At 44.7% G+C, this 72,089-nt stretch overlaps 1 protein-coding gene, 1 long non-coding RNA gene and 2 other non-coding genes across 4 annotated transcripts; 2 read left to right on the top strand and 2 right to left on the bottom strand.

Annotated features, from left to right (window-relative positions):
• The first annotated feature begins 23,452 nt into the window (after positions 1-23,452).
• Positions 23,453-31,913, top strand: LOC127979570 (uncharacterized). Its single transcript, XM_052585106.1, has 11 exons — positions 23,453-23,690; positions 25,011-25,710; positions 25,848-25,919; positions 26,036-26,098; positions 26,746-26,808; positions 26,899-27,003; positions 27,415-28,294; positions 28,407-28,457; positions 28,987-30,146; positions 30,232-30,312; positions 30,430-31,913. Exons 2-11 carry the CDS (start codon positions 25,017-25,019, stop codon positions 31,485-31,487), a joined length of 4,227 nt encoding a protein of 1,408 aa, XP_052441066.1. The 5' UTR covers positions 23,453-23,690; positions 25,011-25,016; the 3' UTR covers positions 31,488-31,913.
• A 24,777-nt stretch (positions 31,914-56,690) lies between these two features.
• Positions 56,691-59,292, top strand: LOC127979068 (uncharacterized). The gene is made up of 3 exons (XR_008158715.1): positions 56,691-56,964; positions 57,644-57,721; positions 58,811-59,292. It is a non-coding gene; the product is annotated as an uncharacterized LOC127979068 (long non-coding RNA).
• A 7,186-nt stretch (positions 59,293-66,478) lies between these two features.
• Positions 66,479-66,549, bottom strand: trnag-gcc (transfer RNA glycine (anticodon GCC)). The gene has a single exon. It is a non-coding gene; the product is annotated as a tRNA-Gly (tRNA).
• Positions 66,550-70,534: 3,985 nt separating this feature from the next.
• trnag-gcc (transfer RNA glycine (anticodon GCC)) lies at positions 70,535-70,605 on the bottom strand. The gene has a single exon. It is a non-coding gene; the product is annotated as a tRNA-Gly (tRNA).
• Positions 70,606-72,089: the final 1,484 nt, after the last annotated feature.

The raw sequence follows: 72,089 nt of genomic DNA, 5'->3' as shown, positions 1-72,089 counted from the left end.
GAGGCGTTAACTTCTGTGGCCACCAGCTCCCTTAAGAACCACAGGGCACCTCAGCCTCCTGGACTGCACCAGATTTGTCAGTTCTTGCTGGGAGTCATTACCCTGCTCTTCCAACAAGCCACTGTCCAACTGTGACCTTGTAGCGCTGTCTTGGGGATCTTACATTACTTACCTTGCAGTTTATTCCACTTTCATGCAGATCAGCATTGACCCTGGACATTTTTATTCTGGTGTTTTTTAGAGACAACAAACAGGTCAGTTTACTCTCACTGGTTTCTTTAAGCATGACCTTTCTTGCCTGCAGCCTTTTTATTGCCTTCAGGAGTTTTTCACAGGTGCATGAGCCATAATTGCTTGTACTTCGTTGAACAAGCATGGAAAAGCATTGTCTAGAGTGCTTCCACTAGTTCCCTGTAAAACACTGATAAGTTGCCCACTTCTAAAGTAGCAAGATACACTGCTTTGCTTCTGCTGGGAATCGAACCTGGGTCTCCTGCGCGGGAAACAACAACTCTGACATTCAGCCACCAGTGAGTGAAGCTGCGCTGTACTCGTGGCTCTGGGGACAGATGCCGCTTATGAAGAACGACTAACATGGCCTTAAAAACACGACCTCTGCTGCATTGGCCGGGAATCGGACCCGGGTCTCCCGCGTGGCAGGCGAGAATTCTACCACTGAACCACCAATGCTCTATTTCTGCATGAATTCTACGAATTTATGTGGAAAATGCATCTCTTCAACTGGGTAATATCGACCAATGCTAAAGCTGAACAACTGACAGACAAACTGATCAAGTTCCATGGGTATTTGATGAACTGATATGAGCAAAAGTGTCTCTGAGCAAAGGGGAGTGGGGGAGGTCAATATCAAAAGTGAGAGGCGTTAACTTCTGTGGCCACCAGCTCCCTTAAGAACCACAGGGCACCTCAGCCTCCTGGACTGCACCAGATTTGTCAGTTCTTGCTGGGAGTCATTACCCTGCTCTTCCAACAAGCCACTGTCCAACTGTGACCTTGTAGCGCTGTCTTGGGGATCTTACATTACTTACCATGCAGTTTATTCCACTTTCATGCAGATCAGCATTGACCCCCTGGACATTTTTCTTCTGGTGTTTTTTAGAGACAACAAACAGGTCAGTTTACTCTCATTGGTTTCTTTAAGCATGACCTTTCTTGCCTGCAGCCTTTTTATTGCCTTCAGGAGTTTTTCACAGGTGCATGAGCCATAATTGCTTGTACTTCGTTGAACAAGCATGGAAAAGCATTGTCTAGAGTGCTTCCACTAGTTCCCTGTAAAACACTGATAAGTTGCCCACTTCTAAAGTAGCAAGATACACTGCTTTGCTTCTGCTGGGAATCGAACCTGGGTCTCCTGCGCGGGAAACAACAACTCTGACATTCAGCCACCAGTGAGAGAAGCTGCGCTGTGCTCGTGGCTCTGGGGACAGCTGCCGCTTATGAGGAACGACTAACATGGCCTTAAAAACACGACCTCTGCTGCATTGGCCGGGAATCGGACCCGGGTCTCCCGCGTGGCAGGCGAGAATTCTACCACTGAACCACCAATGCTCTATTTCTGCAAGAATTCTACGAATTTATGTGGAAAATGCATCTCTTCAACTGGGTAATATCGACCAATGCTAAAGCTGAACAACTGACAGACAAACTGATCAAGTTCCATGGGTATTTGATGAACTGATATGAGCAAAAGTGTCTCTGAGCAAAGGGGAGTGGGGGAGGTCAATATCAAAAGTGAGAGGCGTTAACTTCTGTGGCCACCAGCTCCCTTAAGAACCACAGGGCACCTCAGCCTCCTGGACTGCACCAGATTTGTCAGTTCTTGCTGGGAGTCATTACCCTGCTCTTCCAACAAGCCACTGTCCAACTGTGACCTTGTACCGCTGTCTTGGGGATCTTACATTACTTACCTTGCAGTTTATTCCACTTTCATGCAGGTCAGCATTGACCCTGGACATTTTTCTTCTGGTGTTTTTTAGAGACAACAAACAGGTCAGTTTACTCTCATTGGTTTCTTTAAGCATGACCTTTCTTGCCTGCAGCCTTTTTATTGCCTTCAGGAGTTTTTCACAGGTGCATGAGCCATAATTGCTTGTACTTCGTTGAACAAGCATGGAAAAGCATTGTCTAGAGTGCTTCCACTAGTTCCCTGTAAAACACTGATAAGTTGCCCACTTCTAAAGTAGCAAGATACACTGCTTTGCTTCTGCTGGGAATCGAACCTGGGTCTCCTGCGCGGGAAACAACAACTCTGACATTCAGCTACCAGTGAGTGAAGCTGCGCTGTACTCGTGGCTCTGGGGACAGATGCCGCTTATGAAGAACGACTAACATGGCCTTAAAAACACGACCTCTGCTGCATTGGCCGGGAATCGGACCCGGGTCTCCCGCGTGGCAGGCGAGAATTCTACCACTGAACCACCAATGCTCTATTTCTGCATGAATTCTACGAATTTATGTGGAAAATGCATTTCTTCAACTGGGTAATATCGACCAATGCTAAAGCTGAACAACTGACAGACAAACTGATCAAGTTCCATGGGTATTTGATGAACTGATATGAGCAAAAGTGTCTCTGAGCAAAGGGGAGTGGGGCAGGTCAATATCAAAAGTGAGAGGCGTTAACTTCTGTGGCCACCAGCTCCCTTAAGAACCACAGGGCACCTCAGCCTCCTGGACTGCACCAGATTTGTCAGTTCTTGCTGGGAGTCATTACCCTGCTCTTCCAACAAGCCACTGTCCTACTGTGACCTTGTAGCGCTGTCTTGGGGATCTTACATTACTTACCTTGCAGTTTATTCCACTTTCATGCAGATCAGCATTGACCCCCTGGACATTTTTCTTCTGGTGTTTTTTAGAGACAACAAACAGGTCAGTTTACTCTCATTGGTTTCTTTAAGCATGACCTTTCTTGCCTGCAGCCTTTTTATTGCCTTCAGGAGTTTTTCACAGGTGCATGAGCCATAATTGCTTGTACTTCGTTGAACAAGCATGGAAAAGCATTGTCTAGAGTGCTTCCACTAGTTCCCTGTAAAACACTGATAAGTTGCCCACTTCTAAAGTAGCAAGATACACTGCTTTGCTTCTGCTGGGAATCGAACCTGGGTCTCCTGCGCGGGAAACAAAAAACTCTGACATTCAGCCACCAGTGAGTGAAGCTTCCCTGTACTCGTGGCTCTGGGGACAGATGCCGCTTATGAAGAACGACTAACATGGCCTTAAAAACACGACCTCTGCTGCATTGGCCGGGAATCGGACCCGGGTCTCCCGCGTGGCAGGCGAGAATTCTACCACTGAACCACCAATGCTCTATTTCTGCATGAATTCTACGAATTTATGTGGAAAATGCATCTCTTCAACTGGGTAATATCGACCAATGCTAAAGCTGAACAACTGACAGACAAACTGATCAAGTTCCATGGGTATTTGATGAACTGATATGAGCAAAAGTGTCTCTGAGCAAAGGGGAGTGGGGGAGGTCAATATCAAAAGTGAGAGGCGTTAACTTCTGTGGCCACCAGCTCCCTTAAGAACCACAGGGCACCTCAGCCTCCTGGACTGCACCAGATTTGTCAGTTCTTGCTGGGAGTCATTACCCTGCTCTTCCAACAAGCCACTGTCCAACTGTGACCTTGTAGCGCTGTCTTGGGGATCTTACATTACTTACCTTGCAGTTTATTCCACTTTCATGCAGGTCAGCATTGACCCTGGACATTTTTCTTCTGGTGTTTTTTAGAGACAACAAACAGGTCAGTTTACTCTCATTGGTTTCTTTAAGCCTGACCTTTCTTGCCTGCAGCCTTTTTATTGCCTTCAGGAGTTTTTCACAGGTGCATGAGCCATAATTGCTTGTACTTCGTTGAACAAGCATGGAAAAGCATTGTCTAGAGTGCTTCCACTAGTTCCCTGTAAAACACTGATAAGTTGCCCACTTCTAAAGTAGCAAGATACACTGCTTAGCTTTTGCTGGGAATCGAACCTGGGTCTCCTGCGCGGGAAACAACAACTCTGACATTCAACCACCAGTGAGTGAAGCTGCGCTGTGCTCGTGGCTCTGGGGACAGCTGCCGCTTATGAAGAACGACTAACATGGCCTTAAAAACACGACCTCTGCTGCATTGGCCGGGAATCGGACCCGGGTCTCCCGCGTGGCAGGCGAGAATTCTACCACTGAACCACCAATGCTCTATTTCTGCAAGAATTCTACGAATTTATGTGGAAAATGCATCTCTTCAACTGGGTAATATCGACCAATGCTAAAGCTGAACAACTGACAGACAAACTGATCAAGTTCCATGGGTATTTGATGAACTGATATGAGCAAAAGTGTCTCTGAGCAAAGGGGAGTGGGGGAGGTCAATATCAAAAGTGAGAGGCGTTAACTTCTGTGGCCACCAGCTCCCTTAAGAACCACAGGGCACCTCAGCCTCCTGGACTGCACCAGATTTGTCAGTTCTTGCTGGGAGTCATTACCCTGCTCTTCCAACAAGCCACTGTCCAACTGTGACATTGTAGCGCTGTCTTGGGGATCTTACATTACTTACCTTGCAGTTTATTCCACTTTCATGCAGGTCAGCATTGACCCTGGACATTTTTCTTCTGGTGTTTTTTAGAGACAACAAACAGGTCAGTTTACTCTCATTGGTTTCTTTAAGCATGACCTTTCTTGCCTGCAGCCTTTTTATTGCCTTCAGGAGTTTTTCACAGGTGCATGAGCCATAATTGCTTGTACTTCGTTGAACAAGCATGGAAAAGCATTGTCTAGAGTGCTTCCACTAGTTCCCTGTAAAACACTGATAAGTTGCCCACTTCTAAAGTAGCAAGATACACTGCTTTGCTTCTGCTGGGAATCGAACCTGGGTCTCCTGCGCGGGAAACAACAACTCTGACATTCAGCCACCAGTGAGAGAAGCTGCGCTGTGCTCGTGGCTCTGGGGACAGCTGCCGCTTATGAGGAACGACTAACATGGCCTTAAAAACACGACCTCTGCTGCATTGGCCGGGAATCGGACCCGGGTCTCCCGCGTGGCAGGCGAGAATTCTACCACTGAACCACCAATGCTCTATTTCTGCAAGAATTCTACGAATTTATGTGGAAAATGCATCTCTTCAACTGGGTAATATCGACCAATGCTAAAGCTGAACAACTGACAGACAAACTGATCAAGTTCCATGGGTATTTGATGAACTGATATGAGCAAAAGTGTCTCTGAGCAAAGGGGAGTGGGGGAGGTCAATATCAAAAGTGAGAGGCGTTAACTTCTGTGGCCACCAGCTCCCTTAAGAACCACAGGGCACCTCAGCCTCCTGGACTGCACCAGATTTGTCAGTTCTTGCTGGGAGTCATTACCCTGCTCTTCCAACAAGCCACTGTCCAACTGTGACCTTGTACCGCTGTCTTGGGGATCTTACATTACTTACCTTGCAGTTTATTCCACTTTCATGCAGGTCAGCATTGACCCTGGACATTTTTCTTCTGGTGTTTTTTAGAGACAACAAACAGGTCAGTTTACTCTCATTGGTTTCTTTAAGCATGACCTTTCTTGCCTGCAGCCTTTTTATTGCCTTCAGGAGTTTTTCACAGGTGCATGAGCCATAATTGCTTGTACTTCGTTGAACAAGCATGGAAAAGCATTGTCTAGAGTGCTTCCACTAGTTCCCTGTAAAACACTGATAAGTTGCCCACTTCTAAAGTAGCAAGATACACTGCTTTGCTTCTGCTGGGAATCGAACCTGGGTCTCCTGCGCGGGAAACAACAACTCTGACATTCAGCCACCAGTGAGTGAAGCTGCGCTGTACTCGTGGCTCTGGGGACAGATGCCGCTTATGAAGAACGACTAACATGGCCTTAAAAACACGACCTCTGCTGCATTGGCCGGGAATCGGACCCGGGTCTCCCGCGTGGCAGGCGAGAATTCTACCACTGAACCACCAATGCTCTATTTCTGCATGAATTCTACGAATTTATGTGGAAAATGCATTTCTTCAACTGGGTAATATCGACCAATGCTAAAGCTGAACAACTGACAGACAAACTGATCAAGTTCCATGGGTATTTGATGAACTGATATGAGCAAAAGTGTCTCTGAGCAAAGGGGAGTGGGGGAGGTCAATATCAAAAGTGAGAGGCGTTAACTTCTGTGGCCACCAGCTCCCTTAAGAACCACAGGGCACCTCAGCCTCCTGGACTGCACCAGATTTGTCAGTTCTTGCTGGGAGTCATTACCCTGCTCTTCCAACAAGCCACTGTCCTACTGTGACCTTGTAGCGCTGTCTTGGGGATCTTACATTACTTACCTTGCAGTTTATTCCACTTTCATGCAGATCAGCATTGACCCCATGGACATTTTTCTTCTGGTGTTTTTTAGAGACAACAAACAGGTCAGTTTACTCTCATTGGTTTCTTTAAGCATGACCTTTCTTGCCTGCAGCCTTTTTATTGCCTTCAGGAGTTTTTCACAGGTGCATGAGCCATAATTGCTTGTACTTCGTTGAACAAGCATGGAAAAGCATTGTCTAGAGTGCTTCCACTAGTTCCCTGTAAAACACTGATAAGTTGCCCACTTCTAAAGTAGCAAGATACACTGCTTTGCTTCTGCTGGGAATCGAACCTGGGTCTCCTGCGCGGGAAACAAAAAACTCTGACATTCAGCCACCAGTGAGTGAAGCTTCCCTGTACTCGTGGCTCTGGGGACAGATGCCGCTTATGAAGAACGACTAACATGGCCTTAAAAACACGACCTCTGCTGCATTGGCCGGGAATCGGACCCGGGTCTCCCGCGTGGCAGGCGAGAATTCTACCACTGAACCACCAATGCTCTATTTCTGCATGAATTCTACGAATTTATGTGGAAAATGCATCTCTTCAACTGGGTAATATCGACCAATGCTAAAGCTGAACAACTGACAGACAAACTGATCAAGTTCCATGGGTATTTGATGAACTGATATGAGCAAAAGTGTCTCTGAGCAAAGGGGAGTGGGGGAGGTCAATATCAAAAGTGAGAGGCGTTAACTTCTGTGGCCACCAGCTCCCTTAAGAACCACAGGGCACCTCAGCCTCCTGGACTGCACCAGATTTGTCAGTTCTTGCTGGGAGTCATTACCCTGCTCTTCCAACAAGCCACTGTCCAACTGTGACCTTGTAGCGCTGTCTTGGGGATCTTACATTACTTACCTTGCAGTTTATTCCACTTTCATGCAGGTCAGCATTGACCCTGGACATTTTTCTTCTGGTGTTTTTTAGAGACAACAAACAGGTCAGTTTACTCTCATTGGTTTCTTTAAGCCTGACCTTTCTTGCCTGCAGCCTTTTTATTGCCTTCAGGAGTTTTTCACAGGTGCATGAGCCATAATTGCTTGTACTTCGTTGAACAAGCATGGAAAAGCATTGTCTAGAGTGCTTCCACTAGTTCCCTGTAAAACACTGATAAGTTGCCCACTTCTAAAGTAGCAAGATACACTGCTTAGCTTTTGCTGGGAATCGAACCTGGGTCTCCTGCGCGGGAAACAACAACTCTGACATTCAACCACCAGTGAGTGAAGCTGCGCTGTGCTCGTGGCTCTGGGGACAGCTGCCGCTTATGAAGAACGACTAACATGGCCTTAAAAACACGACCTCTGCTGCATTGGCCGGGAATCGGACCCGGGTCTCCCGCGTGGCAGGCGAGAATTCTACCACTGAACCACCAATGCTCTATTTCTGCAAGAATTCTACGAATTTATGTGGAAAATGCATCTCTTCAACTGGGTAATATCGACCAATGCTAAAGCTGAACAACTGACAGACAAACTGATCAAGTTCCATGGGTATTTGATGAACTGATATGAGCAAAAGTGTCTCTGAGCAAAGGGGAGTGGGGGAGGTCAATATCAAAAGTGAGAGGCGTTAACTTCTGTGGCCACCAGCTCCCTTAAGAACCACAGGGCACCTCAGCCTCCTGGACTGCACCAGATTTGTCAGTTCTTGCTGGGAGTCATTACCCTGCTCTTCCAACAAGCCACTGTCCAACTGTGACCTTGTACCGCTGTCTTGGGGATCTTACATTACTTACCTTGCAGTTTATTCCACTTTCATGCAGGTCAGCATTGACCCTGGACATTTTTCTTCTGGTGTTTTTTAGAGACAACAAACAGGTCAGTTTACTCTCATTGGTTTCTTTAAGCATGACCTTTCTTGCCTGCAGCCTTTTTATTGCCTTCAGGAGTTTTTCACAGGTGCATGAGCCATAATTGCTTGTACTTCGTTGAACAAGCATGGAAAAGCATTGTCTAGAGTGCTTCCACTAGTTCCCTGTAAAACACTGATAAGTTGCCCACTTCTAAAGTAGCAAGATACACTGCTTTGCTTCTGCTGGGAATCGAACCTGGGTCTCCTGCGCGGGAAACAACAACTCTGACATTCAGCCACCAGTGAGTGAAGCTGCGCTGTACTCGTGGCTCTGGGGACAGATGCCGCTTATGAAGAACGACTAACATGGCCTTAAAAACACGACCTCTGCTGCATTGGCCGGGAATCGGACCCGGGTCTCCCGCGTGGCAGGCGAGAATTCTACCACTGAACCACCAATGCTCTATTTCTGCATGAATTCTACGAATTTATGTGGAAAATGCATTTCTTCAACTGGGTAATATCGACCAATGCTAAAGCTGAACAACTGACAGACAAACTGATCAAGTTCCATGGGTATTTGATGAACTGATATGAGCAAAAGTGTCTCTGAGCAAAGGGGAGAGGGGGAGGTCAATATCAAAAGTGAGAGGCGTTAACTTCTGTGGCCACCAGCTCCCTTAAGAACCACAGGGCACCTCAGCCTCCTGGACTGCACCAGATTTGTCAGTTCTTGCTGGGAGTCATTACCCTGCTCTTCCAACAAGCCACTGTCCTACTGTGACCTTGTAGCGCTGTCTTGGGGATCTTACATTACTTACCTTGCAGTTTATTCCACTTTCATGCAGATCAGCATTGACCCCCTGGACATTTTTCTTCTGGTGTTTTTTAGAGACAACAAACAGGTCAGTTTACTCTCATTGGTTTCTTTAAGCATGACCTTTCTTGCCTGCAGCCTTTTTATTGCCTTCAGGAGTTTTTCACAGGTGCATGAGCCATAATTGCTTGTACTTCGTTGAACAAGCATGGAAAAGCATTGTCTAGAGTGCTTCCACTAGTTCCCTGTAAAACACTGATAAGTTGCCCACTTCTAAAGTAGCAAGATACACTGCTTTGCTTCTGCTGGGAATCGAACCTGGGTCTCCTGCGCGGGAAACAAAAAACTCTGACATTCAGCCACCAGTGAGTGAAGCTTCCCTGTACTCGTGGCTCTGGGGACAGATGCCGCTTATGAAGAACGACTAACATGGCCTTAAAAACACGACCTCTGCTGCATTGGCCGGGAATCGGACCCGGGTCTCCCGCGTGGCAGGCGAGAATTCTACCACTGAACCACCAATGCTCTATTTCTGCATGAATTCTACGAATTTATGTGGAAAATGCATCTCTTCAACTGGGTAATATCGACCAATGCTAAAGCTGAACAACTGACAGACAAACTGATCAAGTTCCATGGGTATTTGATGAACTGATATGAGCAAAAGTGTCTCTGAGCAAAGGGGAGTGGGGGAGGTCAATATCAAAAGTGAGAGGCGTTAACTTCTGTGGCCACCAGCTCCCTTAAGAACCACAGGGCACCTCAGCCTCCTGGACTGCACCAGATTTGTCAGTTCTTGCTGGGAGTCATTACCCTGCTCTTCCAACAAGCCACTGTCCAACTGTGACCTTGTAGCGCTGTCTTGGGGATCTTACATTACTTACCTTGCAGTTTATTCCACTTTCATGCAGGTCAGCATTGACCCTGGACATTTTTCTTCTGGTGTTTTTTAGAGACAACAAACAGGTCAGTTTACTCTCATTGGTTTCTTTAAGCCTGACCTTTCTTGCCTGCAGCCTTTTTATTGCCTTCAGGAGTTTTTCACAGGTGCATGAGCCATAATTGCTTGTACTTCGTTGAACAAGCATGGAAAAGCATTGTCTAGAGTGCTTCCACTAGTTCCCTGTAAAACACTGATAAGTTGCCCACTTCTAAAGTAGCAAGATACACTGCTTAGCTTTTGCTGGGAATCGAACCTGGGTCTCCTGCGCGGGAAACAACAACTCTGACATTCAACCACCAGTGAGTGAAGCTGCGCTGTGCTCGTGGCTCTGGGGACAGCTGCCGCTTATGAAGAACGACTAACATGGCCTTAAAAACACGACCTCTGCTGCATTGGCCGGGAATCGGACCCGGGTCTCCCGCGTGGCAGGCGAGAATTCTACCACTGAACCACCAATGCTCTATTTCTGCAAGAATTCTACGAATTTATGTGGAAAATGCATCTCTTCAACTGGGTAATATCGACCAATGCTAAAGCTGAACAACTGACAGACAAACTGATCAAGTTCCATGGGTATTTGATGAACTGATATGAGCAAAAGTGTCTCTGAGCAAAGGGGAGTGGGGGAGGTCAATATCAAAAGTGAGAGGCGTTAACTTCTGTGGCCACCAGCTCCCTTAAGAACCACAGGGCACCTCAGCCTCCTGGACTGCACCAGATTTGTCAGTTCTTGCTGGGAGTCATTACCCTGCTCTTCCAACAAGCCACTGTCCAACTGTGACATTGTAGCGCTGTCTTGGGGATCTTACATTACTTACCTTGCAGTTTATTCCACTTTCATGCAGGTCAGCATTGACCCTGGACATTTTTCTTCTGGTGTTTTTTAGAGACAACAAACAGGTCAGTTTACTCTCATTGGTTTCTTTAAGCCTGACCTTTCTTGCCTGCAGCCTTTTTATTGCCTTCAGGAGTTTTTCACAGGTGCATGAGCCATAATTGCTTGTACTTCGTTGAACAAGCATGGAAAAGCATTGTCTAGAGTGCTTCCACTAGTTCCCTGTAAAACACTGATAAGTTGCCCACTTCTAAAGTAGCAAGATACACTGCTTAGCTTTTGCTGGGAATCGAACCTGGGTCTCCTGCGCGGGAAACAACAACTCTGACATTCAACCACCAGTGAGTGAAGCTGCGCTGTGCTCATGGCTCTGGGGACAGCTGCCGCTTATGAAGAACGACTAACATGGCCTTAAAAACACGACCTCTGCTGCAATGGCCGGGAATCGGACCCGGGTCTCCCGCGTGGCAGGCGAGAATTCTACCACTGAACCAACAATGCTCTATTTCTGCAAGAATTCTACGAATTCATGTGGAAAATGCATCTCTTCAACTGGGTAATATCGACCAATGCTAAAGCTGAACAACTGACAGACAAACTGATCAAGTTCCATGGGTATTTGATGAACTGATATGAGCAAAAGTGTCTCTGAGCAAAGGGGAGTGCGGGAGGTCAATATCAAAAGTGAGAGGCGTTAACTTCTGTGGCCACCAGCTCCCTTAAGAACCACAGGGCACCTCAGCCTCCTGGACTGCACCAGATTTGTCAGTTCTTGCTGGGAGTCATTACCCTGCTCTTCCAACAAGCCACTGTCTAACTGTGACCTTGTAGCGCTGTCTTGGGGATCTTACATTACTTACCTTGCAGTTTATTCCACTTTCATGCAGGTCAGCATTGACCCTGGACATTTTTCTTCTGGTGTTTTTTAGAGACAACAAACAGGTCAGTTTACTCTCATTGGTTTCTTTAAGCCTGACCTTTCTTGCCTGCAGCCTTTTTATTGCCTTCAGGAGTTTTTCACAGGTGCATGAGCCATAATTGCTTGTACTTCGTTGAACAAGCATGGAAAAGCATTGTCTAGAGTGCTTCCACTAGTTCCCTGTAAAACACTGATAAGTTGCCCACTTCTAAAGTAGCAAGATACACTGCTTAGCTTTTGCTGGGAATCGAACCTGGGTCTCCTGCGCGGGAAACAACAACTCTGACATTCAACCACCAGTGAGTGAAGCTGCGCTGTGCTCATGGCTCTGGGGACAGCTGCCGCTTATGAAGAACGACTAACATGGCCTTAAAAACACGACCTCTGCTGCAATGGCCGGGAATCGGACCCGGGTCTCCCGCGTGGCAGGCGAGAATTCTACCACTGAACCAACAATGCTCTATTTCGGCAAGAATTCTACGAATTCATGTGGAAAATGCATCTCTTCAACTGGGTAATATCGACCAATGCTAAAGCTGAACAACTGACAGACAAACTGATCAAGTTCCATGGGTATTTGATGAACTGATATGAGCAAAAGTGTCTCTGAGCAAAGGGGAGTGGGGGAGGTCAATATCAAAAGTGAGAGGCGTTAACTTCTGTGGCCACCAGCTCCCTTAAGAACCACAGGGCACCTCAGCCTCCTGGACTGCACCAGATTTGTCAGTTCTTGCTGGGAGTCATTACCCTGCTCTTCCAACAAGCCACTGTCCAACTGTGACCTTGTAGCGCTGTCTTGGGGATCTTACATTACTTACCTTGCAGTTTATTCCACTTTCATGCAGATCAGCATTGACCCTGGACATTTTTATTCTGGTGATTTTTAGAGACAACAAACAGGTCAGTTTACTCTCACTGGTTTCTTTAAGCATGACCTTTCTTGCCTGCAGCCTTTTTATTGCCTTCAGGAGTTTTTCACAGGTGCATGAGCCATAATTGCTTGTACTTCGTTGAACAAGCATGGAAAAGCATTGTCTAGAGTGCTTCCACTAGTTCCCTGTAAAACACTGATAAGTTGCCCACTTCTAAAGTAGCAAGATACACTGCTTTGCTTCTGCTGGGAATCGAACCTGGGTCTCCTGCGCGGGAAACAACAACTCTGACATTCAGCCACCAGTGAGTGAAGCTGCGCTGTACTCGTGGCTCTGGGGACAGCTGCCGCTTATGAAGAACGACTAACATGGCCTTAAAAACACAACCTCTGCTGCATTGGCCGGGAATCGGACCCGGGTCTCCCGCGTGGCAGGCGAGAATTCTACCACTGAACCACCAATGCTCTATTTCTGCCTGAATTCTACGAATTTATGTGGAAAATGCATCTCTTCAACTGGGTAATATCGACCAATGCTAAAGCTGAACAACTGACAGACAAACTGATCAAGTTCCATGGGTATTTGATGAACTGATATGAGCAAAAGTGTCTCTGAGCAAAGGGGAGTGGGGGAGGTCAATATCAAAAGTGAGAGGCGTTAACTTCTGTGGCCACCAGCTCCCTTAAGAACCACAGGGCACCTCAGCCTCCTGGACTGCACCAGATTTGTCAGTTCTTGCTGGGAGTCATTACCCTGCTCTTCCAACAAGCCACTGTCCAACTGTGACCTTGTACCGCTGTCTTGGGGATCTTACATTACTTACCTTGCAGTTTATTCCACTTTCATGCAGGTCAGCATAGACCCTGGACATTTTTCTTCTGGTGTTTTTTAGAGACAACAAACAGGTCAGTTTACTCTCATTGGTTTCTTTAAGCATGACCTTTCTTGCCTGCAGCCTTTTTATTGCCTTCAGGAGTTTTTCACAGGTGCATGAGCCATAATTGCTTGTACTTTGTTGAACAAGCATGGAAAAGCATTGTCTAGAGTGCTTCCACTAGTTCCCTGTAAAACACTGATAAGTTGCCCACTTCTAAAGTAGCAAGATACACTGCTTTGCTTCTGCTGGGAATCGAACCTGGGTCTCCTGCGCGGGAAACAACAACTCTGACATTCAGCCACCAGTGAGTGAAGCTGCGCTGTACTCGTGGCTCTGGGGACAGATGCCGCTTATGAAGAACGACTAACATGGCCTTAAAAACACGACCTCTGCTGCATTGGCCGGGAATCGGACCCGGGTCTCCCGCGTGGCAGGCGAGAATTCTACCACTGAACCACCAATGCTCTATTTCTGCATGAATTCTACGAATTTATGTGGAAAATGCATCTCTTCAACTGGGTAATATCGACCAATGCTAAAGCTGAACAACTGACAGACAAACTGATCAAGTTCCATGGGTATTTGATGAACTGATATGAGCAAAAGTGTCTCTGAGCAAAGGGGAGTGGGGGAGGTCAATATCAAAAGTGAGAGGCGTTAACTTCTGTGGCCACCAGCTCCCTTAAGAACCACAGGGCACCTCAGCCTCCTGGACTGCACCAGATTTCTTGCTGGGAGTCATTACCCTGCTCTTCCAACAAGCCACTGTCCAACTGTGACCTTGTACCGCTGTCTTGGGGATCTTACATTACTTACCTTGCAGTTTATTCCACTTTCATGCAGGTCAGCATAGACCCTGGACATTTTTCTTCTGGTGTTTTTTAGAGACAACAAACAGGTCAGTTTACTCTCATTGGTTTCTTTAAGCATGACCTTTCTTGCCTGCAGCCTTTTTATTGCCTTCAGGAGTTTTTCACAGGTGCATGAGCCATAATTGCTTGTACTTTGTTGAACAAGCATGGAAAAGCATTGTCTAGAGTGCTTCCACTAGTTCCCTGTAAAACACTGATAAGTTGCCCACTTCTAAAGTAGCAAGATACACTGCTTTGCTTCTGCTGGGAATCGAACCTGGGTCTCCTGCGCGGGAAACAACAACTCTGACATTCAGCCACCAGTGAGTGAAGCTGCGCTGTACTCGTGGCTCTGGGGACAGATGCCGCTTATGAAGAACGACTAACATGGCCTTAAAAACACGACCTCTGCTGCATTGGCCGGGAATCGGACCCGGGTCTCCCGCGTGGCAGGCGAGAATTCTACCACTGAACCAACAATGCTCTATTTCTGCAAGAATTCTACGAATTCATGTGGAAAATGCATCTCTTCAACTGGGTAATATCGACCAATGCTAAAGCTGAACAACTGACAGACAAACTGATCAAGTTCCATGGGTATTTGATGAACTGATATGAGCAAAAGTGTCTCTGAGCAAAGGGGAGTGGGGGAGGTCAATATCAAAAGTGAGAGGCGTTAACTTCTGTGGCCACCAGCTCCCTTAAGATCCACAGGGCACCTCAGCCTCCTGGACTGCACCAGATTTGTCAGTTCTTGCTGGGAGTCATTACCCTGCTCTTCCAACAAGCCACTGTCCAACTGTGACCTTGTAGCGCTGTCTTGGGGATCTTACATTACTTACCTTGCAGTTTATTCCACTTTCATGCAGATCAGCATTGACCCTGGACATTTTTATTCTGGTGATTTTTAGAGACAACAAACAGGTCAGTTTACTCTCACTGGTTTCTTTAAGCATGACCTTTCTTGCCTGCAGCCTTTTTATTGCCTTCAGGAGTTTTTCACAGGTGCATGAGCCATAATTGCTTGTACTTCGTTGAACAAGCATGGAAAAGCATTGTCTAGAGTGCTTCCACTAGTTCCCTGTAAAACACTGATAAGTTGCCCACTTCTAAAGTAGCAAGATACACTGCTTTGCTTCTGCTGGGAATCGAACCTGGGTCTCCTGCGCGGGAAACAACAACTCTGACATTCAGCCACCAGTGAGTGAAGCTGCGCTGTACTCGTGGCTCTGGGGACAGCTGCCGCTTATGAAGAACGACTAACATGGCCTTAAAAACACGACCTCTGCTGCATTGGCCGGGAATCGGACCCGGGTCTCCCGCGTGGCAGGCGAGAATTCTACCACTGAACCACCAATGCTCTATTTCTGCCTGAATTCTACGAATTTATGTGGAAAATGCATCTCTTCAACTGGGTAATATCGACCAATGCTAAAGCTGAACAACTGACAGACAAACTGATCAAGTTCCATGGGTATTTGATGAACTGATATGAGCAAAAGTGTCTCTGAGCAAAGGGGAGTGGGGGAGGTCAATATCAAAAGTGAGAGGCGTTAACTTCTGTGGCCACCAGCTCCCTTAAGAACCACAGGGCACCTCAGCCTCCTGGACTGCACCAGATTTGTCAGTTCTTGCTGGGAGTCATTACCCTGCTCTTCCAACAAGCCACTGTCCAACTGTGACCTTGTACCGCTGTCTTGGGGATCTTACATTACTTACCTTGCAGTTTATTCCACTTTCATGCAGGTCAGCATAGACCCTGGACATTTTTCTTCTGGTGTTTTTTAGAGACAACAAACAGGTCAGTTTACTCTCATTGGTTTCTTTAAGCATGACCTTTCTTGCCTGCAGCCTTTTTATTGCCTTCAGGAGTTTTTCACAGGTGCATGAGCCATAATTGCTTGTACTTTGTTGAACAAGCATGGAAAAGCATTGTCTAGAGTGCTTCCACTAGTTCCCTGTAAAACACTGATAAGTTGCCCACTTCTAAAGTAGCAAGATACACTGCTTTGCTTCTGCTGGGAATCGAACCTGGGTCTCCTGCGCGGGAAACAACAACTCTGACATTCAGCCACCAGTGAGTGAAGCTGCGCTGTACTCGTGGCTCTGGGGACAGCTGCCGCTTATGAAGAACGACTAACATGGCCTTAAAAACACGACCTCTGCTGCATTGGCCGGGAATCGGACCCGGGTCTCCCGCGTGGCAGGCGAGAATTCTACCACTGAACCACCAATGCTCTATTTCTGCCTGAATTCTACGAATTTATGTGGAAAATGCATCTCTTCAACTGGGTAATATCGACCAATGCTAAAGCTGAACAACTGACAGACAAACTGATCAAGTTCCATGGGTATTTGATGAACTGATATGAGCAAAAGTGTCTCTGAGCAAAGGGGAGTGGGGGAGGTCAATATCAAAAGTGAGAGGCGTTAACTTCTGTGGCCACCAGCTCCCTTAAGAACCACAGGGCACCTCAGCCTCCTGGACTGCACCAGATTTGTCAGTTCTTGCTGGGAGTCATTACCCTGCTCTTCCAACAAGCCACTGTCCAAATGTGACCTTGTACCGCTGTCTTGGGGATCTTACATTACTTACCTTGCAGTTTATTCCACTTTCATGCAGGTCAGCATAGACCCTGGACATTTTTCTTCTGGTGTTTTTTAGAGACAACAAACAGGTCAGTTTACTCTCATTGGTTTCTTTAAGCATGACCTTTCTTGCCTGCAGCCTTTTTATTGCCTTCAGGAGTTTTTCACAGGTGCATGAGCCATAATTGCTTGTACTTTGTTGAACAAGCATGGAAAAGCATTGTCTAGAGTGCTTCCACTAGTTCCCTGTAAAACACTGATAAGTTGCCCACTTCTAAAGTAGCAAGATACACTGCTTTGCTTCTGCTGGGAATCGAACCTGGGTCTCCTGCGCGGGAAACAACAACTCTGACATTCAGCCACCAGTGAGTGAAGCTGCGCTGTACTCGTGGCTCTGGGGACAGATGCCGCTTATGAAGAACGACTAACATGGCCTTAAAAACACGACCTCTGCTGCATTGGCCGGGAATCGGACCCGGGTCTCCCGCGTGGCAGGCGAGAATTCTACCACTGAACCACCAATGCTCTATTTCTGCATGAATTCTACGAATTTATGTGGAAAATGCATCTCTTCAACTGGGTAATATCGACCAATGCTAAAGCTGAACAACTGACAGACAAACTGATCAAGTTCCATGGGTATTTGATGAACTGATATGAGCAAAAGTGTCTCTGAGCAAAGGGGAGTGGGGGAGGTCAATATCAAAAGTGAGAGGCGTTAACTTCTGTGGCCACCAGCTCCCTTAAGAACCACAGGGCACCTCAGCCTCCTGGACTGCACCAGATTTGTCAGTTCTTGCTGGGAGTCATTACCCTGCTCTTCCAACAAGACACTGTCCAACTGTGACCTTGTAGCGCTGTCTTGGGGATCTTACATTACTTACCTTGCAGTTTATTCCACTTTCATGCAGATCAGCATTGACCCTGGACATTTTTCTTCTGGTGTTTTTTAGAGACAACAAACAGGTCAGTTTACTCTCATTGGTTTCTTTAAGCATGACCTTTCTTGCCTGCAGCCTTTTTATTGCCTTCAGGAGTTTTTCACAGGTGCATGAGCCATAATTGCTTGTACTTCGTTGAACAAGCATGGAAAAGCATTGTCTAGAGTGCTTCCACTAGTTCCCTGTAAAACACTGATAAGTTGCCCACTTCTAAAGTAGCAAGATACACTGCTTTGCTTCTGCTGGGAATCGAACCTGGGTCTCCTGCGCGGGAAACAACAACTCTGACATTCAGCCACCAGTGAGAGAAGGTGCGCTGTGCTCGTGGCTCTGGGGACAGCTGCCGCTTATGAGGAACGACTAACATGGCCTTAAAAACACGACCTCTGCTGCATTGGCCGGGAATCGGACCCGGGTCTCCCGCGTGGCAGGCGAGAATTCTACCACTGAACCACCAATGCTCTATTTCTGCAAGAATTCTACGAATTTATGTGGAAAATGCATCTCTTCAACTGGGTAATATCGACCAATGCTAAAGCTGAACAACTGACAGACAAACTGATCAAGTTCCATGGGTATTTGATGAACTGATATGAGCAAAAGTGTCTCTGAGCAAAGGGGAGTGGGGGAGGTCAATATCAAAAGTGAGAGGCGTTAACTTCTGTGGCCACCAGCTCCCTTAAGAACCACAGGGCACCTCAGCCTCCTGGACTGCACCAGATTTGTCAGTTCTTGCTGGGAGTCATTACCCTATTCTTCCAACAAGCCACTGTCCAACTGTGACCTTGTAGCGCTGTCTTGGGGATCTTACATTACTTACCTTGCAGTTTATTCCACTTTCATGCAGATCAGCATTGACCCTGGACATTTTTCTTCTGGTGTTTTTTAGAGACAACAAACAGGTCAGTTTACTCTCATTGGTTTCTTTAAGCATGACCTTTCTTGCCTGCAGCCTTTTTATTGCCTTCAGGAGTTTTTCACAGGTGCATGAGCCATAATTGCTTGTACTTCGTTGAACAAGCATGGAAAAGCATTGTCTAGAGTGCTTCCACTAGTTCCCTGTAAAACACTGATAAGTTGCCCACTTCTAAAGTAGCAAGATACACTGCTTTGCTTCTGCTGGGAATCGAACCTGGGTCTCCTGCGCGGGAAACAACAACTCTGACATTCAGCCACCAGTGAGAGAAGCTGCGCTGTGCTCGTGGCTCTGGGGACAGCTGCCGCTTATGAGGAACGACTAACATGGCCTTAAAAACACGACCTCTGCTGCATTGGCCGGGAATCGGACCCGGGTCTCCCGCGGGCAGGCGAGAATTCTACCACTGAACCACCAATGCTCTATTTCTGCAAGAATTTTACGAATTTATGTGGAAAATGCATCTCTTCAACTGGGTAATATCGACCAATGCTAAAGCTGAACAACTGACAGACAAACTGATCAAGTTCCATGGGTATTTGATGAACTGATATGAGCAAAAGTGTCTCTGAGCAAAGGGGAGTGGGGGAGGTCAATATCAAAAGTGAGAGGCGTTAACTTCTGTGGCCACCAGCTCCCTTAAGAACCACAGGGCACCTCAGCCTCCTGGACTGCACCAGATTTGTCAGTTCTTGCTGGGAGTCATTACCCTGCTCTTCCAACAAGCCACTGTCCAACTGTGACCTTGTACCGCTGTCTTGGGGATCTTACATTACTTACCTTGCAGTTTATTCCACTTTCATGCAGGTCAGCATTGACCCTGGACATTTTTCTTCTGGTGTTTTTTAGAGACAACAAACAGGTCAGTTTACTCTCATTGGTTTCTTTAAGCATGACCTTTCTTGCCTGCAGCCTTTTTATTGCCTTCAGGAGTTTTTCACAGGTGCATGAGCCATAATTGCTTGTACTTCGTTGAACAAGCATGGAAAAGCATTGTCTAGAGTGCTTCCACTAGTTCCCTGTAAAACACTGATAAGTTGCCCACTTCTAAAGTAGCAAGATACACTGCTTTGCCTCTGCTGGGAATCGAACCTGGGTCTCCTGCGCGGGAAACAACAACTATGACATTCAGCCACCAGTGAGTGAAGCTGCGCTGTACTCGTGGCTCTGGGGACAGATGCCGCTTATGAAGAACGACTAACATGGCCTTAAAAACACGACCTCTGCTGCATTGGCCGGGAATCGGACCCGGGTCTCCCGCGTGGCAGGCGAGAATTCTACCACTGAACCACCAATGCTCTATTTCTGCAAGAATTCTACGAATTTATGTGGAAAATTCATCTCTTCAACTGGGTAATATCGACCAATGCTAAAGCTGAACAACTGACAGACAAACTGATCAAGTTCCATGGGTATTTGATGAACTGATATGAGCAAAAGTGTCTCTGAGCAAAGGGGAGTGGGGGAGGTCAATATCAAAAGTGAGAGGCGTTAACTTCTGTGGCCACCAGCTCCCTTAAGAACCACAGGGCACCTCAGCCTCCTGGACTGCACCAGATTTGTCAGTTCTTGCTGGGAGTCATTACCCTGCTCTTCCAACAAGCCACTGTCCAACTGTGACCTTGTAGCGCTGTCTTGGGGATCTTACATTACTTACCTTGCAGTTTATTCCACTTTCATGCAGGTCAGCATTGACCCTGGACATTTTTCTTCTGGTGTTTTTTAGAGACAACAAACAGGTCAGTTTACTCTCATTGGTTTCTTTAAGCATGACCTTTCTTGCCTGCAGCCTTTTTATTGCCTTCAGGAGTTTTTCACAGGTGCATGAGCCATAATTGCTTGTACTTCGTTGAACAAGCATGGAAAAGCATTGTCTAGAGTGCTTCCACTAGTTCCCTGTAAAACACTGATAAGTTGCCCACTTCTAAAGTAGCAAGATACACTGCTTTGCTTCTGCTGGGAATCGAACCTGGGTCTCCTGCGCGGGAAACAACAACTCTGACATTCAGCCACCAGTGAGTGAAGCTGCGCTGTACTCGTGGCTCTGGGGACAGATGCCGCTTATGAAGAACGACTAACATGGCCTTAAAAACACGACCTCTGCTGCATTGGCCGGGAATCGGACCCGGGTCTCCCGCGTGGCAGGCGAGAATTCTACCACTGAACCACCAATGCTCTATTTCTGCATGAATTCTACGAATTTATGTGGAAAATGCATCTCTTCAACTGGGTAATATCGACCAATGCTAAAGCTGAACAACTGACAGACAAACTGATCAAGTTCCATGGGTATTTGATGAACTGATATGAGCAAAAGTGTCTCTGAGCAAAGGGAAATGGGGGAGGTCAATATCAAAAGTGAGAGGCGTTAACTTCTGTGGCCACCAGCTCCCTTAAGAACCACAGGGCACCTCAGCCTCCTGGACTGCACCAGATTTGTCAGTTCTTGCTGGGAGTCATTACCCTGCTCTTCCAACAAGACACTGTCCAACTGTGACCTTGTAGCGCTGTCTTGGGGATCTTACATTACTTACCTTGCAGTTTATTCCACTTTCATGCAGATCAGCATTGACCCCCTGGACATTTTTCTTCTGGTGTTTTTTAGAGACAACAAACAGGTCAGTTTACTCTCATTGGTTTCTTTAAGCCTGACCTTTCTTGCCTGCAGCCTTTTTATTGCCTTCAGGAGTTTTTCACAGGTGCATGAGCCATAATTGCTTGTACTTCGTTGAACAAGCATGGAAAAGCATTGTCTAGAGTGCTTCCACTAGTTCCCTGTAAAACACTGATAAGTTGCCCACTTCTAAAGTAGCAAGATACACTGCTTTGCTTCTGCTGGGAATCGAACCTAGGTCTCCTGCGCGGGAAACAACATCTCTGACATTCAGCCACCAGTGAGTGAAGCTGCGCTGTGCTCATGGCTCTGGGGACAGCTGCCGCTTATGAAGAACGACTAACATGGCCTTAAAAACACGACCTCTGCTGCATTGGCCGGGAATCGGACCCGGGTCTCCCGCGTGGCAGGCGAGAATTCTACCACTGAACCACCAATGAACTATTTCTGCAAGAATTCTACGAATTTATGTGGAAAATGCATCTCTTCAACTGGGTAATATCGACCAATGCTAAAGCTGAACAACTGACAGACAAACTGATCAAGTTCCATGGGTATTTGATGAACTGATATGAGCAAAAGTGTCTCTGAGCAAAGGGGAGTGGGGGAGGTCAATATCAAAAGTGAGAGGCGTTAACTTCTGTGGCCACCAGCTCCCTTAAGAACCACAGGGCACCTCAGCCTCCTGGACTGCACCAGATTTGTCAGTCCTTGCTGGGAGTCATTACCCTGCTCTTCCAACAAGCCACTGTCCAACTGTGACCTTGTAGCGCTGTCTTGGGGATCTTACATTACTTACCTTGCAGTTTATTCCACTTTCATGCAGGTCAGCATTGACCCTGGACATTTTTCTTCTGGTGTTTTTTAGAGACAACAAACAGGTCAGTTTACTCTCATTGGTTTCTTTAAGCATGACCTTTCTTGCCTGCAGCCTTTTTATTGCCTTCAGGAGTTTTTCACAGGTGCATGAGCCATAATTGCTTGTACTTCGTTGAACAAGCATGAAAAAGCATTGTCTAGAGTGCTTCCACTAGTTCCCTGTAAAACACTGATAAGTTGCCCACTTCTAAAGTAGCAAGATACACTGCTTTGCATCTGCTGGGAATCGAACCTGGGTCTCCTGCGCGGGAAACAACAACTCTGACATTCAGCCACCAGTGAGTGAAGCTGCGCTGTGCTCGTGGCTCTGGGGACAGCTGCCGCTTATGAGGAACGACTAACATGGCCTTAAAAACACGACCTCTGCTGCATTGGCCGGGAATCGGACCCGGGTCTCCCGCGTGGCAGGCGAGAATTCTACCACTGAACCACCAATGCTCTATTTCTGCAAGAATTCTACGAATTTATGTGGAAAATGCATCTCTTCAACTGGGTAATATCGACCAATGCTAAAGCTGAACAACTGACAGACAAACTGATCAAGTTCCATGGGTATTTGATGAACTGATATGAGCAAAAGTGTCTCTGAGCAAAGGGGAGTGGGGGAGGTCAATATCAAAAGTGAGAGGCGTTAACTTCTGTGGCCACCAGCTCCCTTAAGAACCACAGGGCACCTCAGCCTCCTGGACTGCACCAGATTTGTCAGTTCTTGCTGGGAGTCATTACCCTGCTCTTCCAACAAGCCACTGTCCAACTGTGACCTTGTTCCGTTGTCTTGGGGATCTTACATTACTTACCTTGCAGTTTATTCCACTTTCATGCAGGTCAGCATTGACCCTGGACATTTTTCTTCTGGTGTTTTTTAGAGACAACAAACAGGTCAGTTTACTCTCATTGGTTTCTTTAAGCATGACCTTTCTTGCCTGCAGCCTTTTTATTGCCTTCAGGAGTTTTTCACAGGTGCATGAGCCATAATTGCTTGTACTTCGTTGAACAAGCATGGAAAAGCATTATCTAGAGTGCTTCCACTAGTTCCCTGTAAAACACTGATAAGTTGCCCACTTCTAAAATAGCAAGATACACTGCTTTGCTTCTGCTGGGAATCGAACCTGGGTCTCCTGCGCGGGAAACAACAACTCTGACATTCAGCCACCAGTGAGTGAAGCTGCGCTGTACTCGTGGCTCTGGGGACAGATGCCGCTTATGAAGAACGACTAACATGGCCTTAAAAACACGACCTCTGCTGCATTGGCCGGGAATCGGACCCGGGTCTCCCGCGCCGCGGCCTTGAATTGTTTAGCTAAACGGCCCTAAACCGTTTCCCATTCATTCTCAATGGTAGTGCTAAACCACTACGGATGTAATATACTTTCGGCCGCTGGCGCTCTCGTGGCGCTCTTCTGTGTTTGTGCACAAGCGCGGAGTTTGAAATCGCCATTTTCATTCCGCCTCGGAGAGTGAAATACAAAGATCTGCCTCGCTCGTTTTAATCAGCACATCTATCAAAGGTAAGTTACTTCATGTTTCATGTGTGTATAATACTTTAAAGCTTGTGATTAATGCTTTATAATTAAACCCCATTACTTGTTGAGCGATGTAACGTTAGTTATTGATTATAAGCAAACTTTACCCCGTCAGATTTTATTTACTATTAACGTTAAATCATCAAAGGATGATTTGCAAGCGAAGTTATGAAAGAACATGATCATTTTATATATTCATGTGTGTAGATTTTGTGTTACTGGGTTTAAAAATATTGTCAGTCAGTTTATTACAATGTTATGCTGATACATTACTTAGCAGCATCGGTCGTCGAGTTTGTGGTAAAAAAACAAGCTAAATAATGAATGAGCATGATTTTATTTTTATTTTTTATCTTTGTTTTTTTTACATTCATGTGAATGGTTTCCATGTAAAGCAATGTGCAGCATACATTTCACTAGTAATATTGTTATTTATTACTTTCTGGTAACAGTAATTAGTTACATTACTTTTTCCCCCATAAAATTCTTCTAGAATGTTGCTAACAACATTTTTCTGCCTTATCATTTGACCAAAATCCACACTGGATCACAGTCAGAAGTTATTAAAAACACACAATAGTGATTGATAGTGACATTCAAATAGAAGTGTTGTATTAATCTCATTAATTGTCATGTACATCTGGAAGCTAATTGTATTTTTTCTGTTACCTATACATATACGATTATAGTTTATGTGTTTTATCAAATCACATAAGTTTATAAGAAACTGTTTATTTTTCCAAAAGATTTTTAATTATAGTAATATAACGCTCCACATGCTGATCAGAGGGATGTTGGTGGGATGTAATGCCAGAGTAAAATAAAGCCACATATTTTTTCCTTACAAAATAATTTTAATGCAATATATATATATATATCTGCTAAATGTAAACTTTTCCATACTCCAAGCTCACCTGCTGCACTGGGGACATTACATGCATGTGTGAGTCATGAAAATTATGAAAATAAAGATAGGAATTATTTGATTGTTGGATTTTAAATCAACGGCATTGAGGCATCAAAAGTAACTAAGCTGTTTTATGGATGGTAACTATTACAAAACATTATTAGTAAGTAGTTACACTACTAGTTACTGGAAAAAAGTAATGTAACAGTAACTTAGTTACTGCCCAACACTGGTCTTCAGAGATCTATAGAACACTGTTCCTGCCCCACTCACTCTTCACCTCAGATTTGTTCAGACAATTAAATGTAATGAAACCAGTAGTGATATTTTTAGGTACTGAAAAGTATAAGTATCTTATTAAATGAAGCCTAAAATTCTACTTTTTTATTTCATGGTAGATCAAGATGCAGAAGAAAGTGCTGTTCTTCCCAGGGAGAATCTGTGTTGTGTTCCGCAAGGGACCACTCGGGTTTCTCCTCCAGGAGCCATCTAAAGAAGCCAGACGTATTAAGGATGACCCCACTCTGCAGGACAAGTCTGCGCCCATGAGAGAGGACCTTGTGCGGCAGAATGCTCGGTCTTTGGTCATTCAGAGAGGAGGGGATGCCTCTGACAGGAAGGAGGTCCTGGGAGAATACATACTGCAATTTGGAAAGTATAAAGGGAAGTCTTTTAGATGGCTTTTAGAGAATGATGTAGGGTACACTATGTATCTCATCAAGAACCTTCAGAAGGAGGAGGCATCCGGCATCCCTGTGGCTGAGGGGCATGGCAAGGACAGTCTACTGTCATTTGTTAATTATGCCCTAAGTTTTGAAGAGATCCAGTCTCTTCTCACCTATGAGGCCAGTGGAGTGGGTGTTGTGGCAGCCTCATCAGAAGATAACCAGCTGGTTGGCTTTGGTTCCCGGGCCAAGAGCACCTGGAAGGAGATTTGGGATAGCAGAGCTGATGGCTACGCAGACTTCATCATGAAGAAGAGCTGTGTCCAAGTGACACGCATGTACAAGCTGCAGCAATACCTGCGGAAGAAGCAGCAATCTGCCACTGCTTCCATACCTGCTAAACATACCCCAAGGGCCCCAGCAAAACCTATTGGTTGGTTATTCTATTAAGATTTATAATCTTTTTTTTGTTTTTTACATAAAAATTTACATTTATGTATGACCAGTAATAGTCTTTCATGCTTTTAATTCATAAAAAATTGGGCAAATAAACGATTGTCTGTGCAACAGTGATGGATGATGATGAAGAGCTGGAGAGAGCGATGTTGAGCATCTCACCCTCTAAGCTACAAGTGCAGAGCTGTAAGTATACTGTTATTACACAAACCAAATGTCAGTATTGATGATGACCTATGGTCTAACTTTTGTTTTTATTTACCTGTCTCTCAATTCATATCTCTGTGTTTGTGTGTAACCAGTTGCTGTGCCAGCAGCAGTAGCAGCAGCTGCCATACCCAGAGTGTCACCAGGAGCAAAGACAGGTTTTTAAATAAGAGGTTTCAGGACTGGAGTAAGATGAATTGCCCTCCAAAACTGAAACTCGACTTAAACTGTTATGTTGTTTGCGTTCTGGCCATGCTCCGGCCATGTTCCTCCAACAATATGGTTGTATGCTGGCATTATACTAACTGTCCTAAGGACTATGAATTCCAACCACGATGATGGTAAGTGTGCATTTTTCTTCTGCATTCATGTTGTTTTAAGGTACTAACACTTGAATGCATGCTTGTTCATTGTCATATTGCTCCTCCTGCTTAGACTAGTGAGTAGTGTTTAGAATGGTATATCTGCATGAATTCAATTACATTTTAAATAATTTATTAACAATTAAGATGGTGTCAAGGCACATTACAGAGTGAATCCCTCTTAACATTAGATTAATTCATATACATAACATATATTGAGGGATAGGTAGAGAAAAATAATATGGCAATGTCAATAATGGCATACATTTATATTACAGGTACATAAGTTTGTTACACAGTATATAATTGTACCATAAACATTTGTGAAATTATGATAAGCAGGAGAAAGAGACATATGGCTGTTTGAATTCCTACTGTACTACTACTATACTACTAACATATATTGCGAATTTTGAAGTGACTGATGATTTTGTCTCTTATAGTTCCATCACTGTCCAACCCAACTCCTTATACAAGTGCTGAATTGCAGGCATCACCAGTTGATGGTAAAAACACCAATCAAGGTCATGTTACCAAATTCTGTTTTTTTGTGTTGTTACATAAATATAATAATTGGTCTATTTGTGTTCTTGTAGCTCCAACCTCTCCAAGCATAAAGAGGAAGACACCTGTGCCCCTTCCAGCAGAACTGACGTTCCTAGTAAAGGAGAAAACGGGTGTAAGGCATAAGTCAACGCCAGGTATGTTTCCATTTTAGGGTAGGGCTGATGCTCAGTTGCACATCTGCTCAGTGCGTAGCAGATTTAGGTCAGGATCATTTTCACAAACATCCTAGATTTGCCATCATATCATGATGCTAGTAGTTTGTACAAATGCAAAACATAGGCTGCACTTTGTTTCAGAACTCTGCAAAAGTGCTGCTGTCACCTCTGCAAGCAAAGTGCTTGCATTTGAGGACCGTAGTGAAAATGGTAAGAATGAACAGCATGTAGACAACCCCTCTATTTTGTGAACTATAACTATGATGTTGTCTTAACTCTGCTTTAATCATGTAATTTATTTACATTATTTCCATATTAACTATGCAATCTATAAGAATAATCTGGGCATTACATTATTTTTGCCTATACATTTTTCTTTTTAAATCCTAGTTCCTTCAGCTCAGCCACCTGTTACTGTTCTCCTGCCTGTGCATGACCATGACATGAGCAGCTGGAGCTGTTCTCAACACCAGAAGCTGTGGATGAGGATGGAGCTTCAGGATCTCGGGCTGTGGCCTGGGTCTCGTCCAGTGCGTAACCCAGGGAACTCAATTTCACTATGGCGTCTTCCTCCACAACCTGAGCTTGTTGATATGGCGTCTGAACTCCCATCCCCTAACTTCTTCCAGCTACACCCATTTTTCATCTGGAAGCCGGAGGCTCACATTATGGTCAGGTTGAGAAACACTTACATCCTGCCATGTCTGCATGGATGTCCTCATCCACAGGTGGTCTCTGCAGGAGTGGGTAGGCCTCGGGTGATTGTTGGCACCAGTGGTCAGTATTACATCTTGTCCTCACGACTCTGTTGCAAGGCCTGTCAGAAGTACTGGTTTGCTGACAATCCACGATGGCTTGAGAAGCTGCCCAAGCGGTTTACCAACATTCTGCCTGCATTCCTGACGTACAAGAAGGCCATCTGCAAATCTGTGATGGATGAGCTGAGGCGCACTGGCAAGTCACCAACCGATATGGCAAACCAGGTGAATGAGCTACTGCACCTCAAGTACGAGCGAGCACATCTGGCATACCTGCATGCCATAGAAAGCATCAGGGATGCTGAGGCTGGCACATATGGACAGAGGACCATTGGGCAGTTCTTGAGGAAGGAAAGCACTCCACGTGCATTCGGGTCATATGATGATCAAGATGGCTGGTATGGAGTCTCCGTGTCCAGCTTCTACCTGACTGACTGCCTTCTAGATGAGTACAAACGTCAAGAGCCAGCCATGTCCAAACTCCTCCAGGGCACATTTGGGAGGGTCTTCAGGTCTGACCACACCAGGAAAGTTGCAAGAAAAGTAACGCTGGCATCTGGGGTCATGTCAAGTTATGCAATAATGAATGAGAACTGGCTGATTGTTTCCTGGGTGATGGTTCAGTCTGTACAACGATGCTGGAGTGGAAAAGGCAGGCTTCCACTGGATGGACAGGTGCGGACAGCCATCTTCTTTCATCACTGCCATGCAGAACACCAATGTCATGTCTAATAAAAAAAAAAATTGGTATAAAAAAACAATTAATAATCACAAGAGAGAAAATGTAAATAATTATTATAGAAAACATGTCATCAAATTGTAATTAAACAATGCAATATATTTTGATGTGACATCACCTGTATATTAATTATTTAAATTTGCTCTCTTGTCATCAGTCCATATTACATAATCAGGTGACTGTCACATCAATAATTGATAATTGTATGAAAGGACTCTTGAGTGTTTTTGTTGTTCCCACCCTGATGAAGGCTCACTGGCCATAACACGTTAGTGTGTAGTTTTTTGTTTTTAGATAAATACTTAAGCCATGATTGAATAAAAGCTTTTTATATATTATGCATAAACTTTACACCAATGGTAGCTTTTTGCATTCTTTGCTTTATGAAAAATCAGTTTCTTTTAAAAATAAACAAAAACATTCAAATAAATTTCATTGTTCTTCATCTTTGTGCCTTGCATTTAGGGATTGCTGTGCTCCATTTAAGATCCCAGACTGCATCCCTGCTGAACATCTAAACTGGGATGCCTGGAAGACTACCCCTTCCATTGTTGCTGGGGCCACCTCTGGACCGCTGGAGAACACCTGTGCCTCACGGTCATATTTCAATAATAACATTGTGGTGAAGCTGGACTTGTTCCACTGCCTGAGGCGTTTTTCACGGGAGAGCACCTCTGAGCATCACCCTCTGTTTAGCACTTTCTGCCAGCTCCTCTCTGCAGCCTTCTCTGTGGTGGATCAGGAGGACCTAGGGAGGCTCCAGGATGCCTATCGTTTCTGCGGTATCCATCCAGCCAATCCCACCAAACAGCACATACGGGAGCACTGCAGGACCAAAGTACCACAACCCACAGAGCTGCTAGACAGAGTGGAGAAAGTCCTAAAGCATTTTCACCTGGCCATGGACCCCAACAATGTTCCACTCTTCAAATCATCCATGCTGAAGACGTGGCGCATACAGAGAGTGCACATTCTCCGTGGTTGCCTCAGTGACCCTGAACTCTCAGAGGGCATAATGTACCGGTATGGTGGAACACTTCAACTTAATCATGTACCCGGTGAAGGCGCCAAAGTCCCCATCTGGATTCCTGTCAGAGGTACATCACAGCAAGAAGGGTACCACTTTCACCAGGCCCAATGGATCACAGGGACTCATGTCTCCACTGAATTGTTCCAGGCCCAGGGCATGACAGGGGTGGCACGGTGGAACCACCAACGTATGCTTGATCTTAAGCAGCCAGGTGTCATCCTTCCTGCTGTGTTTGATCCAGCTCTAATGGTTGAGTTAAATTCTACCTCCAAGAAAGTGACTGGGGAGGAGAAGTATCCTACACTTCATCTCTCTGACAGAGACACTGGAGAGAGGTTTGGCCTAGAGTACACAGAGCCAGGCTGCCGTCCAGTCCCTCTGGATTGGGACAAACACCGAACCCAAAAGAGAGGTGAACCAGCTGCTCTTTTGCCTCTTCCTCCTGTGCAGACACCCACTCCTACCCAAGTCCAAGCTCAACCTCCAGACACAGCACCTTCCTCCAGCCGGACACAGCTCTCTGACACAGCATCCCCTGGACCAGCATCATCCATCAGTCATTTGCTCTCTGCTGGTGAACCTCCTGCAGTGATGGGTAAGTTAACAATCTTTTTTTAGACATACACTTTTTAATGTAATAACATGAACAACTGAGGAACTATTATTGCTTTGTGTTCCAGAAATCTCACATGCTGAACCTGCTGCAATCCATATGGTACAGATGTTGTCACAAGGAAGCATGGGACCTCCAGTTAAAAGGGGTAAATTAATACCACTTTTTAAGAGTACAATTTTAAATATCAGTGTAAATGACACTTTGTTCTCCTCAACATCATCTTAGTAAATGAGTAAAATAACAACTTTTTCCTCTGTTCTAGAAACCTTAAATACTCCACCCATACCTTTGCAATCCTCACCAAGGAGTGCCCGCACTGGACCAATCAAGACTGGTGGACGAGTGTTCGTCTTGGACCATAAACGCTGGACATCACCAATGAAGGAGGCTATTGACAGCCTCCTAGACAAGTACCATGGACAGAAAGACATGTTAAAGCTTGTGGATCAAGACTATGCTGCTATGGTCCATCGGTCTGCCACAGATCCAAACAGTCTGCTTCACCCCACAACCAAGTACCACATAGCACAGTACATGAAAAACCTGGCTAAACAGCTGAACACAAGTTCATCAATGAACACAAGTCAAGAAAAACTTTTGGAGACACAAAAACTGTGGCAAAGTTTAACTGAGGAAAGCGAGACTGTCCATGTTCCAGTTGTAGAACTGCCACCAGCCATTGTGAATCCAGCAGTTCCGGTCTCTCAGCCAGCATCTGAAAAGCAAGTATCAAAAGAGAATGTACAGAAAATAGTACAGGAAATACTGCTACATCAACAGGAGCAGCAGCAGCAGCAGCAGCAACAAAAACCCAGACAGACGAAAAAATGTCTCGCATGTGGGCAGCCAAAATCCCGCTACCAAAGTGATGGATCATCAGTTCATCACTTTTATCAGCAAGGGCCTGTTAGGTATCACTATTGCTCCACAAAGGTGTTTAAAGCCTATGCTGCAGAGGGACTGACAAATCCAAGAATGGCCTTTGAAGAGTTTGCCCAGACTGACTTCTTTCAGCGTGAACTGCATCTTACAAAGCAAAGAGTAGAGGAAAAAGCTGAAAAGAAGAGGAAACTCTCGGATCCTCAACCTCAGGGAAGAATGTGCCGTTTCTGTCGCACAGAGCTAAGGCAGGGCCCAAACAGCAAGCACATTCACACAGGGTTTCCAGGAGTGGCAGGAAAATACATTTACTGTCCAGCTAAAGTCCTCGCCTTATACAAAGACAGAGGCATGACACAGGAAATGACATGGAAGGAATTTCAAGCTTCATCATTTTATGGAATGGAAAAGGAGAGGTGGGCAGCAGAGAGAAATAAATAGAAATTCATATTTTAATCATCTGTTGTTTTTTTATGTTGCTCCATTGCTTTCAATTACATACACATTTTTAATCAGTCATTGTTTTTATGTTATTCATATCCTTCCCTTAACATTTAGAGCACATGTGCTCTAAATGGAGCATATTCTGGTAGATTTCAGCTGTTTGTAAATTGTGATGTTTAATCTAATTTATTTTATTATTTCCTTGTGTTCATGTGTCTAATTGATCTTGTTCTTTTTTTTCTTGCAAAGGATATGTATATCGGAACTGATAGTTATTACCCATTATACATTTATTTTCATACTTGTGTTAAGTCACTATTGTTCTACTTCTACCCAGCCCCATCCCATTGCTTTGCTTTTCCTTATACTTGTTTATGTATATATGTATAGATACTTTTTTCACATGTTTGAGTTGATTTAATAAAACACAGAATTTAAGTAAAGAACTTGTTTCAGGTGATTTCATCTTGAAAAACTTATTTTTAATTATAAACACTAATTGATTAATTATAAACAGGTTGTTTTTCATTCGTCTTCATCAACTTTGAATGCAAGTATAACTCTTGATTTATACATGATTTATGCAGAGTAACATAGTACAGTAGTCAACATTTGAATCAAAACCTTTCATCAAAGTTGTCCTAAAACCTTCTTTTCAAGATTTTTTCAACTTAATTCATAGTACTACTGTCAAAATGTTTTGCTCCACTTCAGATCTTGACTACTATTTACTATTTTTACATACTATACTTTGGCCCTTAATCTTTAGTGGCTTTTCCATTTAACCAACCTCAAGGCATGCAGAAAGAGATGACCTCAAAAGAGTTTAAAAAGTCTACATTTGACAAGATGGAAAGCCAGAGATCGGCCACTTGGTAATATTTAACTCATGTATATACAGTTTATTTTTTAGTGTGAGATTATAATGTCTCTATATTGTCAGAATTCTGTTTTTCTTTCTTTTTTACTTAACTTAGAAAGTGCTTAAAGCATTTATAGAAAATGCAATTTAAAATTACAAATTGTTTCAAGGATGCAGTGTTCTACTTCATTTGAGTAATATGTTTGAATATTTCAGATTCTGTGGTGTTGGAAACACAAAAGATTATCTAAAATGTAACGAATTATTCCATAAATCACTTGTCATACAGTACTTGAATATTACTCAGTTTTTACTAAATTAAAATTATTCTTCTTTACATTTCAAAAGCCATTTAATAGAAACCATTCATGTGTAATATAACAATTATTATATTTATTCATGTTTCCATATAAACATGTTATGTGTACTATTATTATTTTAATACTAGTCATTTATTCATAATCCTTTGCTTTGTAAACCAAAAAAAAAAAAAAAATACATAGATTTAAAATACTTTGCAGCTGTAATGTATTGTTTAATATTATAATTTTGTTTGATTAAAAAGTACAAAGCTGAGTGAAATAATGGTTTAGACCTGTGTGAGTGGGATTCGAACCCCGGTCCAAATAAATGCATGAAAAAATCTGATTGGCTGTGACGTAATTTCCGCTCTTTGGCCAGCTGCTGCAGTCTGATTGGCTGTCAGCGCATGACAACTATTCGCGGCTGGCCCCCGCGTGGCAGGCGAGAATTCTACCACTGAACCACCAATGCTCTATTTCTGCATGAATTCTACGAATTTATGTGGAAAATGCATCTCTTCAACTGGGTAATATCGACCAATGCTAAAGCTGAACAACTGACAGACAAACTGATCAAGTTCCATGGGTATTTGATGAACTGATATGAGCAAAAGTGTCTCTGAGCAAAGGGGAGTGGGGGAGGTCAATATCAAAAGTGAGAGGCGTTAACTTCTGTGGCCACCAGCTCCCTTAAGAACCACAGGGCACCTCAGCCTCCTGGACTGCACCAGATTTGTCAGTTCTTGCTGGGAGTCATTACCCTGCTCTTCCAACAAGCCACTGTCCAACTGTGACCTTGTAGCGCTGTCTTGGGGATCTTACATTACTTACCTTGCAGTTTATTCCACTTTCATGCAGATCAGCATTGACCCCCTGGACATTTTTCTTCTGGTGTTTTTTAGAGACAACAAACAGGTCAGTTTACTCTCATTGGTTTCTTTAAGCCTGACCTTTCTTGACTGCAGCCTTTTTATTGCCTTCAGGAGTTTTTCACAGGTGCATGAGCCATAATTGCTTGTACTTCGTTGAACAAGCATGGAAAAGCATTGTCTAGAGTGCTTCCACTAGTTCCCTGTAAAACACTGATAAGTTGCCCACTTCTAAAGTAGCAAGATACACTGCTTTGCTTCTGCTGGAAATCGAACCTGGGTCTCCTGCGCGGGAAACAACATCTCTGACATTCAGCCACCAGTGAGTGAAGCTGCGCTGTGCTCATGGCTCTGGGGACAGCTGCCGCTTATGAAGAACGACTAACATGGCCTTAAAAACACGACCTCTGCTGCATTGGCCGGGAATCGGACCCCGGTCTCCCGCGTGGCAGGCGAGAATTCTACCACTGAACCACCAATGCTCTATTTCTGCAAGAATTCTACGAATTTATGTGGAAAATGCATCTCTTCAACTGGGTAATATCGACCAATGCTAAAGCTGAACAACTGACAGACAAACTGATCAAGTTCCATGGGTATTTGATGAACTGATATGAGCAAAAGTGTCTCTGAGCAAAGGGGAGTGGGGGAGGTCAATATCAAAAGTGAGAGGCGTTAACTTCTGTGGCCACCAGCTCCCTTAAGAACCACAGGGCACCTCAGCCTCCTGGACTGCACCAGATTTGTCAGTTCTTGCTGGGAGTCATTACCCTGCTCTTCCAACAAGCCACTGTCCAACTGTGACCTTGTAGCGCTGTCTTGGGGATCTTACATTACTTACCTTGCAGTTTATTCCACTTTCATGCAGGTCAGCATTGACCCCCTGGACATTTTTCTTCTGGTGTTTTTTAGAGACAACAAACAGGTCAGTTTACTCTCATTGGTTTCTTTAAGCCTGACCTTTCTTGCCTGCAGCCTTTTTATTGCCTTCAGGAGTTTTTCACAGGTGCATGAGCCATAATTGCTTGTACTTCGTTGAACAAGCATGAAAAAGCATTGTCTAGAGTGCTTCCACTAGTTCCCTGTAAAACACTGATAAGTTGCCCACTTCTAAAGTAGCAAGATACACTGCTTTGCTTCTGCTGGGAATCGAACCTGGGTCTCCTGCGCGGGAAACAACAACTCTGACATTCAGCCACCAGTGAGAGAAGCTGCGCTGTGCTCGTGGCTCTGGGGACAGCTGCCGCTTATGAGGAACGACTAACATGGCCTTAAAAACACGACCTCTGCTGCATTGGCCGGGAATCGGACCCGGGTCTCCCGCGTGGCAGGCGAGAATTCTACCACTGAACCACCAATGCTCTATTTCTGCAAGAATTCTACGAATTTATGTGGAAAATGCATCTCTTCAACTGGGTAATATCGACCAATGCTAAAGCTGAACAACTGACAGACAAACTGATCAAGTTCCATGGGTATTTGATGAACTGATATAAGCAAAAGTGTCTCTGAGCAAAGGGGAGTGGGGGAGGTCAATATCAAAAGTGAGAGGCGTTAACTTCTGTGGCCACCAGCTCCCTTAAGAACCACAGGGCACCTCAGCCTCCTGGACTGCACCAGATTTGTCAGTTCTTGCTGGGAGTCATTACCCTGCTCTTCCAACAAGCCACTGTCCAACTGTGACCTTGTACCGCTGTCTTGGGGATCTTACATTACTTACCTTGCAGTTTATTCCACTTTCATGCAGGTCAGCATAGACCCTGGACATTTTTCTTCTGGTGTTTTTTAGAGACAACAAACAGGTCAGTTTACTCTCATTGGTTTCTTTAAGCATGACCTTTCTTGCCTGCAGCCTTTTTATTGCCTTCAGGAGTTTTTCACAGGTGCATGAGCCATAATTGCTTGTACTTCGTTGAACAAGCATGGAAAAGCATTGTCTAGAGTGCTTCCACTAGTTCCCTGTAAAACACTGATAAGTTGCCCACTTCTAAAGTAGCAAGATACACTGCTTTGCTTCTGCTGGGGATCGAACCTGGGTCTCCTGCGCGGGAAACAACAACTCTGACATTCAGCCACCAGTGAGTGAAGCTGCGCTGTACTCGTGGCTCTGGGGACAGATGCCGCTTATGAAGAACGACTAACATGGCCTTAAAAACACGACCTCTGCTGCATTGGCCGGGAATCGGACCCGGGTCTCCCGCGTGGCAGGCGAGAATTCTACCACTGAACCACCAATGCTCTATTTCTGCATGAATTCTACGAATTTATGTGGAAAATGCATCTCTTCAACTGGGTAATATCGACCAATGCTAAAGCTGAACAACTGACAGACAAACTGATCAAGTTCCATGGGTATTTGATGAACTGATATGAGCAAAAGTGTCTCTGAGCAAAGAGGAGTGGGGGAGGTCAATATCAAAAGTGAGAGGCGTTAACTTCTGTGGCCACCAGCTCCCTTAAGAACCACAGGGCACCTCAGCCTCCTGGACTGCACCAGATTTGTCAGTTCTTGCTGGGAGTCATTACCCTGCTCTTCCAACAAGCCACTGTCCAACTGTGACCTTGTAGCGCTGTCTTGGGGATCTTACATTACTTACCTTGCAGTTTATTCCACTTTCATGCAGATCAGCATTGACCCCCTGGACATTTTTCTTCTGGTGTTTTTTAGAGACAACAAACAGGTCAGTTTACTCTCATTGGTTTCTTTAAGCATGACCTTTCTTGCCTGCAGCCTTTTTATTGCCTTCAGGAGTTTTTCACAGGTGCATGAGCCATAATTGCTTGTACTTCGTTGAACAAGCATGGAAAAGCATTGTCTAGAGTGCTTCCACTAGTTCCCTGTAAAACACTGATAAGTTGCCCACTTCTAAAGTAGCAAGATACACTGCTTTGCTTCTGCTGGGAATCGAACCTGGGTCTCCTGCGCGGGAAACAACAACTATGACATTCAGCCACCAGTGAGTGAAGCTGCGCTGTACTCGTGGCTCTGGGGACAGATGCCGCTTATGAAGAACGACTAACATGGCCTTAAAAACACGACCTCTGCTGCATTGGCCGGGAATCGGACCCGGGTCTCCCGCGTGGCAGGCGAGAATTCTACCACTGAACCACCAATGCTCTATTTCTGCATGAATTCTACAAATTTATGTGGAAAATGCATCTCTTCAACTGGGTAATATCGACCAATGCTAAAGCTGAACAACTGACAGACAAACTGATCAAGTTCCATGGGTATTTGATGAACTGATATGAGCAAAAGTGTCTCTGAGCAAAGGGGAGTGGGGGAGGTCAATATCAAAAGTGAGAGGCGTTAACTTCTGTGGCCACCAGCTCCCTTAAGAACCACAGGGCACCTCAGCCTCCTGGACTGCACCAGATTTGTCAGTTCTTGCTGGGAGTCATTACCCTGCTCTTCCAACAAGCCACTGTCCAACTGTGACCTTGTAGCGCTGTCTTGGGGATCTTACATTACTTACCTTGCAGTTTATTCCACTTTCATGCAGATCAGCATTGACCCCCTGGACATTTTTCTTCTGGTGTTTTTTAGAGACAACAAACAGGTCAGTTTACTCTCATTGGTTTCTTTAAGCCTGACCTTTCTTGACTGCAGCCTTTTTATTGCCTTCAGGAGTTTTTCACAGGTGCATGAGCCATAATTGCTTGTACTTCGTTGAACAAGCATGGAAAAGCATTGTCTAGAGTGCTTCCACTAGTTCCCTGTAAAACACTGATAAGTTGCCCACTTCTAAAGTAGCAAGATACACTGCTTTGCTTCTGCTGGAAATCGAACCTGGGTCTCCTGCGCGGGAAACAACATCTCTGACATTCAGCCACCAGTGAGTGAAGCTGCGCTGTGCTCATGGCTCTGGGGACAGCTGCCGCTTATGAAGAACGACTAACATGGCCTTAAAAACACGACCTCTGCTGCATTGGCCGGGAATCGGACCCGGGTCTCCCGCGTGGCAGGCGAGAATTCTACCACTGAACCACCAATGCTCTATTTCTGCAAGAATTCTACGAATTTATGTGGAAAATGCATCTCTTCAACTGGGTAATATCGACCAATGCTAAAGCTGAACAACTGACAGACAAACTGATCAAGTTCCATGGGTATTTGATGAACTGATATGAGCAAAAGTGTCTCTGAGCAAAGGGGAGTGGGGGAGGTCAATATCAAAAGTGAGAGGCGTTAACTTCTGTGGCCACCAGCTCCCTTAAGAACCACAGGGCACCTCAGCCTCCTGGACTGCACCAGATTTGTCAGTTCTTGCTGGGAGTCATTACCCTGCTCTTCCAACAAGCCACTGTCCAACTGTGACCTTGTAGCGCTGTCTTGGGGATCTTACATTACTTACCTTGCAGTTTATTCCACTTTCATGCAGGTCAGCATTGACCCCCTGGACATTTTTCTTCTGGTGTTTTTTAGAGACAACAAACAGGTCAGTTTACTCTCATTGGTTTCTTTAAGCCTGACCTTTCTTGCCTGCAGCCTTTTTATTGCCTTCAGGAGTTTTTCACAGGTGCATGAGCCATAATTGCTTGTACTTCGTTGAACAAGCATGAAAAAGCATTGTCTAGAGTGCTTCCACTAGTTCCCTGTAAAACACTGATAAGTTGCCCACTTCTAAAGTAGCAAGATACACTGCTTTGCTTCTGCTGGGAATCGAACCTGGGTCTCCTGCGCGGGAAACAACAACTCTGACATTCAGCCACCAGTGAGAGAAGCTGCGCTGTGCTCGTGGCTCTGGGGACAGCTGCCGCTTATGAGGAACGACTAACATGGCCTTAAAAACACGACCTCTGCTGCATTGGCCGGGAATCGGACCCGGGTCTCCCGCGTGGCAGGCGAGAATTCTACCACTGAACCACCAATGCTCTATTTCTGCAAGAATTCTACGAATTTATGTGGAAAATGCATCTCTTCAACTGGGTAATATCGACCAATGCTAAAGCTGAACAACTGACAGACAAACTGATCAAGTTCCATGGGTATTTGATGAACTGATATAAGCAAAAGTGTCTCTGAGCAAAGGGGAGTGGGGGAGGTCAATATCAAAAGTGAGAGGCGTTAACTTCTGTGGCCACCAGCTCCCTTAAGAACCACAGGGCACCTCAGCCTCCTGGACTGCACCAGATTTGTCAGTTCTTGCTGGGAGTCATTACCCTGCTCTTCCAACAAGCCACTGTCCAACTGTGACCTTGTACCGCTGTCTTGGGGATCTTACATTACTTACCTTGCAGTTTATTCCACTTTCATGCAGGTCAGCATAGACCCTGGACATTTTTCTTCTGGTGTTTTTTAGAGACAACAAACAGGTCAGTTTACTCTCATTGGTTTCTTTAAGCATGACCTTTCTTGCCTGCAGCCTTTTTATTGCCTTCAGGAGTTTTTCACAGGTGCATGAGCCATAATTGCTTGTACTTCGTTGAACAAGCATGGAAAAGCATTGTCTAGAGTGCTTCCACTAGTTCCCTGTAAAACACTGATAAGTTGCCCACTTCTAAAGTAGCAAGATACACTGCTTTGCTTCTGCTGGGGATCGAACCTGGGTCTCCTGCGCGGGAAACAACAACTCTGACATTCAGCCACCAGTGAGTGAAGCTGCGCTGTACTCGTGGCTCTGGGGACAGATGCCGCTTATGAAGAACGACTAACATGGCCTTAAAAACACGACCTCTGCTGCATTGGCCGGGAATCGGACCCGGGTCTCCCGCGTGGCAGGCGAGAATTCTACCACTGAACCACCAATGCTCTATTTCTGCATGAATTCTACGAATTTATGTGGAAAATGCATCTCTTCAACTGGGTAATATCGACCAATGCTAAAGCTGAACAACTGACAGACAAACTGATCAAGTTCCATGGGTATTTGATGAACTGATATGAGCAAAAGTGTCTCTGAGCAAAGGGGAGTGGGGGAGGTCAATATCAAAAGTGAGAGGCGTTAACTTCTGTGGCCACCAGCTCCCTTAAGAACCACAGGGCACCTCAGCCTCCTGGACTGCACCAGATTTGTCAGTTCTTGCTGGGAGTCATTACCCTGCTCTTCCAACAAGCCACTGTCCAACTGTGACCTTGTAGCGCTGTCTTGGGGATCTTACATTACTTACCTTGCAGTTTATTCCACTTTCATGCAGATCAGCATTGACCCCCTGGACATTTTTCTTCTGGTGTTTTTTAGAGACAACAAACAGGTCAGTTTACTCTCATTGGTTTCTTTAAGCATGACCTTTCTTGCCTGCAGCCTTTTTATTGCCTTCAGGAGTTTTTCACAGGTGCATGAGCCATAATTGCTTGTACTTCGTTGAACAAGCATGGAAAAGCATTGTCTAGAGTGCTTCCACTAGTTCCCTGTAAAACACTGATAAGTTGCCCACTTCTAAAGTAGCAAGATACACTGCTTTGCTTCTGCTGGGAATCGAACCTGGGTCTCCTGCGCGGGAAACAACAACTATGACATTCAGCCACCAGTGAGTGAAGCTGCGCTGTACTCGTGGCTCTGGGGACAGATGCCGCTTATGAAGAACGACTAACATGGCCTTAAAAACACGACCTCTGCTGCATTGGCCGGGAATCGGACCCGGGTCTCCCGCGTGGCAGGCGAGAATTCTACCACTGAACCACCAATGCTCTATTTCTGCATGAATTCTACAAATTTATGTGGAAAATGCATCTCTTCAACTGGGTAATATCGACCAATGCTAAAGCTGAACAACTGACAGACAAACTGATCAAGTTCCATGGGTATTTGATGAACTGATATGAGCAAAAGTGTCTCTGAGCAAAGGGGAGTGGGGGAGGTCAATATCAAAAGTGAGAGGCGTTAACTTCTGTGGCCACCAGCTCCCTTAAGAACCACAGGGCACCTCAGCCTCCTGGACTGCACCAGATTTGTCAGTTCTTGCTGGGAGTCATTACCCTGCTCTTCCAACAAGCCACTGTCCAACTGTGACCTTGTAGCGCTGTCTTGGGGATCTTACATTACTTACCTTGCAGTTTATTCCACTTTCATGCAGGTCAGCATTGACCCTGGACATTTTTCTTCTGGTGTTTTTTAGAGACAACAAACAGGTCAGTTTACTCTCATTGGTTTCTTTAAGCATGACCTTTCTTGCCTGCAGCCTTTTTATTGCCTTCAGGAGTTTTTCACAGGTGCATGAGCCATAATTGCTTGTACTTCGTTGAACAAGCATGGAAAAGCATTGTCTAGAGTGCTTCCACTAGTTCCCTGTAAAACACTGATAAGTTGCCCACTTCTAAAGTAGCAAGATACACTGCTTTGCTTCTGCTGGGAATCGAACCTGGGTCTCCTGCGCGGGAAACAACAACTCTGACATTCAGCCACCAGTGAGTGAAGCTGCGCTGTACTCGTGGCTCTGGGGACAGATGCCGCTTATGAAGAACGACTAACATGGCCTTAAAAACACGACCTCTGCTGCATTGGCCGGGAATCGGACCCGGGTCTCCCGCGTGGCAGGCGAGAATTCTACCACTGAACCACCAATGCTCTATTTCTGCATGAATTCTACGAATTTATGTGGAAAATGCATCTCTTCAACTGGGTAATATCGACCAATGCTAAAGCTGAACAACTGACAGACAAACTGATCAAGTTCCATGGGTATTTGATGAACTGATATGAGCAAAAGTGTCTCTGAGCAAAGGGGAGTGGGGGAGGTCAATATCAAAAGTGAGAGGCGTTAACTTCTGTGGCCACCAGCTCCCTTAAGAACCACAGGGCACCTCAGCCTCCTGGACTGCACCAGATTTGTCAGTTCTTGCTGGGAGTCATTACCCTGCTCTTCCAACAAGACACTGTCCAACTGTGACCTTGTAGCGCTGTCTTGGGGATCTTACATTACTTACCTTGCAGTTTATTCCACTTTCATGCAGATCAGCATTGACCCCCTGGACATTTTTCTTCTGGTGTTTTTTAGAGACAACAAACAGGTCAGTTTACTCTCATTGGTTTCTTTAAGCCTGACCTTTCTTGCCTGCAGCCTTTTTATTGCCTTCAGGAGTTTTTCACAGGTGCATGAGCCATAATTGCTTGTACTTCGTTGAACAAGCATGGAAAAGCATTGTCTAGAGTGCTTCCACTAGTTCCCTGTAAAACACTGATAAGTTGCCCACTTCTAAAGTAGCAAGATACACTGCTTTGCTTCTGCTGGGAATCGAACCTAGGTCTCCTGCGCGGGAAACAACATCTCTGACATTCAGCCACCAGTGAGTGAAGCTGCGCTGTGCTCATGGCTCTGGGGACAGCTGCCGCTTATGAAGAACGACTAACATGGCCTTAAAAACACGACCTCTGCTGCATTGGCCGGGAATCGGACCCGGGTCTCCCGCGTGGCAGGCGAGAATTCTACCACTGAACCACCAATGAACTATTTCTGCAAGAATTCTACGAATTTATGTGGAAAATGCATCTCTTCAACTGGGTAATATCGACCAATGCTAAAGCTGAACAACTGACAGACAAACTGATCAAGTTCCATGGGTATTTGATGAACTGATATGAGCAAAAGTGTCTCTGAGCAAAGGGGAGTGGGGGAGGTCAATATCAAAAGTGAGAGGCGTTAACTTCTGTGGCCACCAGCTCCCTTAAGAACCACAGGGCACCTCAGCCTCCTGGACTGCACCAGATTTGTCAGTCCTTGCTGGGAGTCATTACCCTGCTCTTCCAACAAGCCACTGTCCAACTGTGACCTTGTAGCGCTGTCTTGGGGATCTTACATTACTTACCTTGCAGTTTATTCCACTTTCATGCAGGTCAGCATTGACCCTGGACATTTTTCTTCTGGTGTTTTTTAGAGACAACAAACAGGTCAGTTTACTCTCATTGGTTTCTTTAAGCATGACCTTTCTTGCCTGCAGCCTTTTTATTGCCTTCAGGAGTTTTTCACAGGTGCATGAGCCATAATTGCTTGTACTTCGTTGAACAAGCATGAAAAAGCATTGTCTAGAGTGCTTCCACTAGTTCCCTGTAAAACACTGATAAGTTGCCCACTTCTAAAGTAGCAAGATACACTGCTTTGCATCTGCTGGGAATCGAACCTGGGTCTCCTGCGCGGGAAACAACAACTCTGACATTCAGCCACCAGTGAGTGAAGCTGCGCTGTGCTCGTGGCTCTGGGGACAGATGCCGCTTATGAAGAACGACTAACATGGCCTTAAAAACACAACCTCTGCTGCATTGGCCGGGAATCGGACCCGGGTCTCCCGCGTGGCAGGCGAGAATTCTACCACTGAACCACCAATGCTCTATTTCTGCATGAATTCTACGAATTTATGTGGAAAATGCATCTCTTCAACTGGGTAATATCGACCAATGCTAAAGCTGAACAACTGACAGACAAACTGATCAAGTTCCATGGGTATTTGATGAACTGATATGAGCAAAAGTGTCTCTGAGCAAAGGGGAGTGGGGGAGGTCAATATCAAAAGTGAGAGGCGTTAACTTCTGTGGCCACCAGCTCCCTTAAGAACCACAGGGCACCTCAGCCTCCTGGACTGCACCAGATTTGTCAGTTCTTGCTGGGAGTCATTACCCTGCTCTTCCAACAAGCCACTGTCCAACTGTGACCTTGTACCGCTGTCTTGGGGATCTTACATTACTTACCTTGCAGTTTATTCCACTTTCATGCAGGTCAGCATTGACCCTGGACATTTTTCTTCTGGTGTTTTTTAGAGACAACAAACAGGTCAGTTTACTCTCATTGGTTTCTTTAAGCATGACCTTTCTTGCCTGCAGCCTTTTTATTGCCTTCAGGAGTTTTTCACAGGTGCATGAGCCATAATTGCTTGTACTTCGTTGAACAAGCATGGAAAAGCATTGTCTAGAGTGCTTCCACTAGTTCCCTGTAAAACACTGATAAGTTGCCCATGTAACAACAATGAGTTTTACATAGTAATTAACTCAAATGATATATAGGGAATTTGAATAATTAATCAAGAATTTGATTAATATATATCTCAGATGACAGTTACATTTAATTTTATTGATTATGAAAAATAGCTCAATTGCCAATACCAATACTAATCACAGGGCACTGTAATTTACTCATTAATATGTCAATATTACATTCTTCATATCAATTATTGTGATCTCTTACTGTAAATTACTGCAGATCAAACCGGGGTATGTCCAGCACACCACTGTAGACCTATCAATTTTCAATAAAGTTATCACGCCTTATAATTCAAGGAAAAGTATTCTCTGGCCATGAAAATATTATCCTATCCTTATGATAAATTTAGTTTCTAAATTTAGAGCTTGTAGCTAAAGATCAGACACATCTCAGTGACTCGTAATGTGAGTGGGGTGGAGTCCAAAGCCAATCATTTTATATATGAGTTTTTAATAATTAAACTAGTAATACATCAAACTACAAATCACACAGAGTAAATATGCGTACGACAATACAAACAGTAAGCTTTATACAATACATAACGAATCCAAATAAAAGAGAGAGAAAGAGAGAGAGAGAGAGAGAGAGAGAAAATAGAATGGAATCACATAAGGAGCTCAGGTATGAAAATCATAGTCAGTAACTTTTAGAAGCCAACAACAAATCAGATCATAACAACACTTTAAAGCAGCATTTAAATCTCCATAGAGAAAGTGATACTTGCAAAAGGTGTCCCATGTGAGTGTGGCGTGAGATCGGCGTCGAGCTTGTGAGCTTTGCGCGTTGAAACAGCCATGTGCCATGAAACGGAGGCCATGTGACGCGCGTGCACGCTGCGCTTGGCGTGAGCGTGGAGCACGTGGTCCTTTGTTCTGTCCTCGCGCGGTATTTGAAAGGTTCAACAAACATTGTTCCAGAATTCGTCTTCCTTGCGTGGGAGAGGCGAATAGTTTAATAAACTTAGTAAAGAAAAGAAAAGAAAACGAACGAAACGAAAGCTTCCAAAGGAGCCATTAAAATGGCTTTTTCTCTCAGCCCCTGTGCTGAGGGGGTTCGCGCTATGAGCGCGGCCTACGGCCGCGCGGAAGCAACGTTGGAGAGCAGCGTGTCCGAGAACGGAGAAGAGAAAAAAAAAGAGCAAGAAGAGACGGGTGGACCTTGTTTGGTCAATTCTTATAGCTTGAAATAGTTCACGCCCATTTTCGAGGGAGCATCCAATGAATGTCCGCGATCTGAAGCGGAGGGAAAGTTCCTTTGTCTCGGTTGAGACAACCCCTGATGATTTAGGGCCTGTCCGATTTCATCAGGAATATTAAAGCAAGTTCATTATTCCAGATTAAATACATTTTTCATTACTTTGCTCTAGATAAATGGGTTTGTCAAAGCATGACGATTAGAACAAGACTAGACATAATATATATATGACCAAAGATCTAATTTTTAGATCGAATTACACATTTAAAGATTTGTTTAACACATGATAACACTGCAGATGTTGGGAAACATCTAAATGTACCAAAAGGGAATACGTAATACATTTATAAAACATGAAAACAGAAAGTTAATGAATACATTCCATAGAATGCATTGTTCAAAAGAAGCCAGTGACTTGGCTTCTCTCCTGTCCTGTGTGGTCGTAAACTTTACGACCTGCAAAAGTGGGGGTTGCAGAAGCATGGCTCTCTTTGAGGAAGTTAAAGTGAGGAAAGACATTTCCTAAAGTATAAGCTTGCAACTTATACTCTTCACATAACAAGGATTAACCATTTTATGCACTCCATAAACATAATTAAAATACATATTAATAATAAAATGAATGTAAGGAACTTATACGAAAAGTTCCTTTGTCTCCAGTGTTGGAAGAATTTGGGTTGGGGGTTTTCGTTTCTTCTTTGAAGCTCGCATGGGCATCGTAAATAGTTTAAGTCCAGCCAGGCTGGCATTTAGTACCAACAGTCTGAATTTATAAAACAGAATTTAACCCATGAATCGCTGACCTGCATATCTGTTACATCTCCCCCTTTCGTCAGATGAAGTCCCTGTGTGGACATCATCGGACGGCAATCATCCCGGATGGGCAGATGACAGGTGAATCGTGATGGTCATGCAGCAGGTGGGTCATGATGACAGGTGGTTCCTGAAGCTGAGGATTCAGCTTGGTGAGGTTCGGTATTGTCTTTGACTTTGCGTCCCTTTTCCGGGGATTCCATCGGAGACCTCCAGCCACAGTTGTCGTGAGTTTGGCTGTAGAGGTTTGCATCTCGTTGAGTATCCTGTATAGGATGAAGGTCACGCCAAGAGTCAGGGCGGGACCAATGACGGTGGAGATGCACCGTGCAGTGTCGGCAGCAGTCCAGGCTAGGACCGCAGATGACTGGTTCAGAATGGGCTGTCGAGACAGTGCTTGGAGGGCTGTATCGACAGGAGTAATGTCAATGTGTTGGGTGGTACCTTTCAGTACTTGGTCCAGCAGGTTGGCACGGGTGGCGGTGTCATGCTGGTCGTAGGTCAGCATAGCTGAGCGCACAGGAGTGTTGACGAGCCATCTGTTACCCACAATCTCTGCTTGCGTTTCTGTGACTTGTGTACGAGGCTTGGCTTCGGCAGGGCAGCGCGTATCGCTGACCCAGGGTTGCAGCTCGCAGATTCCTTCAGAGTTGTGTCTGAGGAAGGGTTTGCTAAGGCAGAGATAATGAATGTCTTTGGTTAAAGTACACATGTGCATGTTTGGGGCCAGGTACAGCTGTGTGTTGCTGTCGTGGTAGGCCACCACATTTGGAATGTGTGTTTTGGTGTGGGTGTTGCTCTTCCACATCCTGACACTGACAATGTCTTTAGGTCTGTAGACTTGGTTTGACTCGCTGATGAGTTGGTTCAGGAGCACGTTCACTTCTCTCTGTTTGGGGTTTACGTGCCGTAGGAAGGCGCTATCCAGAGAGTTGGCCAGGTGCATTCGTAGCAGGTCAGCTGGCATGGTGATGGTGTAAGACAGCACAGTTAACACAAGGCTTAAGGGTATCATGTATGGTGGGGTTTTACTCGTGGTTAGGCTGTCTTTGGAGGAGCTAACCTCCCACAGCATGTCTGTTGTTAACGCTGTAGGCAGCTGAGTCTGGGTAAAGTTCTTCTGGAAGACAGTAAACAGTGGTTTCAAGGAGTTTACAGTCTGGTTCGCTGCATTGACACTGGACATAACAATGTTAAACATTCTGGCGGCAGCAGCAGCGGCTCTAAGCAAAGCTCCCGGGAGCTGTTTGGAGCGGTGGTGGTGTCCACCTAACTCCATTTGTGTAACCGTCACTTTCTCATATTGGCTGAACAGGTGTTTGACATCGGCCTCAGTGTGAGTGAGGGAGTCCTCTCTCCATCGGAACCTTGTACAGCTGTATTCGGTTACAGTGCTGGGGTAGTGTGCCCTGTCATCGGTAGTCAGGAGTCTCAGCGGTTTTCTCGGTGGCAGCTGTCCTCTCTTTGGCTGACAGCACAGCACGGCAAACCACAGCAGCATCCTGGTACAGATAATAGGGAGAGAGAGAGAGAAAGGGGAGAAAGAAACAAACAAGGCCTGTCTTTGGTTGGACAGGACAGTCTCTTTGCTTCGTGGGCGGCGACTGGGTTTAGATCGCCCTCGCCCATGTTTTGCCACATCTTGCTGCTGGCATGACGCTTGCCTCAGTGTTGTGTCAGTGGCTCTGGTGCTGCGTGGTGCAGCACATGCTGCGTCATGGAAATATATTGGCCTTATCCCCCTTTTGCTCCGTGGCATTACACGCCCTGGCATTGTGATGTCAGACGGTGCACAACCCACAATATTGTTCTGTGCACGCAGCATGGTTAGTGTATCATGCAGTGGTCTGGGGCTTTGGTTGTCAGTGACTGTAGACTGGTTGCCAGGGTGGATGGAGGGGTCTGAGAGGTGGTAAAACAAAGTCATTATCAAGGTTTCAGAAGCCCGCATGTCCGCTATGTTGGTCTGTGTAGACAACGGAGCCTGCGTAAGCGATTCTGAGGTAGGCAGTTTAGCTAGTAAAGTTCATGTGCTGTGTGTAATCACTTCAACCTTGAATGTGGGTGGGTGGGTTGGGAGTGACCACAGAATGTTGTTTAGTGTGCCAGTTTTGGCAAGGGTGTCAGTGTGATCTTTAAAGTCCTCGTCTAGACTTGGTAACTTTGAGTGTCCTTTTACCTTCTTCCAGTACACGATCACATTGTGTGTTTTTGTGATGTTATCACATTGCTGGAACAGGTGTTGGTGTTTGACATGCTTGTTTGCAAGTGTGAGTCCGAGTTCCACACATTCAGGTGAGGATTGGAAGAAACCCAGCGTGTGGTGTAAGGTTTGACCACCTTGCAGGTTGAGCCGAACAGCGACCCCTTTGGTGTAAGCTGGTACCACCGTACCCTGTTTGTTGACTAAGGTACAGAGGCTTGAACTTGGGCCTGTTGTTAGGGCGTTGTACTCATGGCTGGCTGCTGGGGTTCCCGTGACCTCTGTGACCTGACCGTCTGGCTCTGTGGGAGTTCCCGTGACCTCTGCGACCTGACAGTCTGGCTCTAGCAACCTGTGTGGCTGGAGAGAAAGAGGTTCTCGCACTTGAGCAAAGTCTTTTAGCTGTTTGAAGTTCAGAAAAGGGTCAAAGTGTTCTAGCAGGTCTTTGTCGATGAGCAATGTATGAGTGTTCATTGGTGGGACATACATGGGATGTATTAGACTCATCGGAACGAATGTCAGGTGAATGGAAACAACCTGTTCAAACTGGATGTCATCCTGTCTGTACACCTGTACATTTAGTTCATAAGTTTGAGGTGTAAGAGTTCGATCTTGTCTCTTAGCTTCAAATTGGAGTCTTTTGAAAAGGTAAGATGAGATCACCGTCAGGTTTAATCCTGTGTCGATCAGGTCTTCCCTGTTGACTCCTTTTTGACCCACCCCCTTTTTGACAGGGCTGCCCAGGAATGTTGGCATTAGGGCAGGTGGGACGATCGGTGGGTGATGAGGACCGGTCTTGTGTAGCTCGCTGCGAAGGCAGGTAGTCAAAAGAGCATTTTCTGGTACCTTGTGTTTGTGGTACCTGGTGTGAGGACCTGTGCTGTCTCGTTCAGTTAGCTGTAGCTGTTGACTGTGGAGCTCAGGCAGTGTTCTGGGTGCTTGGCTCATCTTCCTTGCGAGTATTCATGTGAAGAAGATCTTTCAGCACCCTCAGGATCTCTGCTGTCTCAGACGTGGCTGCACTGTGTTGCCCTCTGCTGGCTTGGAATGGTATTGACTCTCTGTAAAGATGTCTGTGACTGTGGTGTTGTAGAGCGCCATCTAGGGTTAACTCCAAGCAGTGCTCAGAGACAGAGACGTTGGGGTTTTTCACAGTCTTTTCACAAATAGTATTTTGCTTGGTGCAAGCTTTGTGGGCTAAGTTCCGTAACTCTTGTGTAGTCCTGTTACGGGGACACGCTGGGACTCTGAGATGAAAACTCCAACTAGCATGTAGGTTTAGGAGGAACAGAGTTTTTAAGTTGAAATCCTGTTCCATACCTGGTTCGTTGCATGCTCCGAAGTAGGTGTTTCGTAGCTGACTACAGAAAGTCTGTGGGTTTTCAAATCGGCCCTGTTTGAGGTCCATAGCAATAAGGAGCCCATGATCTGAGTTTGGATCAGAGAATTCAAGAATCAAAGTCTGTAGCAGTTGCTGGTAGTACGCTTTGACAGTCTCTGGTTGACGATCCAGAAAGCAATGCACATCACGGCTGGACGTGATTTTTAACAGGTACAATGTGTTCACATCTGTCACGTTGGCGACAGTTTGCAAATGAAAGTCAATGGCTTGTAAAGAAGCATGAACATCATGTCCTCCTGCAGGATCTGGAATGAATGTAGAGATGCTTCTGGCTAGCTTGTGAAGTTCTCTGTGAGCAGTGCAGGGTTTGGTGACATGCGTTCTCTGGAAGGGTTCTCTTCCCTCCGTTATTGACAGATGTTCTTGTAAGCTGGCTGGTGATTTCCTTAGAAGGGAGACTACACCCCCTTTTCCAGCTCTGGGTTCTTGGCTGAAAGGGTTGGAGTGGCGGCCCGGGAGAAATTTTGTGGTGTGCGTTTCTCCGATCCAGCCACTCTGTAATCTGTGAGATTGTCTCAGTTCTGTGTGAACAGTGTCAAGTTCATCTTGGAGCTTGTTGAATTTAGCTCGGGCCGCTTGCAAGTGTGTTTTGCAGGCCCAGGTTTTATAGTCTTTTTTTTTTTTTTTAGTTCAGTCTCTGCTCTTTTTAGGAGAGCGTCGCCTTGCTGGAGTTTTTTGTTGAGTTCTTTTCTGGCTTCTCTCTCCAGATGTTCTCTTTGATCTGTGTCGAGGCGAAGATCTTGCAGGGCATTGTGAAGTCTTTCAACTCCTTTCTGTAGCTCTGGATCTGTGTCGTCCTCTTTCTCGCGCTGGTTCTGGGTCTCGAGGAGAAGCTGATCAAGATGACTCTGGGTTGGGGCCTGGTCCTTCCAGGCCTCCTCCGCGATGTTGCTCCGTTCACTGAGCGGTGCCTGGGCGACGAGAATGGGAACTAGGCTTCCGAAGATCCTGGCGAGTTCTCTGTAGTAGTCGCTTTGGTTTGGATCGCGTGCCATCAGTTCTTCTAGCTCGGTGTCTAGTTGCTCTGGGTGCTGCAGGTTAATGGCATCCTTGGGCAGGAAGGGGGTCGTCACTGCTTTCAACCATGTCGAGAGGTGGCCCCCGTGGACTGCTGGACTGGATGCCTGGAACATCCTGATTCTCTGTCGGTGAGAGAAGCACAGCACACACACACAAAAAGACCAATGCAAGTTCGTTCTACGTTTAACGAGCTATATTCATACGGGCTGTGCCGTTTATGAGAATTTTGGGGCTGACTGATGCAAACAGTCAGACAGTTAAGTAGCCAATTAACTTGGGTCAACGAAGGACCTGAAATGGAGATTTGACAGGCAGTAGCCTAGCGGGTCGTGTGATGACACCGGCTGCTGGTGGTCGCTCTACTATTTAACTTTGTTGGTGGCTCCCAGGTTACTGTCTCTATGTGAAATGAAAGAAACAAATCACAACAGAACAGGTGGTAGAAAAAGATCAAAGTGAAACACAACACTTGAAATGAGATGAAAACAATAGAAACACAACGTGTTAGTGAGAATAAGGAGGCCTAAGCCTACTGCTAGGTTTTAAGATAGGGCCAACAGGTGAGTGGGCTATCTGGGTAGGAAACCTAGAAATATGGTGTGGCTTAAAGAAGCAAAAGGGTCAGAACACTTAAAATATATCCGGGGGAATATCTAATATTCTGTGGCTTATAATAAGTGGATAGGTTTTATCACTTTTGGTTCACCTGGTTGAATTGAAGTCATTCAGGTGGGAACCAGTGGCTTGGTCAACCTCCCCGGTGCTCCCCAAACACTGAACCGCAGTGTCCCCGGTCCTCCGTTACTCTGGCGTGTCGCAGGACAGCACGGCTTGTGACTTGTAGCACAACCTTTGGAGTGCCAAAATTGCTGATGTCTCTTGAGACAAGAGGGACCGAGTTTCACTCGCAGCAAGTATCGGTAACACCTGTCGGGCAGCCTTGCTCACTGGAAACCTGAGATGACTGTCCAATCACCGAGGGAGTTCTACAATCAAATACACAAAGGATGAACAAAGGACACTTAAAGTTAATTAAGGTTTGGTTTGTTTAACATCAATTGAGTAACTATATGTAGAGAGGAAAGGTAACAGCTTTACCTAATCATGATAAAACAAAACAAATGAATTATGATAATAATGGTAATTATCAAAATAACCTAAGTCAAAAGAGAGAAGAAAAATAATAACATCAAATTAAAAGACAGGAATGAAACAAGGGAGAAGGAGTAGCTGGTTTTCACCACAAGGGGGGGGAAGTACTGCTTCTCTGTCTTAACCTGCTGAGCAGAAAACTTAATTCAAATTAAAAATTCAAAACTGGTTTAAATCAAAATTTTAAATAAGCATGTATGAATTAAAAGGAAAAACTGAATAATATCCTATAATAACCATTGATAGCTTGTAAGTTATCATTAATGATCATGAAATTAATCAAACAGTGTGAGATTAATCGAAGAGGGTAAAATTGGACATGCAATTCAAATAGAGTGGAAAAGACAGAGGTATGTTAGTCGATTTAACAGGAGACTGCCACTAGATGGCTTACCTTCTAAGTGGGTCAATCAGTGGTTGACCTGACACATCTAGATTTCCACTATTAACAATTACATTTTAATTCAAATCATGTTTGAACTAAACTCAAAGTAAATGTGAACAGTCAAAGGCAGGGAACATTCTTTTGTTTCCCTGTAATAATATTCGCACGAGCAAAGCTGTAAATGCAAATAATTATCGAGAATTTAGACATCCAATTCAAATATACATCACAGGGGATTATAAATTAGCAATCAGAGCGCATTATCTGAAATGGCCACAGGTTGGCAGCTTTGCACTCATGCAAGCTGGAATCAGAAAGCAGGGTGTACCCTGAAATTTCTAACCCACACGTTCCCTCTAGTGTTTAGATAGAGGAATTACAATTTCAATAGGACTTAGAATTTATCTGATCGTTTGTCAGGCTGATTTTCTGCATCAAAAATCACAAGTAACAAACCAAAGGTTTTAATCTCTGAGGTGCTATATTAACATAGGTTGAAGAAGGATCCGTTCACTTCCAAAACACAAATGTAACAAAAAACAGGAATTTTCCAACTGTTGACTCCAATAGACATTTATCAAAATAGCACTTATGATTTAAATGTTTTAGGTTTAAAATCGGGTAGCTAAGCCAATTCTAGACCAGGAGTTTTTATCGTTTATTTTTTTTTTTTGAATATCATGTGGTTTACCATGAATTCAATAACGATATTTAATAAGGCCTTTTTAACTGAATCAGAGGAACATCGCTCATGTTCAGATTTACATGTTGCAGCTAATAAAAGATTTCTTTATCTTTTAATTATTCATATTCAAATGTTCTCACTGTAAAAAGATTTTGGTCTTTCTTAACAGGATACTTTTAACATTATACTGCAGTTTACTTTCATCAAAAATAACAGTGACTATACTGTTAAGTTTCTACAAATACCTAGCGCTGACTGACCAGCTTTTTGCCTCAGTCAGTTGAGTGAGTTCGCGTCTTGCGACTTATCTCACCAGTAACGTTACATAATTTCATAGCGCACGTGCAGAAATTATTAAAAACCATATACACAGATTGATTGCTCACAAAACGAAGTTTGAAATGCCTGCATTCTCCACCAAAATGTAACAACAATGAGTTTTACATAGTAATTAACTCAAATGATATATAGGGAATTTGAATAATTAATCAAGAATTTGATTAATATATATCTCAGATGACAGTTACATTTAATTTTATTGATTATGAAAAATAGCTCAATTGCCAATACCAATACTAATCACAGGGCACTGTAATTTACTCATTAATATGTCAATATTACATTCTTCATATCAATTATTGTGATCTCTTACTGTAAATTACTGCAGATCAAACCGGGGTATGTCCAGCACACCACTGTAGACCTATCAATTTTCAATAAAGTTATCACGCCTTATAATTCAAGGAAAAGTATTCTCTGGCCATGAAAATATTATCCTATCCTTATGATAAATTTAGTTTCTAAATTTAGAGCTTGTAGCTAAAGATCAGACACATCTCAGTGACTCGTAATGTGAGTGGGGTGGAGTCCAAAGCCAATCATTTTATATATGAGTTTTTAATAATTAAACTAGTAATACATCAAACTACAAATCACACAGAGTAAATATGCGTACGACAATACAAACAGTAAGCTTTATACAATACATAACGAATCCAAATAAAAGAGAGAGAAAGAGAGAGAGAGAGAGAGAGAGAGAAAATAGAATGGAATCACATAAGGAGCTCAGGTATGAAAATCATAGTCAGTAACTTTTAGAAGCCAACAACAAATCAGATCATAACAACACTTTAAAGCAGCATTTAAATCTCCATAGAGAAAGTGATACTTGCAAAAGGTGTCCCATGTGAGTGTGGCGTGAGATCGGCGTCGAGCTTGTGAGCTTTGCGCGTTGAAACAGCCATGTGCCATGAAACGGAGGCCATGTGACGCGCGTGCACGCTGCGCTTGGCGTGAGCGTGGAGCACGTGGTCCTTTGTTCTGTCCTCGCGCGGTATTTGAAAGGTTCAACAAACATTGTTCCAGAATTCGTCTTCCTTGCGTGGGAGAGGCGAATAGTTTAATAAACTTAGTAAAGAAAAGAAAAGAAAACGAACGAAACGAAAGCTTCCAAAGGAGCCATTAAAATGGCTTTTTCTCTCAGCCCCTGTGCTGAGGGGGTTCGCGCTATGAGCGCGGCCTACGGCCGCGCGGAAGCAACGTTGGAGAGCAGCGTGTCCGAGAACGGAGAAGAGAAAAAAAAAGAGCAAGAAGAGACGGGTGGACCTTGTTTGGTCAATTCTTATAGCTTGAAATAGTTCACGCCCATTTTCGAGGGAGCATCCAATGAATGTCCGCGATCTGAAGCGGAGGGAAAGTTCCTTTGTCTCGGTTGAGACAAACCCCTGATGATTTAGGGCCTGTCCGATTTCATCAGGAATATTAAAGCAAGTTCATTATTCCAGATTAAATACATTTTTCATTACTTTGCTCTAGATAAATGGGTTTGTCAAAGCATGACGATTAGAACAAGACTAGACATAATATATATATGACCAAAGATCTAATTTTTAGATCGAATTACACATTTAAAGATTTGTTTAACACATGATAACACTGCAGATGTTGGGAAACATCTAAATGTACCAAAAGGGAATACGTAATACATTTATAAAACATGAAAACAGAAAGTTAATGAATACATTCCATAGAATGCATTGTTCAAAAGAAGCCAGTGACTTGGCTTCTCTCCTGTCCTGTGTGGTCGTAAACTTTACGACCTGCAAAAGTGGGGGTTGCAGAAGCATGGCTCTCTTTGAGGAAGTTAAAGTGAGGAAAGACATTTCCTAAAGTATAAGCTTGCAACTTATACTCTTCACATAACAAGGATTAACCATTTTATGCACTCCATAAACATAATTAAAATACATATTAATAATAAAATGAATGTAAGGAACTTATACGAAAAGTTCCTTTGTCTCCAGTGTTGGAAGAATTTGGGTTGGGGGTTTTCGTTTCTTCTTTGAAGCTCGCATGGGCATCGTAAATAGTTTAAGTCCAGCCAGGCTGGCATTTAGTACCAACAGTCTGAATTTATAAAACAGAATTTAACCCATGAATCGCTGACCTGCATATCTGTTACACCCACTTCTAAAGTAGCAAGATACACTGCTTTGCTTCTGCTGGGAATCGAACCTGGGTCTCCTGCGCGGGAAACAACAACTATGACATTCAGCCACCAGTGAGTGAAGCTGCGCTGTACTCGTGGCTCTGGGGACAGATGCCGCTTATGAAGAACGACTAACATGGCCTTAAAAACACGACCTCTGCTGCATTGGCCGGGAATCGGACCCGGGTCTCCCGCGTGGCAGGCGAGAATTCTACCACTGAACCACCAATGCTCTATTTCTGCATGAATTCTACGAATTTATGTGGAAAATGCATCTCTTCAACTGGGTAATATCGACCAATGCTAAAGCTGAACAACTGACAGACAAACTGATCAAGTTCCATGGGTATTTGATGAACTGATATGAGCAAAAGTGTCTCTGAGCAAAGGGGAGTGGGGGTGGTCAATATCAAAAGTGAGAGGCGTTAACTTCTGTGGCCACCAGCTCCCTTAAGAACCACAGGGCACCTCAGCCTCCTGGACTGCACCAGATTTGTCAGTTCTTGCTGGGAGTCATTACCCTGCTCTTCCAACAAGCCACTGTCCAACTGTGACCTTGTAGCGCTGTCTTGGGGATCTTACATTACTTACCTTGCAGTTTATTCCACTTTCATGCAGGTCAGCATTGACCCCCTGGACATTTTTCTTCTGGTGTTTTTTAGAGACAACAAACAGGTCAGTTTACTCTCATTGGTTTCTTTAAGCCTGACCTTTCTTGCCTGCAGCCTTTTTATTGCCTTCAGGAGTTTTTCACAGGTGCATGAGCCATAATTGCTTGTACTTCGTTGAACAAGCATGGAAAAGCATTGTCTAGAGTGCTTCCACTAGTTCCCTGTAAAACACTGATAAGTTGCCCACTTCTAAAGTAGCAAGATACACTGCTTTGCTTCTGCTGGAAATCGAACCTGGGTCTCCTGCGCGGGAAACAACATCTCTGACATTCAGCCACCAGTGAGTGAAGCTGCGCTGTGCTCATGGCTCTGGGGACAGCTGCCGCTTATGAAGAACGACTAACATGGCCTTAAAAACACGACCTCTGCTGCATTGGCCGGGAATCGGACCCGGGTCTCCCGCGTGGCAGGCGAGAATTCTACCACTGAACCACCAATGCTCTATTTCTGCAAGAATTCTACGAATTTATGTGGAAAATGCATCTCTTCAACTGGGTAATATCGACCAATGCTAAAGCTGAACAACTGACAGACAAACTGATCAAGTTCCATGGGTATTTGATGAACTGATATGAGCAAAAGTGTCTCTGAGCAAAGGGGAGTGGGGGAGGTCAATATCAAAAGTGAGAGGCGTTAACTTCTGTGGCCACCAGCTCCCTTAAGAACCACAGGGCACCTCAGCCTCCTGGACTGCACCAGATTTGTCAGTTCTTGCTGGGAGTCATTACCCTGCTCTTCCAACAAGCCACTGTCCAACTGTGACCTTGTAGCGCTGTCTTGGGGATCTTACATTACTTACCTTGCAGTTTATTCCACTTTCATGCAGGTCAGCATTGACCCTGGACATTTTTCTTCTGGTGTTTTTTAGAGACAACAAACAGGTCAGTTTACTCTCATTGGTTTCTTTAAGCATGACCTTTCTTGCCTGCAGCCTTTTTATTGCCTTCAGGAGTTTTTCACAGGTGCATGAGCCATAATTGCTTGTACTTCGTTGAACAAGCATGGAAAAGCATTGTCTAGAGTGCTTCCACTAGTTCCCTGTAAAACACTGATAAGTTGCCCACTTCTAAAGTAGCAAGATACACTGCTTTGCTTCTGCTGGGAATCGAACCTGGGTCTCCTGCGCGGGAAACAACAACTCTGACATTCAGCCACCAGTGAGAGAAGCTGCGCTGTGCTCGTGGCTCTGGGGACAGCTGCCGCTTATGAGGAACGACTAACATGGCCTTAAAAACACGACCTCTGCTGCATTGGCCGGGAATCGGACCCGGGTCTCCCGCGCCGCGGCCTTGAATTGTTTAGCTAAACGGCCCTAAACCGTTTCCCATTCATTCTCAATGGTAGTGCTAAACCACTACGGATGTAATATACTGTCGGCCGCTAGCGCTCTCGTGGCGCTCTTCCGGTTTTGGGCACCGCGGGAAGTTTGAATTCGCAGAAGAAGGAGAAGAAGAAAACACACAACAGCGATCGCCTCCGTTGTTAAATTCAACGCATTCTCAAGCGTCTATCAAAGGTAAGATACTTTACATGATATCAGCTGACGTTTCGTTACCGTTAATGATGAAATCACGTTGGTAAACTTTGCTCGTTTCTAAACGGTTTACTATAGTTCAGCCTAGATAGATTTGTTTGCAAATTATGAATGAACATAGCCATGATTTACGTTTCTGTCTATTGTTTGTCATCGTTAACATGTCATCTGTTGATTACAAGTTGAATTATGAATGAAGTAAACATTATTTTCACTTTTGTGATGAGATTACATGTATTCCACTGTTCAAAAATGTTTTCTGACTATGGTTTTACTATAGTAACCATGATTTAGCCATGTTATTTTAGTAGAATCAAAACAATAAATGTACTATTGTTGTTATTGCATTGGCATTATATTTACAGGACAGTCATGAGACTTTAAATGAATATCAGTCTGCCAAGAACAGCAAGATTACTATAGTTTTACAATGAAACTGCATACAGTCTTACAGGATTTAAAAACTTTTATTTGTGAATATCATACAGTCCCAATGCTTACACACACACAGAGAGACACACACATATATATATATATATATATAATATTATGTGTATCAATTTAAGTATTATTTATGTGTGTGAGTATGTTTGTTCGTGTCTGTAATATAGTTATAATTATTCCTTTTTTTAATATTGCTATATTGTTGTTGTTCTTTCAGAGAGCACTGCTTCTTCACTGATTGTGTCTTTGCTGTCATCTTTTCCTGGGACCCGAGCAGATCTTCAGTCAGAGACAGGTGAATATTTAACACATTAACAACAAACACACAAGAGTTCCTGCAGGTTTTAAAGTCTTAAAATGTCTTAATTTACCCTTACACAAATTAATGCCTTAAGAAAGTTTGAAAGGAATGAATCACTTCCTCTGAGTTTTGTCTTGTTTTCCAGTGCAGATATCTTTCAATCAATATGTAATTTATGATGCAAATGTAAAATGAAGTCTTGAAAAATGTAACTAATTAAATGAGTTTACTAAGGAGCCTCACACATGACATGCAGGAAAAAATATAAGGCTAAAACGTGTGTATGATTTACTAATTCATTCCCTCAATGTACTAAAACGTGCACACGATTACTATAGCGTTCCCTCGATTTACTATTGCCAGCAAATTAGTAAAGCATGCACACAATTTATTTATTTTTTTCTTGCATGTCATGTGTGGGGCTCCTTAGTTTACACTTAAAACAATAAAAAAATATTTGTCAATGATTTACTATAACTTTTCTTTGAATTTAGGTGACCTTTTTCCCCAAATGGCAGATATTACTTCTTGTTATAATCACACAATTCTTTCAAACAAGTCTTTGTATTTCATGTAATTTTGTATCTCCAGTAAATGTATCTTTATTTAATAATATTTATGCATGTTCACTGGAAAACAAGGCAAAAACACTGAGGAAGAACAGCCTGTTTTGCAGCATGATCTGAACGTACAGTAACATATGAAATGTTGTAGTGTCTGGGAGCAGAGGCTTTCAGTGCGTTTCTGTCAAATTAAATTATGAATATATGTTGGAAGTTGTGTTTTCAAACTCTGAAGTTAATACTACTATCCAGACATTTCCATTTACAGAACATATTTGTGTTTTTCCTCATTTGTTCCCTTTAAATTTGATTTGCTTGGTTTTAAAAAGGTCTTAACTTCACCTTCATAAACCTGAAGTAACTCTGTTTCCTTACACATTAAACTCAATATTCAGCTTGTTGTAGACCCCACTGGTTCTCTGTCTGTGTCCTTGCTGTCCTCATCTCATGGGTCTCATGTGGAGCCTCACTCTGAATGTTCATGATGCAGAAATTGATCACATGTTTCCCCTCTGTATAGGAGCTACATGTATGTCACCTCTGCATGTGCTGGCCGTACCTGACCTGTGAAGACTGCTGACAGGGTGTTTGTAATGGACAACGAACGCTGAGCCTATCGACAACGTGCTTAATAATCACCACAGGAAGACATCCTAACAGCACGCTCCATATGACCACAAAACTACACGTCACATTATGTCAAGCACCTGACCACACTGCTGAACACCAGTTCTTCATTAAACACGACTGCAGAGAAGTAAACACCAGGATGTCATTCCAAGACTTTATGGAAATGGAGCACTTTAGACTGAACTGAAGGACACAAAGAAACAGGACTGCAAAAACACGAAAGGCCTGGAGATGAACACGTTGTTCACTTGTGCAGATTTTGTGAAATGGAACTTAGCCAGGATCCAAACAGTCCTCACACACACACACACACACACACACACACACACACACACACACACACACACACACACACACACACACACACACACACACACACACACACACACACACACACACACAGGCTATCCTGAAATAAGTTCAAAAAAGTTTTTGAAAAAAAGTAAAGCTAAAGTCTTCTTTATTTACCAACATCATGGCATTGAGAAAGAGGTGACCTGGAAAGAGTCTAAAGAAAAATACGAGATATTAATTTGCAGCTTATTTAGCAATATTTAACTCATGTATATACTGTATATTTTAATTTTTCAGTGTGAGATTGTAATATCTATTTATATTGTCAGAATTCTTTTTTCTATTTAATTATTTTGGCTTGATCTTAAAAGGTGCTAAAAGCATTTAATAAACACAACTGAAAAATACAAATTGCTTCACGAGTGCTGTTTCCACTTCGTATGACTAATATTTTACAGTGTCTATGGTTTTGAAAACTCTTACTTGATCAGTTATCTTAAGTGTGACTTACATTATTCCATCAATCAATTTTCACTCAGTACTTGAATATTACTCAGTTAAATTAAATTTTCTTCAATTTACATTTGAAAAGTAATTTAATATAACCATTTGTGTTTTTATATAATCATGTAATGTATACTAGCATTATTTTACTGTGTTTATTTTATATAATCCTTTGCTTTGTAATCCAAAAAGGAAAGACATGAATTTCAAAAACTTTGTAGCTGTAAGATGTTGTTAAATGTTAGATTTTTTTTATTTATTAAAAAGCATAAAGCGGAGTTTAATAATAGTTTAGACCTGTGTGAGTGGGATTCGAACCCCGGTCCAAATGAATGCATGAAAAAATCTGATTGGCTGTGATGTAATTTCCGCTCTTTGGCCGGCTGCTGCAGTCTGATTGGCTGTCAGCGCATGACAACTATTCGCGGCTGGCCCCCGCGTGGCAGGCGAGAATTCTACCACTGAACCACCAATGCTCTATTTCTGCAAGAATTCTACGAATTTATGTGGAAAATGCATCTCTTCAACTGGGTAATATCGACCAATGCTAAAGCTGAACAACTGACAGACAAACTGATCAAGTTCCATGGGTATTTGATGAACTGATATGAGCAAAAGTGTCTCTGAGCAAAGGGGAGTGGGGGAGGTCAATATCAAAAGTGAGAGGCGTTAACTTCTGTGGCCACCAGCTCCCTTAAGAACCACAGGGCACCTCAGCCTCCTGGACTGCACCAGATTTGTCAGTTCTTGCTGGGAGTCATTACCCTGCTCTTCCAACAAGCCACTGTCCAACTGTGACCTTGTAGCGCTGTCTTGGGGATCTTACATTACTTACCTTGCAGTTTATTCCACTTTCATGCAGGTCAGCATTGACCCCCTGGACATTTTTCTTCTGGTGTTTTTTAGAGACAACAAACAGGTCAGTTTACTCTCATTGGTTTCTTTAAGCCTGACCTTTCTTGCCTGCAGCCTTTTTATTGCCTTCAGGAGTTTTTCACAGGTGCATGAGCCATAATTGCTTGTACTTCGTTGAACAAGCATGGAAAAGCATTGTCTAGAGTGCTTCCACTAGTTCCCTGTAAAACACTGATAAGTTGCCCACTTCTAAAGTAGCAAGATACACTGCTTTGCTTCTGCTGGGAATCGAACCTGGGTCTCCTGCGCGGGAAACAACAACTCTGACATTCAGCCACCAGTGAGAGAAGCTGTGGCCACCAACTTCTGTGGCCACCAGCTCCCTTAAGAACCACAGGGCACCTCAGCCTCCTGGACTGCACCAGATTTGTCAGTTCTTGCTGGGAGTCATTACCCTGCTCTTCCAACAAGCCACTGTCCAACTGTGACCTTGTAGCGCTGTCTTGGGGATCTTACATTACTTACCTTGCAGTTTATTCCACTTTCATGCAGGTCAGCATTGACCCTGGACATTTTTCTTCTGGTGTTTTTTAGAGACAACAAACAGGTCAGTTTACTCTCATTGGTTTCTTTAAGCATGACCTTTCTTGCCTGCAGCCTTTTTATTGCCTTCAGGAGTTTTTCACAGGTGCATGAGCCATAATTGCTTGTACTTCGTTGAACAAGCATGGAAAAGCATTGTCTAGAGTGCTTCCACTAGTTCCCTGTAAAACACTGATAAGTTGCCCACTTCTAAAGTAGCAAGATACACTGCTTTGCTTCTGCTGGGAATCGAACCTGGGTCTCCTGCGCGGGAAACAACAACTATGACATTCAGCCACCAGTGAGTGAAGCTGCGCTGTACTCGTGGCTCTGGGGACAGATGCCGCTTATGAAGAACGACTAACATGGCCTTAAAAACACGACCTCTGCTGCATTGGCCGGGAATCGGACCCGGGTCTCCCGCGTGGCAGGCGAGAATTCTACCACTGAACCACAAATGCTCTATTTCTGCATGAATTCTACGAATTTATGTGGAAAATGCATCTCTTCAACTGGGTAATATCGACCAATGCTAAAGCTGAACAACTGACAGACAAACTGATCAAGTTCCATGGGTATTTGATGAACTGATATGAGCAAAAGTGTCTCTGAGCAAAGGGGAGTGGGGGAGGTCAATATCAAAAGTGAGAGGCGTTAACTTCTGTGGCCACCAGCTCCCTTAAGAACCACAGGGCACCTCAGCCTCCTGGACTGCACCAGATTTGTCAGTTCTTGCTGGGAGTCATTACCCTGCTCTTCCAACAAGCCACTGTCCAACTGTGACCTTGTACCGCTGTCTTGGGGATCTTACATTACTTACCTTGCAGTTTATTCCACTTTCATGCAGGTCAGCATTGACCCTGGACATTTTTCTTCTGGTGTTTTTTAGAGACAACAAACAGGTCAGTTTACTCTCATTGGTTTCTTTAAGCATGACCTTTCTTGCCTGCAGCCTTTTTATTGCCTTCAGGAGTTTTTCACAGGTGCATGAGCCATAATTGCTTGTACTTCGTTGAACAAGCATGGAAAAGCATTGTCTAGAGTGCTTCCACTAGTTCCCTGTAAAACACTGATAAGTTGCCCATTTCTAAAGTAGCAAGATACACTGCTTTGCTTCTGCTGGGAATCGAACCTGGGTCTCCTGCGCGGGAAACAACAACTATGACATTCAGCCACCAGTGAGTGAAGCTGCGCTGTACTCGTGGCTCTGGGGACAGATGCCGCTTATGAAGAACGACTAACATGGCCTTAAAAACACGACCTCTGCTGCATTGGCCTGGAATCGGACCCGGGTCTCTCGCGTGGCAGGCGAGAATTCTACCACTGAACCACCAATGCTCTATTTCTGCATGAATTCTACGAATTTATGTGGAAAATGCATCTCTTCAACTGGGTAATATCGACCAATGCTAAAGCTGAACAACTGACAGACAAACTGATCAAGTTCCATGGGTATTTGATGAACTGATATGAGCAAAAGTGTCTCTGAGCAAAGGGGAGTGGGGGAGGTCAATATCAAAAGTGAGAGGCGTTAACTTCTGTGGCCACCAGCTCCCTTAAGAACCACAGGGCACCTCAGCCTCCTGGACTGCACCAGATTTGTCAGTTCTTGCTGGGAGTCATTACCCTGCTCTTCCAACAAGCCACTGTCCAACTGTGACCTTGTAGCGCTGTCTTGGGGATCTTACATTACTTACCTTGCAGTTTATTCCACTTTCATGCAGATCAGCATTGACCCCCTGGACATTTTTCTTCTGGTGTTTTTTAGAGACAACAAACAGGTCAGTTTACTCTCATTGGTTTCTTTAAGCCTGACCTTTCTTGACTGCAGCCTTTTTATTGCCTTCAGGAGTTTTTCACAGGTGCATGAGCCATAATTGCTTGTACTTCGTTGAACAAGCATGGAAAAGCATTGTCTAGAGTGCTTCCACTAGTTCCCTGTAAAACACTGATAAGTTGCCCACTTCTAAAGTAGCAAGATACACTGCTTTGCTTCTGCTGGAAATCGAACCTGGGTCTCCTGCGCGGGAAACAACATCTCTGACATTCAGCCACCAGTGAGTGAAGCTGCGCTGTGCTCATGGCTCTGGGGACAGCTGCCGCTTATGAAGAACGACTAACATGGCCTTAAAAACACGACCTCTGCTGCATTGGCCGGGAATCGGACCCGGGTCTCCCGCGTGGCAGGCGAGAATTCTACCACTGAACCACCAATGCTCTATTTCTGCAAGAATTCTACGAATTTATGTGGAAAATGCATCTCTTCAACTGGGTAATATCGACCAATGCTAAAGCTGAACAACTGACAGACAAACTGATCAAGTTCCATGGGTATTTGATGAACTGATATGAGCAAAAGTGTCTCTGAGCAAAGGGGAGTGGGGGAGGTCAATATCAAAAGTGAGAGGCGTTAACTTCTGTGGCCACCAGCTCCCTTAAGAACCACAGGGCACCTCAGCCTCCTGGACTGCACCAGATTTGTCAGTTCTTGCTGGGAGTCATTACCCTGCTCTTCCAACAAGCCACTGTCCAACTGTGACCTTGTAGCGCTGTCTTGGGGATCTTACATTACTTACCTTGCAGTTTATTCCACTTTCATGCAGGTCAGCATTGACCCCCTGGACATTTTTCTTCTGGTGTTTTTTAGAGACAACAAACAGGTCAGTTTACTCTCATTGGTTTCTTTAAGCCTGACCTTTCTTGCCTGCAGCCTTTTTATTGCCTTCAGGAGTTTTTCACAGGTGCATGAGCCATAATTGCTTGTACTTCGTTGAACAAGCATGGAAAAGCATTGTCTAGAGTGCTTCCACTAGTTCCCTGTAAAACACTGATAAGTTGCCCACTTCTAAAGTAGCAAGATACACTGCTTTGCTTCTGCTGGGAATCGAACCTGGGTCTCCTGCGCGGGAAACAACAACTCTGACATTCAGCCACCAGTGAGAGAAGCTGTGGCCACCAACTTCTGTGGCCACCAGCTCCCTTAAGAACCACAGGGCACCTCAGCCTCCTGGACTGCACCAGATTTGTCAGTTCTTGCTGGGAGTCATTACCCTGCTCTTCCAACAAGCCACTGTCCAACTGTGACCTTGTAGCGCTGTCTTGGGGATCTTACATTACTTACCTTGCAGTTTATTCCACTTTCATGCAGATCAGCATTGACCCCCTGGACATTTTTCTTCTGGTGTTTTTTAGAGACAACAAACAGGTCAGTTTACTCTCATTGGTTTCTTTAAGCATGACCTTTCTTGCCTGCAGCCTTTTTATTGCCTTCAGGAGTTTTTCACAGGTGCATGAGCCATAATTGCTTGTACTTCGTTGAACAAGCATGGAAAAGCATTGTCTAGAGTGCTTCCACTAGTTCCCTGTAAAACACTGATAAGTTGCCCACTTCTAAAGTAGCAAGATACACTGCTTTGCTTCTGCTGGGATCGAACCTGGGTCTCCTGCGCGGGAAACAACAACTCTGACATTCAGCCACCAGTGAGAGAAGCTGCGCTGTGCTCGTGGCTCTGGGGACAGCTGCCGCTTATGAGGAACGACTAACATGGCCTTAAAAACACGACCTCTGCTGCATTGGCCGGGAATCGGACCCGGGTCTCCCGCGTGGCAGGCAAGGATTCTACCACTGAACCACCAATGCTCTATTTCTGCATGAATTCTACGAATTTATGTGGAAAATGCATCTCTTCAACTGGGTAATATCGACCAATGCTAAAGCTGAACAACTGACAGACAAACTGATCAAGTTCCATGGGTATTTGATGAACTGATATGAGCAAAAGTGTCTCTGAGCAAAGGGGAGTGGGGGAGGTCAATATCAAAAGTGAGAGGCGTTAACTTCTGTGGCCACCAGCTCCCTTAAGAACCACAGGGCACCTCAGCCTCCTGGACTGCACCAGATTTGTCAGTTCTTGCTGGGAGTCATTACCCTGCTCTTCCAACAAGCCACTGTCCAACTGTGACCTTGTACCGCTGTCTTGGGGATCTTACATTACTTACCTTGCAGTTTATTCCACTTTCATGCAGGTCAGCATTGACCCTGGACATTTTTCTTCTGGTGTTTTTTAGAGACAACAAACAGGTCAGTTTACTCTCATTGGTTTCTTTAAGCATGACCTTTCTTGCCTGCAGCCTTTTTATTGCCTTCAGGAGTTTTTCACAGGTGCATGAGCCATAATTGCTTGTACTTCGTTGAACAAGCATGGAAAAGCATTGTCTAGAGTGCTTCCACTAGTTCCCTGTAAAACACTGATAAGTTGCCCACTTCTAAAGTAGCAAGATACACTGCTTTGCTTCTGCTGGGAATCGAACCTGGGTCTCCTGCGCGGGAAACAAAAACTATGACATTCAGCCACCAGTGAGTGAAGCTGCGCTGTACTCGTGGCTCTGGGGACAGATGCCGCTTATGAAGAACGACTAACATGGCCTTAAAAACACGACCTCTGCTTCATTGGCCGGGAATCGGACCCGGGTCTCCCGCGTGGCAGGCGAGAATTCTACCACTGAACCACCAATGCTCTATTTCTGCATGAATTCTACAAATTTATGTGGAAAATGCATCTCTTCAACTGGGTAATATCAACCAATGCTAGAGCTGAACAACTGACAGACAAACTGATCAAGTTCCATGGGTATTTGATGAACTGATATGAGCAAAAGTGTCTCTGAGCAAAGGGGAGTGGGGGAGGTCAATATCAAAAGTGAGAGGCGTTAACTTCTGTGGCCACCAGCTCCCTTAAGAACCACAGGGCACCTCAGCCTCCTGGACTGCACCAGATTTGTCAGTTCTTGCTGGGAGTCATTACCCTGCTCTTCCAACAAGCCACTGTCCAACTGTGACCTTGTACCGCTGTCTTGGGGATCTTACATTACTTACCTTGCAGTTTATTCCACTTTCATGCAGGTCAGCATTGACCCTGGACATTTTTCTTCTGGTGTTTTTTAGAGACAACAAACAGGTCAGTTTACTCTCATTGGTTTCTTTAAGCATGACCTTTCTTGCCTGCAGCCTTTTTATTGCCTTCAGGAGTTTTTCACAGGTGCATGAGCCATAATTGCTTGTACTTCGTTGAACAAGCATGGAAAAGCATTGTCTAGAGTGCTTCCACTAGTTCCCTGTAAAACACTGATAAGTTGCCCACTTCTAAAGTAGCAAGATACACTGCTTTGCTTCTGCTGGGAATCGAACCTGGGTCTCCTGCGCGGGAAACAACAACTATGACATTCAGCCACCAGTGAGTGAAGCTGCGCTGTACTCGTGGCTCTGGGGACAGATGCCGCTTATGAAGAACGACTAACATGGCCTTAAAAACACGACCTCTGCTGCATTGGCCGGGAATCGGACCCGGGTCTCTCGCGTGGCAGGCGAGAATTCTACCACTGAACCACCAATGCTCTATTTCTGCATGAATTCTACGAATTTATGTGGAAAATGCATCTCTTCAACTGGGTAATATCGACCAATGCTAAAGCTGAACAACTGACAGACAAACTGATCAAGTTCCATGGGTATTTGATGAACTGATATGAGCAAAAGTGTCTCTGAGCAAAGGGGAGTGGGGGAGGTCAATATCAAAAGTGAGAGGCGTTAACTTCTGTGGCCACCAGCTCCCTTAAGAACCACAGGGCACCTCAGCCTCCTGGACTGCACCAGATTTGTCAGTTCTTGCTGGGAGTCATTACCCTGCTCTTCCAACAAGCCACTGTCCAACTGTGACCTTGTAGCGCTGTCTTGGGGATCTTACATTACTTACCTTGCAGTTTATTCCACTTTCATGCAGATCAGCATTGACCCCCTGGACATTTTTCTTCTGGTGTTTTTTAGAGACAACAAACAGGTCAGTTTACTCTCATTGGTTTCTTTAAGCCTGACCTTTCTTGACTGCAGCCTTTTTATTGCCTTCAGGAGTTTTTCACAGGTGCATGAGCCATAATTGCTTGTACTTCGTTGAACAAGCATGGAAAAGCATTGTCTAGAGTGCTTCCACTAGTTCCCTGTAAAACACTGATAAGTTGCCCACTTCTAAAGTAGCAAGATACACTGCTTTGCTTCTGCTGGAAATCGAACCTGGGTCTCCTGCGCGGGAAACAACATCTCTGACATTCAGCCACCAGTGAGTGAAGCTGCGCTGTGCTCATGGCTCTGGGGACAGCTGCCGCTTATGAAGAACGACTAACATGGCCTTAAAAACACGACCTCTGCTGCATTGGCCGGGAATCGGACCCGGGTCTCCCGCGTGGCAGGCGAGAATTCTACCACTGAACCACCAATGCTCTATTTCTGCAAGAATTCTACGAATTTATGTGGAAAATGCATCTCTTCAACTGGGTAATATCGACCAATGCTAAAGCTGAACAACTGACAGACAAACTGATCAAGTTCCATGGGTATTTGATGAACTGATATGAGCAAAAGTGTCTCTGAGCAAAGGGGAGTGGGGGAGGTCAATATCAAAAGTGAGAGGCGTTAACTTCTGTGGCCACCAGCTCCCTTAAGAACCACAGGGCACCTCAGCCTCCTGGACTGCACCAGATTTGTCAGTTCTTGCTGGGAGTCATTACCCTGCTCTTCCAACAAGCCACTGTCCAACTGTGACCTTGTAGCGCTGTCTTGGGGATCTTACATTACTTACCTTGCAGTTTATTCCACTTTCATGCAGGTCAGCATTGACCCCCTGGACATTTTTCTTCTGGTGTTTTTTAGAGACAACAAACAGGTCAGTTTACTCTCATTGGTTTCTTTAAGCATGACCTTTCTTGCCTGCAGCCTTTTTATTGCCTTCAGGAGTTTTTCACAGGTGCATGAGCCATAATTGCTTGTACTTCGTTGAACAAGCATGGAAAAGCATTGTCTAGAGTGCTTCCACTAGTTCCCTGTAAAACACTGATAAGTTGCCCACTTCTAAAGTAGCAAGATACACTGCTTTGCTTCTGCTGGGAATCGAACCTGGGTCTCCTGCGCGGGAAACAACAACTCTGACATTCAGCCACCAGTGAGAGAAGCTGTGGCCACCAACTTCTGTGGCCACCAGCTCCCTTAAGAACCACAGGGCACCTCAGCCTCCTGGACTGCACCAGATTTGTCAGTTCTTGCTGGGAGTCATTACCCTGCTCTTCCAACAAGCCACTGTCCAACTGTGACCTTGTAGCGCTGTCTTGGGGATCTTACATTACTTACCTTGCAGTTTATTCCACTTTCATGCAGATCAGCATTGACCCCCTGGACATTTTTCTTCTGGTGTTTTTTAGAGACAACAAACAAGTCAGTTTACTCTCATTGGTTTCTTTAAGCCTGACCTTTCTTGCCTGCAGCCTTTTTATTGCCTTCAGGAGTTTTTCACAGGTGCATGAGCCATAATTGCTTGTACTTCATTGAACAAGCATGGAAAAGCATTGTCTAGAGTGCTTCCACTAGTTCCCTGTAAAACACTGATAAGTTGCCCACTTCTAAAGTAGCAAGATACACTGCTTTGCTTCTGCTGGGAATCGAACCTGGGTCTCCTGCGCGGAAACAACATCTCTGACATTCAGCCACCAGTGAGTGAAGCTGCGCTGTGCTCATGGCTCTGGGGACAGCTGCCGCTTATGAAGAACGACTAACATGGCCTTAAAAACACGACCTCTGCTGCATTGGCCGGGAATCGGACCCGGGTCTCCCGCGTGGCAGGCGAGAATTCTACCACTGAACCACCAATGCTCTATTTCTGCAAGAATTCTACGAATTTATGTGGAAAATGCATCTCTTCAACTGGGTAATATCGACCAATGCTAAAGCTGAACAACTGACAGACAAACTGATCAAGTTCCATGGGTATTTGATGAACTGATATGAGCAAAAGTGTCTCTGAGCAATGGGGAGTGGGGGAGGTCAATATCAAAAGTGAGAGGCGTTAACTTCTGTGGCCACCAGCTCCCTTAAGAACCACAGGGCACCTCAGCCTCCTGGACTGCACCAGATTTGTCAGTTCTTGCTGGGAGTCATTACCCTGCTCTTCCAACAAGCCACTGTCCAACTGTGACCTTGTACCGCTGTCTTGGGGATCTTACATTACTTACCTTGCAGTTTATTCCACTTTCATGCAGGTCAGCATTGACCCTGGACATTTTTCTTCTGGTGTTTTTTAGAGACAACAAACAGGTCAGTTTACTCTCATTGGTTTCTTTAAGCATGACCTTTCTTGCCTGCAGCCTTTTTATTGCCTTCAGGAGTTTTTCACAGGTGCATGAGCCATAATTGCTTGTACTTCGTTGAACAAGCATGGAAAAGCATTGTCTAGAGTGCTTCCACTAGTTCCCTGTAAAACACTGATAAGTTGCCCACTTCTAAAGTAGCAAGATACACTGCTTTGCTTCTGCTGGGAATCGAACCTGGGTCTCCTGCGCGGGAAACAACAACTATGACATTCAGCCACCAGTGAGTGAAGCTGCGCTGTACTCGTGGCTCTGGGGACAGATGCCGCTTATGAAGAACGACTAACATGGCCTTAAAAACACGACCTCTGCTGCATTGGCCGGGAATCGGACCCTGGTCTCCCGCGTGGCAGGCGAGAATTCTACCACTGAACCACCAATGCTCTATTTCTGCATGAATTCTACGAATTTATGTGGAAAATGCATCTCTTCAACTGGGTAATATCGACCAATGCTAAAGCTGAACAACTGACAGACAAACTGATCAAGTTCCATGGGTATTTGATGAACTGATATGAGCAAAAGTGTCTCTGAGCAAAGGGGAGTGGGGGAGGTCAATATCAAAAGTGAGAGGCGTTAACTTCTGTGGCCACCAGCTCCCTTAAGAACCACAGGGCACCTCAGCCTCCTGGACTGCACCAGATTTGTCAGTTCTTGCTGGGAGTCATTACCCTGCTCTTCCAACAAGCCACTGTCCAACTGTGACCTTGTACCGCTGTCTTGGGGATCTTACATTACTTACCTTGCAGTTTATTCCACTTTCATGCAGGTCAGCATTGACCCTGGACATTTTTCTTCTGGTGTTTTTTAGAGACAACAAACAGGTCAGTTTACTCTCATTGGTTTCTTTAAGCATGACCTTTCTTGCCTGCAGCCTTTTTATTGCCTTCAGGAGTTTTTCACAGGTGCATGAGCCATAATTGCTTGTACTTCGTTGAACAAGCATGGAAAAGCATTGTCTAGAGTGCTTCCACTAGTTCCCTGTAAAACACTGATAAGTTGCCCACTTCTAAAGTAGCAAGATACACTGCTTTGCTTCTGCTGGGAATCGAACCTGGGTCTCCTGCGCGGGAAACAACAACTATGACATTCAGCCACCAGTGAGTGAAGCTGCGCTGTACTCGTGGCTCTGGGGACAGATGCCGCTTATGAAGAACGACTAACATGGCCTTAAAAACACGACCTCTGCTGCATTGGCCGGGAATCGGACCCGGGTCTCTCGCGTGGCAGGCGAGAATTCTACCACTGAACCACCAATGCTCTATTTCTGCATGAATTCTACGAATTTATGTGGAAAATGCATCTCTTCAACTGGGTAATATCGACCAATGCTAAAGCTGAACAACTGACAGACAAACTGATCAAGTTCCATGGGTATTTGATGAACTGATATGAGCAAAAGTGTCTCTGAGCAAAGGGGAGTGGGGGAGGTCAATATCAAAAGTGAGAGGCGTTAACTTCTGTGGCCACCAGCTCCCTTAAGAACCACAGGGCACCTCAGCCTCCTGGACTGCACCAGATTTGTCAGTTCTTGCTGGGAGTCATTACCCTGCTCTTCCAACAAGCCACTGTCCAACTGTGACCTTGTAGCGCTGTCTTGGGGATCTTACATTACTTACCTTGCAGTTTATTCCACTTTCATGCAGATCAGCATTGACCCCCTGGACATTTTTCTTCTGGTGTTTTTTAGAGACAACAAACAGGTCAGTTTACTCTCATTGGTTTCTTTAAGCCTGACCTTTCTTGACTGCAGCCTTTTTATTGCCTTCAGGAGTTTTTCACAGGTGCATGAGCCATAATTGCTTGTACTTCGTTGAACAAGCATGGAAAAGCATTGTCTAGAGTGCTTCCACTAGTTCCCTGTAAAACACTGATAAGTTGCCCACTTCTAAAGTAGCAAGATACACTGCTTTGCTTCTGCTGGAAATCGAACCTGGGTCTCCTGCGCGGGAAACAACATCTCTGACATTCAGCCACCAGTGAGTGAAGCTGCGCTGTGCTCATGGCTCTGGGGACAGCTGCCGCTTATGAAGAACGACTAACATGGCCTTAAAAACACGACCTCTGCTGCATTGGCCGGGAATCGGACCCGGGTCTCCCGCGTGGCAGGCGAGAATTCTACCACTGAACCACCAATGCTATATTTCTGCAAGAATTCTACGAATTTATGTGGAAAATGCATCTCTTCAACTGGGTAATATCGACCAATGCTAAAGCTGAACAACTGACAGACAAACTGATCAAGTTCCATGGGTATTTGATGAACTGATATGAGCAAAAGTGTCTCTGAGCAAAGGGGAGTGGGGGAGGTCAATATCAAAAGTGAGAGGCGTTAACTTCTGTGGCCACCAGCTCCCTTAAGAACCACAGGGCACCTCAGCCTCCTGGACTGCACCAGATTTGTCAGTTCTTGCTGGGAGTCATTACCCTGCTCTTCCAACAAGCCACTGTCCAACTGTGACCTTGTAGCGCTGTCTTGGGGATCTTACATTACTTACCTTGCAGTTTATTCCACTTTCATGCAGGTCAGCATTGACCCCCTGGACATTTTTCTTCTGGTGTTTTTTAGAGACAACAAACAGGTCAGTTTACTCTCATTGGTTTCTTTAAGCCTGACCTTTCTTGCCTGCAGCCTTTTTATTGCCTTCAGGAGTTTTTCACAGGTGCATGAGCCATAATTGCTTGTACTTCGTTGAACAAGCATGAAAAAGCATTGTCTAGAGTGCTTCCACTAGTTCCCTGTA

Source organism: Carassius gibelio, chromosome B19 (assembly GCF_023724105.1).
Source record: "Carassius gibelio isolate Cgi1373 ecotype wild population from Czech Republic chromosome B19, carGib1.2-hapl.c, whole genome shotgun sequence".
In the NCBI taxonomy this organism is placed as follows: domain Eukaryota; kingdom Metazoa; phylum Chordata; class Actinopteri; order Cypriniformes; family Cyprinidae; genus Carassius; species Carassius gibelio.
The sequence above is the reverse complement of the archived record's forward strand: the minus strand, read 5'-3'. Positions and strand labels throughout refer to the sequence as shown.

Excerpts from the sequence above, each read along its gene's own strand:
- LOC127979570 (XM_052585106.1), top strand. The coding sequence starts at position 25,017 with ATGCAGAAGAAAGTGCTGTTCTTCCCAGGGAGAATCTGTGTTGTGTTC. Across the intron at positions 25,920-26,035 it reads TAAGCTACAAGTGCAGAGCT|TTGCTGTGCCAGCAGCAGTA; the intron begins GTAAGTATACTG and ends GTGTGTAACCAG. Across the intron at positions 26,099-26,745 it reads GTCACCAGGAGCAAAGACAG|TTCCATCACTGTCCAACCCA; the intron begins GTTTTTAAATAA and ends TGTCTCTTATAG.